This window comes from Cynocephalus volans, chromosome 3 (assembly GCF_027409185.1).
Source record: "Cynocephalus volans isolate mCynVol1 chromosome 3, mCynVol1.pri, whole genome shotgun sequence".
Lineage (NCBI taxonomy): Eukaryota > Metazoa > Chordata > Mammalia > Dermoptera > Cynocephalidae > Cynocephalus > Cynocephalus volans.
The window spans coordinates 50,511,080-50,583,168 of record NC_084462.1 but is presented as its reverse complement, the minus strand read 5'-3'; the positions used below and the strand labels follow the sequence as shown (position 1 = coordinate 50,583,168).

At 46.4% G+C, this 72,089-nt stretch overlaps 1 protein-coding gene and 1 pseudogene across 1 annotated transcript; one reads left to right on the top strand and one right to left on the bottom strand.

Annotated features, from left to right (window-relative positions):
• Positions 1-35,543: 35,543 nt before the first annotated feature.
• On the bottom strand, positions 35,544-68,071 carry FAM174B (family with sequence similarity 174 member B). Its single transcript, XM_063090476.1, has 3 exons — positions 67,410-68,071; positions 47,484-47,615; positions 35,544-37,526 (listed from the first exon to the last, which is right to left on the bottom strand). Exons 1-3 carry the CDS (start codon positions 67,922-67,924, stop codon positions 37,523-37,525), a joined length of 651 nt encoding a protein of 216 aa, XP_062946546.1. The 5' UTR covers positions 67,925-68,071; the 3' UTR covers positions 35,544-37,522.
• On the top strand, positions 44,450-45,002 carry LOC134371691 (ragulator complex protein LAMTOR3-like; annotated as a pseudogene).
• Positions 68,072-72,089: the final 4,018 nt, after the last annotated feature.

The following is a 72,089-nucleotide window of genomic DNA, read 5'->3' as shown; positions in this document are numbered from 1 at the left end:
CCTGGGGACAGCAAACCCACAGTCACAGGCAGGGCACAGAGGTGGGACAGGCCACATCAGGGCCTGCATAGGAAAGCTAGTGGGTGGAAAGGGGTAGCTGAGATCCAGGCTGTTGGCCTGCAAGGGAGAAGGGGACGAGGTCAAGAAGGTGGAGGTGAGGCCACCTGTTTCCTGATGGCCCTAGAGGCAAATCTGCCAACTTGTGTGTCAGTTGGGGGCACGCCCAGTGGTGAAAACACAAAGTTTCTGAGCTACCCAGCTGTTTCCTTCCTCAAAAGGCAAGAGTTATGGCTGCCTTTGGGGCTGAACTCTAGGTGTTTACTGTGAATCAAGATCAAGTTCATGGCAGACATTCTCCAGTCCAGGATGCCCTTAGTGTTTCAGAAATAATTTGCAGTGCCCCTAGGCTAAAAGAAATAGCTAGCAGTTCTATTAGTAGGTAGTTATGTCCAAACAACTTAATAGCGTGGTGTCTGACAGATGTCACTGTGGTCACTTGGAAAATTTTTAAATATTCTGTGGCACTTCTGTGAGTTTGTTACAGTGCCCTGGGGCACCTCAATGAAGAATTGGGGAATGCAAACATGAATCATTAATTAGGAATCCTGGTTGAGTCTTTTAGTACTTACCACCTTCTAGCAGAGTAAGAGATGGCAGGCCTGTTTATTTTTAAAAGAGCCACTGTGTCGCCATTGAACTACTGTTGCGATTACCCATTTTACCAGCCTTCCTGGAAATCTTTGCCCATAAGGAATAGTTTAGTTGACTCAAGTCCACACTGAGAGTTGAAGCATCTGGAAGTGTGCTTCCAAGGGTCTCAGAAGTTCTCCCCATTAATCAAGAAGTTAAATCTGCAAAATGCACCCCATTTTAAAGCAACAATAGCGGTGAATTTCTGTTTCAGACAGTAGTACTTAAAGTTACCCTGGCCATTACTATCTTCTATTGCATGTCTCTGTTTCCATGCTTTCCCCACCAAGATAGAGCCTCCTAGAAGCCAAAGGTTCTGCTCTCACCCCTACCCAGGTCCCCTCACCTAGGCACAGTGCTAGCCAATGAGGCATGGCCAGTGCTTGCAGAAAGAGCTGTGAGGAGCGGCCACTAGCGTGCAGTCCACTGTTGCTTACAGGTGTCTTCAGAGATAATGACAATGACAAGTTACAGGCAGCCTTTGCTCTCTCACCTGAGCTCAGCAATGAATCCCTGAGTCAGGATCATTTCTTCCTATTCCCAAACAGGAGCAAACTGAAGTTCACATCCGGGGAGGGGGGATAACAGGTATGGGGAAGGCTGGCTATCAGTGGGGAAGTAAAAGGGATTTTGAAAAAAGCAAAGAACAATGAACCCTAAGCTTCAAATGCCAGAGCTTCCATTTAACATGAGAGTCCCAATTTCAGTGACTCTGCATGCTGCCCACAGCACAGGGACAGACACACCTCTGAGCGGCCCTCTTCCTGGATTCTACAGTGATTGATGAGTAAAAATAAATCTGAAATCTTTGGTAAAATCACTCCTCTAACAAAATTAAACACATAGTATATTCAAGGCAGTGTGTTAGATGCTCTTCAAAGTTTTCCTTAGTAAAATGTGCCACCTCTCTGGGTGAGCATGCCTACCACTCAGGCCCCGAAGTGTCCCTGTGCTTCCTCCCAGCCAAATGCTGTCACCACTAGGCACCACACAGGAGCATCATGTGTACACCCACGCACATTCACGTCCTTTCTCCTCTCTCGTAGCATTCTGGATGCTATTCTGTAACCCTCAGTGATTTGTGGAGCATTCCTTATGCCCTTTTCTCTTTCTCTGATGCAGCTCATAGCTAGCAGAAGTGGCCACTGTGACTGAGGAACTGAGCAGGAGCTGCCCCCTCCCCAGGACCAGGTGCTTTCTCTAGTGCTCTTCCAGTTGGGCACTTTGATCTGCTGGGAAGAGAGCCCAACCCTGGCACCTCCAACTCTTCCAGGGGATCTTGGATTTCATGCTTTAGCAAGGACAAATGCCTGTCCTGCCCATCTCCAAGCTCAAACACCAGCCTGCCCCAGAGGCTGCTGACATGTGCTAACAAAGTCCTCTCTTCCCATTCTGCCTAACCGTTATCCAGTTCTCCCACATTCTGCCAGGCTCTCTTTTCCAGTCTGCACATCTCAGAAGCTAATGTGGGAGGTCCCACAGCAATGAAGAGCCACATTATTTAGACAGCTAGAAACATGTGTAGGGTCCTGAAAAGGAGGTTTCCCCTAACAGTCCTTCCCACCCAGGGGCCCTATGAAGTGGTCACCTAATTCCAGGAGGGGCCTGAAAAGGCTGTCAGGTCCATGAAACCAAGACAGGCCCTGAACCTCAGTTCTGACTTTTCTCCCCACTGGCTTGGTCTTCCTGGACTCCACCAGGGCCAGCCAAGCCCAGCAATGATGCTCTTGCCCAGACCCACGTCTTTCAAACTTTTTTGACCACAAAACTAGAGTGGGAAATAAAGTTGTTAAACTCGGCAGATATTTAGATATAATATAGGTATAGGCATACATGTGGATAGATAGGCATGTAACTGAAAAATAAAACCAAAAACACCTTTTTTGTAAGTGATACCCTGAGGTTTTTGTTCTCAATCTGTTGTTTTACAGTGCTGGCTGTAAACCACTAAACTGATTTCACAGCCCACTAATGGTTTGCGACCCTTGGCCTTGCACTTTGGCAGACTTTTATTCTCAAGGGATACTGAGGAAAGTTTCAAATTTGAACCAATTGGAGAGGGCCCTCTCCTCCCCCTCCCTCTAGGAGGCTTCCAGGAATCTGGACCTGTGCTCTGTAGGGAATTTTTGCTCCCAGCAGAACCTCAGGAGGGCAGGCCGGGCATGGCAGGGCTCTGCCCATGTCCGTCTCTGTGGCTGTCTTCTCTGAATCTCATTCCTGGTCCTCCCACACACCTCTTCTTTCTTCCCAGCATTTACAAAATTATGGGGCAAACAAGGGCTGGGCCTGGGGTGCCCAAGGTTGCTCTGGTGGGAAGGGAATGGACCGGAAGAAGACATTCCATGAGAGAGGAAAGGGGGAGGTCAGAGCCTGCTACTGGGTGGGGGCTGGTGCTGTCCGCATCCCCAGGACAAGGATTGGCTGGCACCACAGCCTGTGCAGACCTGGGCACCAGCCTTTGCAGAGGACCCATCTTTCAGATCCCAGCCCCCTCTTCTCTATCTAGAAAACCCTTTCCATAGCAGGGACCATCCCTGAGAATGCAGCGGAGGGTGGCTCATCACCCACACCCCTGATGTGTGCGTTTGGAGACATATGAGATGGCATTAAGTTCTAGCTTGGGAAGGGTAAGGCTTTGGTGATCACTTGACAGAGTCTTCTAGTTTTGACAGGAGAAATCTGCAGGCTTCTGCCCCTCATCTCAAAGCCACCACTCCCACACCCACATTCTCTCCATTCCTCTCTGGATGATAAAGGTTGCTCTGTGTTGCTTGTGACATTCATGTTGCTCAAACAGATGGCATTTGTCATGTTCACAACACGATTCCCAGCCCCACCCCCACTGATCTGCAGCCCCTTGATATGTCCCCCAGGGTCAGGACAGTGTTGGTATTCCCTGTTGATGGGTACAGAGAGTTCCCCTTTTCCCTCAATAGTACGAAGGGCCAGCTCTTGGCTCTCTCCCTTCCCCTCTTCCTTTCTCCCTGCTCATTTCATCTCAGCCCAGGTTTTTTCTAGCCCACACTTGATGTGTTGAGCATGTAGCTCTCTAGTTGAACGTCATGACTCCCCTAGACCTGATCCTGGGACTCACAGGAGGGAGAGTCTTAGACCCACAAGCCAGCAGCAAGCACAGTCCCCCAGCCCTTTGTTCAAAGCTGAGGCTTCTGAGAGCTGGAAAACACAATCCATGCCCTCAAGGAATTTACAGTGTCTTTGGAGAGAAAGAGGCACAAATACAGGCATCCTTACCATGCATCAAAAAGAAACTAATCCGTTGGTAAGATCCCTAAAGATAGCCAGGCAGGAGAGTCCAGGGGAGGGGAGCAGGCCTTCACTGTGGAGGGTGATTCAGTGGGAATCTGAGTGAAACTGGATTCTGTAATAGGGAGAGCTTACAAATTAGGTAACTGAAGGCAGGGTGTGCCTGAAAGCTCAGAAACCGTGACGGGATGACAGGCATCTGTGCAAGAGGAGGGAGGGACAAGACTAAAGAGAAAGGTGGTGGGCCACCAGGGTCTGGTCTTCCACACCAAGTTAGAGAGTTTGGACTTTAATCTGTAGGCAATGGGGAGCTGTGGAAGGGTTTTTTTTGTGAGCTGGGAAGTGGCAGGTGCTGATGGTGCCGGGGGTGAGTCGGTTGTCAGAGGTACATGGAATGGACTAGAAGAGTTGAGCCTGGAGACCAATCATGAAGGTGTGCAGACACTTCAGTGACTGGCAGCCAAGGCTGGCCTCCTCTGGAGGGTGTGGGCATGCAGGTTCTGGCGAACGCAGCTGTGAAGGGGCTGGGGAGGGGTGGCCAGCGGGACATGTCAACGGGTTGTGCTGGAGATGAAGGTGACATCCAGGTTTCCGGTTTGGGAGGACTGGGTATACCATGCACGACACAGTGAAGGTCCAGTCGTTATTTGAGAGCCTGGTGGAAAGAGTTCACTTGCAGGAGCCCTGACCGTAGGGTTATCGGGAGATGGTGCGTCGTTGATGTCGCACCGCAGGATTCCCGCCTGCCAATGTGCCTGCCTCCCCCTCTCGGCTGTCCCTCCCCTTCTCTTCAGGCCTCAGAGAACCTGCTCCCCAGGCCTGGGTGTCGTTCTGCCATGAGCAATACTGGCAGGGCAGGGCAGCTCAGGGCGGACAGCTGGGGTGCCACCCAGCCCTGCTGGGCCCCAAGCTGACTGGTCCCTGGTGAGGCCGTGCTGCTCCTCTCTCTCAGCTCAGTGGCGGAGGAGGAATCCCATCAGCTCCACTTCCGTGTGGCTGAGACCTGCTTCGTTACCAACAGGTTGCTGACAGTGCTGGGGATCTCTGTGGAAACGTGTGTTATGCCCAGGAATGAGGGCATGATCTGATCATCTATCTGCTTGTGTTCCTCACAGTGCACAAAACCAAGCCTTCCCTTGTCCAGAGACGAAGGCACTTCTCGTGGTGCCCAGGCCTGCTGTTTCTTCTGAGGAGCCATTTCTAAGTCACACTCGATGGGTTAGGGGGGTCCTTGCTGGCTTCTCCTCTCTGACATTGCCAGGGCATCTAAGTCCTACGCCTCTGCCTCTGGAACAGCACCTGTGGTCAGCACTGTGGCCTCCTCACCCAGCATCCTGGCCCTGGGTACTACCCATGCTGGGGGGTACAGGCTTTGCGGCAGTCAAAAGCCTTCTAGGGGTGGCACCAGAAGGTAATACAAGAGAAGTCCAGCTCAACTTCTGTGGGCTTTTCCTCCAGCCCCGAGCATGTTTGTTGGAGGGTGAAGTATTCTGGAGTATGCCCTGCTGTGTCTTTCGCCTTATACTGACTGCCCCCCCCCCCCGGTTCTCACATCTGGCGACTCTGGGTCTCCAGTCCCCTGGGCGTAGGGCCTCATGGCTGAAATCTTCCTTTGCTCCACTTGGCAGTGGGGGGCGGCAGGGGGCGAGGAGAGCGGGTGCCATGAAAGGCAGCAGCCCAAGCCGCGGAAGCCACTGCAGCCTAAGACAGACTGACCACAGGGCTCCACACCCCAGGCTGTATCAGGCGTGGGTGCACACTGGACCCAGCCTCAGGAAGGCAGGGCAAAGAAAATGACATTCCCATGCCTCTCGGGCCATGGCTGCCTCACATCTAAAATGAGGTCTTTGGACTCAGTGGTTTGTAAGTGACCCTCCAGCACTTACTGATCCAACGTTTTCTGAAGCCTTTTCACCCCAACTTAATTTGTCCTGCCTTGTAAATGTCAAGGATGCAGGTAGGAGCTACACAATGTGGTCCAGCCTCATGTCCTGATGATTTCATGGTAATTATGTTAACATTGACCAGAACAGAAACTCGGTGGCGGTACCAGGACTGCAGCTTTGAGAGCACATCCATTCCCTAAGCACTGATTAGATGCTTCCGGTGGGTGCATGGTGCCAGTCCAGGAGATGCTAAGTGAACACATCACAGACTCTGCCCCTAGATACTCATGGCTCCATAGAAAAGACAGGCAAATGAGCAATGATCTCAACTGTGAAGTCTTTGCTTGTGGATTGGATCCAGGCCCAAGCTCTGCCTTCTCCTACATTAGCATGGGATGATGGATTTTTTAACCCAGCAGTCTGGAGAGCAAGATAGTGGCTTGGGTGGAGGTGATTGGGATCTTTTGATATTAAGAAATTTTTATAAATTTGGGTGATTTATACTTATTCTTCCTTCCTGGAGCTGAGTTCAGGGGACTGGCAGCCCTGGCCCATTTCCTGATGGGCGCTGGTACCAGGGATCCTGGCTCCAGACGAGAGGGCAGCCTTGTTGGAGCAGCTCTTACCTGCGAGCACAAATGATGGGGCTCTCAGCACTATAAAAACTGAGGGAGACCTGAGAGATGGTGGCAGGAACTGTCCACGCACTGGTGCCAGCCCTTCCCCCAGGACCTGCCATGAGAGTGTCAGCTCCTACTTTTATCTTTGCACTTCTCCTCTTCAGCCAACCTTCCTCCCAATCAAATACTAACCCCATCTGTTTGGGGGATATTTGTAAGCCATGGCAATGGCTCCCCCAACTTTCGCTAACTCTCCTGGGGCCTGGGAGACGCTCCCCCCCCGCCGCCATCTTTCTTTCCATCCACCTGCCCCAGTCAATCCTGACAAGGAAGGTATAGAATTAAAAGTCTGAAACTAGCATAGAAGAATATCGGCAGTGGGCAGGGCTGGGGGGGCATCCTTTCCATAGATGGCTTTGGAGCACACGCTGCTCTGAGCAGCCCACCAACCCAAAATGGCCTCCAGCACCCCCAGACACCACCTGGCCAGCTTCTGTGGTCAGAAGCTCTGTCCCTCCCCCTCCTAGGTGAGCCAGCCCCTCTCCCTGCCTGGCTCCCCATCTTTGACACCATCTCCCTCTCTACCTTGCAACCTGAAGGGCTGACAGGTGCACACTTACACACACTTAAATCTCCTGTGCACTCATGAGAGAGTAAAGTGATGAGCAGGCAGGACCCCTATCCTCAGGAAACCAGCAGACTAGAGGGATAAGACAGACATGAATCAAATAATAGCCGAAATTTATATTTACAATTTGATAAGTGCTGGTAGGAAAATGCCCAGAGTGATCTGAGAAAAATGAAGGTTAAACTAGAGAAAGAGGCTCTAGGACATTTCAGTTCTCTCTTTTCCCAGCTGAATGTGAGCTTTCTACAACTGTACTAGTTGGCTGATGATGGTTTCTCCCCAGCTTCCTTCCAAAGCGTGAGATAAAAGGGCTCTCCGGCAGTAACTCTCACGTTCACACCAGCTAGCAGCAGCCTTTGGGGGTGAATGGTTACTGGGGCTTCCTGTGACCTGAGACCTCAACATTCCCTTCCATGAGACCCCAGGCTAAAGAGAAACACAGCAACCACACAATAAGAACAATCAACAACCTTTCAGGTGCAGAAAGATTGGGTCCCTAGATTTTTGTTCTGTGTTGGGCCCTTCTCTGTTCTACATTTCTATGACTTGTTCTTGAAAAGGCCTACATGGTTTTGAGCCTAATTCCAGAAATGGAAATTTTGCCCACATTTTACCTGCCCTGGGGGCCTTACCCTTCTGGTGTGGGTCTTCTTCCCAGTCCTTCCTCTCTGAGCAGGTGGGCAGAGGGGTGGGAAGTGCTCAGAAATCCCTCCAGAGAGTGAAGTTCCATTCTGGTGTCCAATTTACAGCCTGTATACCCTTTACCTGTGGCTGTACAACTGAAATTAGTCCAACCTACTTGTAGGTTACTCACAACTGAAAAGCCACACTCCCTAGGGTGGATCTACATGGGCATTTGCCCCCAGATAACGCCCAGCTGAATCTGTTATGCAGCCTGAACCCCCAGCCAGCTCACCTCTCAGGATGCACAAAGCTAATGTGTCTGAATGCTGTCCTTGCTTCTTGCTGTGAATCTCTAGTGAGAGTCCTTGAGAAGTACCTCATTTGACCAGAAAGTTTTACTTCCAGGAATTTGATTGAACAAGCCCCACTCTGCTTTGGACTTTGACTGGATTTTCACTCTTTGTGAAGATTGTGTCGGCCCTTTGAAATGTCATGGTTAAAGAAAGCTGGATTCTGACTGGTTCTCTCTCACTGTTGGGTCTTGCTGTCACACGGTGTCACTGTTGAACACTGACCGTAAGCAGTTCCCCCCACATGCTCATCCAGCAGCGATGATTTCCTTGCTGGTCCTTGTACTGGCTACAGGCTTCTTCAAGGAAAGATCGTCCCACTTCCACAGCATTAAACTCATTCCAGGGTAATTCCACCCTTGAGCACACATACACACTCAGTCACTATTTCCAAAGCACATCCAGTATGCCTGTGTGGCTGGGTAAGGAGCCGCCTCCACCCTCAACACACACTATACTAGAATCCCACCTTTTCCCCCAACTCACACCCTCCTTGCACCTTGCTTATAGTGAGCCTGGGTCACCAGTCTTTTCTCAAGGTTTTATACTGTACCTTAATTTGGTCCACTTCTATCTATCCCCCAAAAAACACAGAATGTTGGATATCTGGAACTGGAGTTGGAGTCTTTCCCAGAAGACCCTAGCTCCTATGAAAATAGGCCTGCTTCCTCATGGAATTAATTAGCTTTGCATTCAGGAGATTTGGGGCAAGTCGCAGAAGGTTCTGGAACACTCTAAATCCATTTTTTAAAAATGAGTGCTTACTCTGTTTCTGCATGTAGCGGATTGAATTATGTCTCCCCCCCCCAAATTCACTGAAGCTTGAATTTTGTCCCCCAAGTTTTATTTATTAGAAACTCAGCCCCCACTGTGACTGTGAGGAGGGTGGGAAATCCTATTACGGTAATTGAAAGGTGGAGCCTTGAAGAGGTGATTGGATTGTGGGACTGTGCAGTAGTGAATGGGTTAAAAATGGTGGTCAGGGGCATGTTCTGAGGGCTTTAAAAGAAGAAAGAGGAATCTCTCTGTCTCTCTCTCTGTCTCTCTGTCTCTCTGTCTCTCTGTCTCTCTCTCTCTGTCTCTCTCTCTGTCTGTCTCTCTCTCCTGGGTCACTGTTGCCATTACTAGATGGACTTTGGATTTCCCAGCCTCAGAAAGTGTAAGCAAGCGCCGGCCCATGGCTCACTTGGGAGAGTGCGGTGCTGATAACACCAAGGCCACAGGTTTGGATCCCTATATAGGGATGGCCGGTTAGCTCACTGGGAGAGCGTGGTACTGACAACACCAAGTCAACTGTTAAGATCCCCTTACTGATCATCTTTAAAAAAAAAAGAAAAGAAACTGTAAGCAATAAATTTTGTTTTTCTTTATAAATCACCCAGTTTCAGGTATTTTGTTATAAGCAACAAGAACAGTCTAATACACTGCATAACTAAGAAGAATGCTCAAGTGAGTTTTTTAAGGGAAGAGATTAGCTTCTCTCAATTTAAAAAAACTGAAGCCAGCTATATTTACATTACTTCTATATATTTGGTCCATTCTGTCTGCCTGGGGAATATGGTCACCTGTTGGTGATCTTTTATTCTGTATATCGCACTAAAGAGTTAATTATCTAAGCCAAAATTCTAAGGTATTTTTTACTATAGGCAATGGGGGGGCCCTACCTAGTTAGAGCTGCAGGGGGGAGTACTTTCCCATGGGTTGTTCTCCTAGAAACAGATTATTAATCTAAACAGAAAAGTCTTCAACCCTCTCATTCATAAATAGTGCTGATCGTGTTCAATGTGGTACACAGTACAAATCCGAAAAAAAACTAACTTCATTTCTACTCTGGGACCGAGTGTCATCGATTCTATCACATTTGGCTCCATTGACCACTCTTTTTTATTTTTTATTTTTTATTTTATTTTTTTTTTCCTTAATTTTATTTTGTCGATATACAATGTGGTTGATTATTGTGGCCCATTACCGAAACCCCCCTCCCTCCTCCCTTTTTAAATACGTGATATTTAATTGGGATGATTAGCAACATAAATATGTCAAGCTGCACTGGCCACACGTTGCTTTGTAACCAACTCTCAAGAGCAACCTCCAGTAAACATGTAAGGGTGAGATTTCCTCCCTCACTGCCTATCAAGTGATCGCTCCTTCTAATTTAACTCTCTTGTGAGAACTATTGATACCAACCCCAACCAAAAAAAAAAAAAAAAATCTTCCAGGTCAAAGGCCACATCTTATCAAATTGTTATTATAAATGTCTCTGCCATTAAAAAACAAAACAAAACAACAACAACAACAACAAAATCTCAGAGAAAATAAATCCTTGGTGGAGGACTAGAGTTTACCCATCAGACCAGGGAAGGGAGTTGTACTGGGGAGAGGGAAGGATGGGAGCAGATAAATTAGAGCATTTGCTTTTTAGTACCTATAGTTTCATATTTGATATTTTTACAATAAAGAGCTATTTTCATGATTTACTTTTATAATTTTGAATATTTTTTAAAATTCTAATAAATGCCTTTTCTTTCCTAATTAAATCCAAGTTATAGATGTCTTTGGCTAGTGTACACAAGAAACAAGGATTTAAGCATAGTGACCTCAAGATAATAGGCATGCTGTTTATCAACCCAAGGAGAAATCTGTTAGAAATAACATAAGGCTCCAGTTTGTCCTGAGTTTTGACTCCATTGATAAGAAATGCTTTGAAATGTGCTACATGAGATCAATTCAGATCCCTGTATTGGATACAGGTGGGAAACCTGTACTTTAACAACAAAATAAGGCACATAGAAACTGTCTTTTATCAGACAAGAATTTCTAGTGTGGGTAAATAGGAATGTCAGCTGGCATTCATTCATATCTGTCAGTAATTTGGAACCACTTTTAGATGAACCAGATACAATATAGCCCCCCCCCACTATAGAGAAGTAGGGGTGGTTGAGTTCTCTTCTATGCAATAACACGATTGATTCCATTCCCATAAATTAGAAATACCTTGATAGACAACTGGTCCTACTTCTAATCAGCTATTATACAGCATGTCAACACTTTTACTTACTGGGTGACATTTTGAAAACATGTATTTCTTGAAGGATACAGGAAACTAATTTGCTCAAAGTTAATTGAGTATTTTATAATGATTTTCAGAAATGTGTTTGTAGGGTAAGGTACATCTGCTTACACCTGTTTTCAGAATGTGTCCAGCTAGAAGAAAAAGCCCAATCAACAACTGTTTCAAAATGAGGTCCCGTGTTTGATTTGAAAAAAATCAAATAAAAATTGTAAAGGTAGATTGAAATTTCACCACATGTCACATCCTCAAAAATAGATCAGGGCTGGTTTCATGGTATGATTTTTTAAATTGCGTGAATTTGTGCACCCAAAAAAAACCTGCCATTTTCATAATTTTTGTGTTTTGTTTCTGAATGATAAGAGAGAATGATAACGTACGTTCCACATTTCCACACATAACTGCAGCAAAGGAAATCTTTTATTCCCAATTCCCTGAAATGCATGTTCATTTTCTTTTTGAATACTGGTTTTTGAGGTGCCAGAGACTTCTCGATGTAAGAGTACTTAGAAATATTCTTCAAACTAAGGATTTTGGTGAGTGTAACTTAAAGATCTGGTAAGGGTTATCCTGCAGCAAATCGGTGGAATCATTTTCGTGTTTGTGCTCCACACTAACTTGTAATTTACCATCAAGATTCCCTTTGCTTCCTATTTTTAACTGACAAGTTGGTTATGGGTCTAAAGCAAATAACAGAGGGCTAAGCAAAAGAGTTAACATGGCTAATGGTCAGAAAGCATCACGGTGCCTAGCAGGGATCAGCTGAGTTAAGCCACTGCAGGACTTGAGTTCTGAAGATGTCTACAGTGGCCCTGAACTACCCCACAGGTACAGTCAACACACACACACAGCATCCACACTTTGCTTTAAAGCGAAATTGTTTAGAAACACTTAAAGTTTTTTCCATTTTTTTTTGGCAGCTGGCCGGTGCCAGGATGCAAACCCTTGGCCTTAGGGTTATAACACCACACTCTAATCAGCTGAGCTAACTGGCCATCCCTTTAAGTTTTTTAAAAATTAGATATTTACCTCCTTTAATCCCTCCATGTGCCTCTCAGAGTATGTGAACGAACAGCTGAGAAATATGTCCTGGAACACCTGATTAAAGGCACTGTGATGAGGACAGTCTGGCAAGGGTTTGTCTGGGGTTACTTTTTGTTGGTTGGCATGTTCAGGGGGAAACACTGGCCCTGCCTGCCTGTGTGTGCTTTCTCAACCCCATGCTCTTCCGACCCATGACTCGTTTCCTGGAAGATTTCATTCCTGCTCTGGCTGTACTGCCTGTTACAGCACTAAGGGAAAACAGCATCCTGGGATAACAGCACTCCTGGAATTTTCAGGAACTATATACCCACTCCATTGAGAAAGCATGAGAACTCTACTGAAATACAGGCCATCCTATTCATTTAGCACTCCAAAATGGCACTTTCGAGCCTTCTAAACCCATTCTTCATTTTGATAAACACAATAATATAACATGCTGTCATTTAAAGTTATTTGAAATCTAAAAATAAATTCAACCCCATAACTCAAAAACAACTGAGGCAACAGGACCCACACTGACTTGTTTTCAAACCCTACAGTAGAAAGAAGGAAACAAAATGTTTGATATTTGTAGACTATGAGTATGCACCAAGGTTCTAGAAGAACATCAACTATAAAATTGTTAGTACTAGTAAGAATTTAGGGAAGTGGTCAGATACATGATAAATACACCAAAATCTCCAAAATCAATACCTTTCCTATTCCAATAACTAGCAGAAAATATAGGGACAAAACTGCACTCACAAGAGTGTAGAAATAAATTCAGAATCAACGCTAATGAGAAATGTCCAAGATCTATATTAAAAACAAACTTTTTAAGGAGATTAATAGAAGAGTTAATATAGGGATATAACCTTGGATTCAAATATTGAATACATTAATGCCGTTAATGCTTTCAATTTTTAGATGAAATGCAATCCAAATTAAGTCCCAGTGGAAACTTTTTTTTTTAACTTGATAAAACTCTAGAAGGTGAAATTAAAAAGATGAGAAGAGTTAAGAGGTGTTTAAATAATATCAAGGAGGTACCTTCCCTATGAGATAGTTATTATTGTTGATACAGTAATTAAAATAGTGTGGGGCTGGTACAAGATTCTGCAGGCCAATCAATGACGCAAACCAGACAGTCTTGAAATCTGTTACATGTTTTAAGTTAAATCTGGGAAAAGAATCACCAGAAAGCAATGGTTAATGGTTGGATTACCTAGAAGTAAAATTGTAAAATGTGGCTAAATCGGGAAAAAAATCAAGTTTAGTCCCTCCCTTATACCATATGCCCCACAAAAATCCCAATGTATTAATTAAATGCAAAAAATGAATCCAAAAATATCTGTAAGAAAATATTGGTGTATATTAACTAAAGTCTGGATGAGCAAGGGCTTTCTGAACATGAGGTAAATGAAAGTGATCATAACAGAAGGGTTATTCAAAAACATATTTTAAATATCCTACATAAAATATAAAGGAAAATTATAAATTGGTTAAAAATATTTCAAGGAAATGAATAAAGAGTTAACGGGCTTAATATAGCAAATATTCTAACACGTCAATAAGGAAAACATCACAGGCATCAGAGAAACCCAGACCCACCATTCTTAGGAGAAATAGTAGCATGTAATTAAATTCGTGGGAAATGCTTAATTTCAAGGTTAATCAGAAAAGTGTAAACCAGCAAAATGAGACCATTTTTGCAGTTAATAATTAAAGGTTTTTACTATATTGACTGTTGATCAGGTAAAGTGGGGTGGCCATGGGGGAAAAGGGGATGTGTGAGTCTGGTCTCCTTCCAGAGAACCCGCCCCTGGGGAGCAGTGTTGACTGACAGCCTCAGCTACTGCCCTCCGGTGATCCCCAGCCAAAGCTGCCACAGGAACAGGGGCCTCACGCCAGCCCATTCCTGCCCTCACAGAATTCCTCTTGCAACAGACTGGTATAGGGAATCCTCATCCCCTCCCCAAAGTTTTCTTAGAATGACACTGCAGTTGGACACTCTTCTACCCAATCCTTTCCTCTCTTGCCGGCCCAGAGTCAGTCTGATGGCTCTCCTGCCTGCCCTGCATCTTTTGCTGTATCTTTCACTGGTATTTCCCCCTAAATTCATCTTATAGTGATAATGTGATAGTCATTCATGACACTTGATGTGATACAGGCACTCTCATACACTGCTGATGCGAGCGTAAGTAAACACAACCTTTCTGGAAATGATAAATAAATGAATTACAATCCTCCCTCATTCAATAGAATATTTGTGTGCTTTGGGAAGAGTCCTGACTAGGAAAATACTTGTGTTGATACCCTTAAGTGGATAAAGCGAGAGACAAAAATACATCAACAGTGTGACATAAATATAATAAACTGTCACATGTAATAGAAACATACACAGAAAAAAGATAAGCAGCAAAACCATCATATATATATATACAGGACAGCTATCTCCAAGGATGGAATTAGGAATGACTATTGATCTTCTCCTTATATTTTCCTGTATTTTTCATGTTCTCTGTAAAATGTATAAATTATTTCATAATCAGAAGATGTTGCTTTAAAACACAAGATTAAATCTAAGTCAAAACAAGAGGCAGCAACAGGATGACAGCCCAGCACAGACAGAAATAACTGCAATGAACTGGGAGAGAAAAGAAGGTCCCCAACCCAGCTGGACGGAAAGATTGCTATTTAGATGACAGGAGGGGCCATAACCACAAGGAGGACATGGATATACACAGGGCACGATCTGCATGGCCAATGAGAAGGGAGGTTTGTAAGAAAAGTAATAAATCCTGAGAGAGAGGTTCCAGTCAGAACAGCAGAGTCTTCTGTGCCGAACTGAATAGTCAGTAGAAACCACTAAATGTTCTTTGGCATAGCCAGTCCACACCGCTTTCTCGCTAACCAGCCAGAAGTACCTTGGATTTTAATGCCACACACACTCGAAACTCAATCAAGGGCGCCGGTCTAGGCAGCCTGGGCCCGTGGCAGACAGAAATGTGGCCGCAGCACCGTCCCCACCTTCCAATTCAAGCAAGACATGCTTCTGAAAAAGCTATTTTGAAGAGCCTATCCTATTTCCCTGGATTTATTTTTCTTCTCTCTTGCTTAATCTGCGTTTTTTTATTTTGAGGGTTTTTTTTGGGGGGGGGGTTGTTTGTTTTAGTTTTAAGAGCAGATGTTTGGGAAAGATTCCATTAGTTTAGTTTATGGGGTGGTCACGCATTCCAAAGACGTGACTCTGAAGACCTCGCACATGTAAGGATGCCCGTGTGTCGTTACATTGTGGGATGTGTAGTAACCCTAACAAATATCTCAAAGGTGGGGGGCCATGGCAAACAGTCCGCATAGATGCATATGCGGGTGCGTATTCCCTAACCTCTCAGGGAACTCTTGGCTACAAACACCCGTCACTCTCCACCATGTGGACAGGTGGGGCGGAGACCTGCCCCTCCCAATCAGTTCTCCTTGCTGCGACCTGGGAGGAAATCTGAGAGGAGAGTGGCTGGGGACATTTCCACTTCCCATCTTCTCATAGACGTGAGGCCTGCAGAGGCCTTTTCTAGCCCAACAATGAGCAAACCAACAAGTACAACACCACAATGGAACAGAAACCCTGACCCTGAAGAGTCAAAAGAAGAATGTACTTCTAGAAATTACCTCAGGCAAGGTTTCTTAGCCACATTGTAGCTGGTACCTTGGGCAAAGTATGACACCTGATCTTGTAAAGATGCTTCCATTTGGGAAAATAATAACAAAGCTCTGGAATGGCTCTGCTAAGAAGCTCTCCAGTGCTGCTGGGCCTCCTTGTTGCTCCTTTTTGACTCTTTTTTTTACTGATTGATTGATTGATTGATTGATTGATTTTTTATGTACATAACTTATTTTTTTTTAAATTTTATTTTGTCGATATACATTGTGGCTGATTATTGTTGCCCATCACCAAAACCTCCCTCCCTCCTCCCTCTCCCCCTCCCCCCCAACAATGTCCTTTCTGTTTGCTTGTCGTATCAAATACATCCTTTTTGACTCTTAAGGGTCCTGCAGAGCCCATCTCTTTGTCCCCATGCCTTTGCTTTTTACTCCTGTGTCTTTAACAAGCCACGCCTGTCACTCTTAGACTTAGACATAAAGGGTGTGAGACCATGAGACTGAAGTCCGCCCTCCCCTCCCCCCGAAGCACTGTTCTCTACCCCAAAAGGTCTTCCTAGGCCACTGTGGATCTGACCTAGCAGGAAGAGGCTACCAGATACTGGGACCTCCCACCACACCAGATGGCTGCCCTGCCTGCCTGTTGCAATCTCCCTCCCCCTGGGGTGGTGGGGAAGGAGGCCTGGGAAAGGGAAGGGAAAGCAGGAGTGAGGCAGGCCAGCCTCTCCTCTCTCCTTTCTTCCAAGCCACAGCAGGGTTATCTTCTGCCAGGCTGTGCATCTCAGAAGTTCACAGGGGTTCCAGGGAGGAAGAAAAGCCCTGGGCATGTGATTAACACTTCTATAGCTAACCACTGAATCCCTTTTAATTAAATTCCCAAAAGGTAGCTCTTCCTAGCCAGGTACTCTTGCAGAACCTGCTGCAAGAAGTGGTCAAGGCAGATAAAAAGGGTCAAGACTTTCTTTGGGATCTTCTTCCCCACCCCCATTCTGGGCTTCACCCTCACTCTGCATAATTCCAGGATTAGTTGGCATCAGCTGAGACATTCTGATAGAATCACTCAGAATTTTTTTTTAGCCAGGACCACAGTAAGAAACACATCTTCTGTGGTTACCCATTAGACCTTTTGGTGTACCTAAAGATGAAACATAAGTTTCACAAAACAATACCTCCCTTACTGTGTGCCAGGCTCTGATATTTTCTATTCTACTGTTATTTTAACATTGTGCAAGACCCACTGAATTATCTCACAAGCCACCATTGGGTGGCAATTGGCAGTTTAAAAAGCACTGCCATGGAAGGTGGGTGGTGTCCCAGGGACTCCAGCAGCCTCATCTGAGGTGTTAAAGAGAAATGCTCAGAATTAAGACATGTGCATGATCACCCTGACTTCCTTCCATTTCTCTGGGGAATCATAGTAAACACCCAGGACTCTGGGAGGGCTGCCAGGGAAGAAGCAGCTGACACTGCAAAATTTGCTACTGGGACTTGGACCCTTAAAAAGGCACATGTTGAATGGTCTCAGCAGAGTCCATATTACGGATTTCATTCCAGAATCTCACCCATGTTTCTCCAGCGCCCACCCCTGCATACTTCCTGTCACTTTTTAGGTTGAAGAGAAAAAAATCTCATGGCCCCTGGGTGGAGATGGGGGAGGGGAGCAGTGCCAGTGAGAAAGACATGAGGAGAGGGGGGAATTTCCGAGGGAACCTTCTAGGAGGTGAGAGTCTAGGTGACTTTCTCATCCTACATCCAGGTCCAAAGCCAATTTGCACTGTAGAGCTGTGTCTTCTAAGGCTTTCCTGTGCACTTCTTCCTCCTTCCTGCTGAGGAAACACTTTTTACCCCATGGGACAATTGCTCAAGGAATCCTAGGCTCCCACACAGACCCTGAGTTTCAAGTAGAAGCGAGCTTATCACCCATATCCTGAATGATTGGAGTTTAGTGGCAGTTGGGAGTCCTTTCAATTCCAGCTTGAAGAGGATGAGCCTGAGCTCGTCTGACACCTTTTTTGACACAAGATATAGATGGTGCCCCTCCCTGTCCCGTCCTTTATCTGGGCAAGAAGCACTGTCTGGAAGGCCCCTAGGCGGGTGAGGCAGGAAAGGTAGGTGAGAGGCCCAAAGCCCTTCCACAAGCCTAGCTTTCCTTGCTTTCCGGACTCCCCATCTCTTTGGGAAGCTGTTGTCTTATACACTGAGCTGAGTGTTTCCAGGAACATGCTCGCCAGCCTCCAGCAGCATCCCTCAGGTGGCCAACACCCTGGCATTGCCCAGACAGTCCAAGGCCATCAGGCACAGCCCATTAGGGCTTAACCCAGCTATGTCTGTGTGCACTGTTGTGAGTGAAGTGGGAGCCCTTCCTTCTGTCATTCTCTCCTCTTGCCAAGTCTCCTCTTCTGCTCCTAGCCACCAGGGATTTTACCAATCACTATCATCCAAAGGTTATATTCAACTACGTCCCTGGCTCAAGTCACTGCAGAGTCTCCCAAGCTCTCACACAGCGCCATTGTCTACAAACATGATGCTCACTGCCCCGTGCCCCAGCCTAAGGAAGTAACAAAAGACAAGACAAATTCCAAACACTCCAGGAGCATGCAGTGTCACTTGGAGGACATGATTAATATTGCAAAAATGTATGCAATAATCCAAACAGTGAATAAGCACCTACAGTGGCCAAAACAGGAGTCTACGGAGTGAGATGGCTGGTGTGGTCTGCACGGGGAGGTGAAGTGATAGGAATATGCAAGTCCAAGAACCGTTGGAGGTACCACCAAGCCAGGATTGGAGAGGAGTTGTGTAAATAAACATATTGGCGGGGAGTGGGGGGCATGAAGAAGCTAGGACAGCCAAGCTAAGGAGAAAGACTGTTCACGAGATAGGCAATGAGAATGCAGGAAAGCCTTCTAAAGTCAACTGCAGGTTTAGGTTTCTCCAGAATCACAAAAACAATTATCTTTCTAGAAATGCAACCACAGCCAGCTAGCAGCAGCAGTTATGATTCAAGTGGTGATTGTGGTTTCTGGGGATCCTGTGATATCATCAGTGATGTGGCACCATTCTGTGAGCCCTAGGATGACAAAAGCATGGAGGTGGCACAATCCTGTCCTCCCAGGGTCACAAAGAATGGGCTTCCTCATGTAGGAAGCTTCTCTGGATTTATTTTCTCCCTCCTCTGCATCATCATTTTTATCAAGTGGCAAAGAGTGTGTTGAAAGAAGAGACTCTTCCTGTTTTCCTCCCATAGACCAATGCTTAGTGTTCCTCTGTGCCCTACATCAGAAAATGACCTTAGACATGTCATTTCCCTCCCAACAGGGCAGGGAGCACATCAAGCAGGAAAATCAGTGCTTGTACTGGCTTGGCCATTGGATGAGGAGACACCTAAGAACTCTCCCTAATCCAAGATCAGTAAGTCTCTCTACTGCCACCAAACGCATCCTGCATTGACAAGTTTGATAGGTGTGTGGCTGATGAGCTGCTACCCCATCCCCCAGTCATGACATTAGGTGCGGCCATGTGACTCTGTTCTTTCCATTGTGAGAAGTAGGGGTGCATGCCACTTCCACGTAGCCATGAAACCTCCCAGATGTCCTCCTCTATGTTCTTTCCCATGTCCCATGAGCTGGAATGACGATGACAGTGATAACGACCTTGGAAGCCAGTTGTTGAATATGGCAAAGCCACTCTCAGCCTGGTCTCTGAGACCATGCAGAGAGCAGAACTTCCTCCCCCACCCCCACTCCAACAATGGAGCATCTGCCCTGGACTATTATGTGAGAAAGAAAGAAATATGTATTGTGCTTGAGCCCTTACATTTTGGGTCTATTTGTGACAGCAGTTTGGCCTAGCCTCACATAATTCAAAGACCTGAGTTTTCCTGTATCAATTAGCTGAATGACTAGATACCCAGTGACTTACAATTCTGGGTATTAACCTAGGAAAAGAGAGAAGTAGGTGGAAATTTAAATGAAGAGTTACACATTCGTAAGTTTGCTCTAAAATCCTTTGGAGGTGTTAGCTTCTGCTAGGTGTATCTCCATTTGAATTTGAAGGCACATTTGGAAATTCATTCTAAGGAGGTATCTAATAGAGGATTGTTCTTCATTCAACAAACACCTCCAGAGAGTCTGCCTGGTAGACACTCTGGAAGGAGAACTGGATACAAAATTGAAGATAAACCCAGTCCTTGCCCTAATGAATATGCCATACGGTAAAGAGAAAAGTAACAACAGTTTATTGCAGGACACTGCTCAGCCATGTGTCAGCTCTGCGTATACTTTGTTTGACTCTGAGTGAATTTGCTAACAGAAGCACACTGAGCTCAGAGAAAGGCTTCAGGATGCTCAAGACATCCCGCCACAGTATCTTCTGGATACATTCATTTCCACATTACATGGTGGTTACCAGAGAGGCAGGTGTATGTTTCGAGTGACCTCTCAGAATCAATGGTACTTTTTAGTGGACTTCAGAAAAGCAATCCAGTGTAGTAACCAAACTTGTTCTTGCCTGCCAAGCTCCTTGGAGAACACTGTCACGATGCTATTGTGGTGTATGAAAGAGAAAAACCAACGGGTTCTGGAAGGAGAGATGGTGCTTTTCTTCTACGTTTAGAATTCTTCTTCTAGAAGGGAATTGGGTCTTAGGAAGAAAACTACTGTCGTCGGCATAGCACCATCCATGACCCTAAGAAATGCCAGGGGGTACCTGGGCTGGGCAAAGATACTTCCCCTCAATCAGCTGCCAAGACGTCCTCTTGAACCCTCTAGGATGCTTCAAGAGCTTACACTTTAAAATACACGTAAAGTGTGCGTTGACACGTTACACACCACAGAACCTGATATATATAGCCTCTCCCCAACTCCTGTTAAAATACCCAAAAATATGCCCAAACCTGGAAGACCCTCACTAACTGCTATATTCATGGTGGTAGGTGTGGAAGCAGGTCCCTTGACACATGCGAGCTGCCCTCCTGTCTGGAAAAGGACCTCTTGCCTCAAGGAAGGCACAAAATCACCGGTGCCTCACCCATCTGCCCCTAATTCTGGGACACAGGAACTTTACCAGGCCTGAGGCAGCCCCTCACTGCTCACCGGAAACTGTTTTCTGTGGGGGAGAAGGGATGGTGCCCCAGCAACCTTGGAAAGCTGATCTAGACCTGAGGACTAGAAAGGAACACACTGGCAGCCTTCTCCCTTCGCACCCCCTAAAGTTCTAATCCTAACCACCCCTACCTTCTGGGGAGGTGAGAACTCACCAACTTGGTGTCTGCGAAGCCCTTGACCCTGCTGAACGCCGAGGGGCTCCAATACACAAGCTCAGACAGAGGAGGGGAGGGGGGTGTTCTAACAGGAGGTGGGATGAGGGAAGAGGAAGCAGTGATGGTGTCGGGGAAAGGGGGTGCTAGTGACATTTCTGAAGACTGTATGTGGCTCAGCGTGACCCCTCTCATTGAAGCATCTAAGCAGAGCACGATGGGACTGTCCAGGGAAAATGGCGAAGGAGCTGCACCTCCCATTTCTTAACGTGGGCAGCATGAATCCAAGCAGAAGTCTGCAGCAGGGGATCACAGACTTTCCAGAAGGCCCTGTGCAGAAACTGGAAGGAATACGAGGGAGCGCTTTGGCCTTCTGTAGCACTGGTGATAAGACAATCCCATGAGCTGCAGAAAGGGCAGCCTCCCTCCCAGGACAGACAGGAGGGACCTATCCAGTGGACTACTGTCCTGCGCAGCAGCCTTGCTGGTGACATACATGTCTAAACAGAGCTCAGTCACTTACACATTTAGAGAAGTGCTAAATTGCAATCAAGCAAATATGTTATACATCCCATTTCTTAATCCATGTGATGGAAAGAAAATGCAAATGAATGTATCCAGAAGATGCTATGACTGGATCAAGTCTTTTTTCAATCGTTGGACTCTTTTGAAGTGAGACATCACTAGTGACCCCAGCAATGTCATTACCTGGTCTCAGGTCCTAATGTTCCAGCTACATGAACTCCTGCTGTAGCTCTCTTCCCTGACATCTGGGTCTCCCAGGCAATGAGCCACAGGCTGTCTCTGACCATCTTGCAGCCCATCCTCTCACTCCCCACCCAGGATTCTTCCCTCGGTGAAAGTCTTGGATGTCTGACTCTGAGTTCTGGATTGCTATGCAATCTGCCCTACCCCACAGGTATAAACTTGGCAGAGGGATCTGCCCACCCCCAGAAGCCTAGTGATAGAAGCTAAAAAAAACTCCATGCACCCTGGACTCCTGGCAAATGTGTCCTGAAGAGAACCAAACTTGGGCAAGAACAAGCAAACCTAGGGATGGGGGTGGGGGGATCTGAAGCACAGGAGAGTGAAATCTTACCCTGATGGCTTAGAAGAATGAAAGATTTCTAAATGTGTCCTCATGCAGGAAAATATTCCTGAGAATGTGAAATCTACATGTGCAGGGCTTTTTCCTTTTTCTTTGATCTGTTTTGTAGGCTGGTGTGTCCCTGATGCCCAAAATAGGAATTGGCACATAGCAGGTACTCAGTAAATATTTGTGAAATGAATGAATGAATAAATGAATAGATCGGTTTCTTACAAACTGAAAGTAGACCTGTAAGAATTATGAAGTTGGAGAGGGCCCACACTAACAGAGCTGCCCAGGGTGGTTACCAAAAAGGTAGCTAGTTGGCTTCCAAAGGGCATTCTTTTCACTAGAGGACATAGGAGGACCAGAAAAGGCACCAAGACCTCCATCCAGCCCTTAACACAAGCTCAGAAGCCTGGTTTTCCTTGGCATCCAAAACTGGTAAAAGTCCAAAGCCAAGGTAATCATTAGAAAAAAGAGAAAGACCTCTATCCCAAGGGCCATCAGCATGACCTGTGGGCATACCTCCCTGGTATTTGACCCCTCCTCTCTGATCAGCTGAGATCTGCGGGCCGCTCCAGCACTGGTGACTCTTCTTCTCTCCTTCTAGGCTATCCCTGTCCCCAAAGTCCCTTCCAGAAATGTAGACTCAGCAGAGGTGAATGAAGATGTCAGTTCTGGAGGCTCTCCTGGATGGCCCAGATGCACCAGCCTCCTCCATCCTCACCCCAGAGCCCAGCCAGCCTTCCCGTCTCCCCAAGCTCTGCTGGACTCCACTTCCCATCCTGCACATACATCTCTGCCACTGACGAGAAGCCCCATGGTGAGGAACGGCCAAGAGAAGTAGCTAACACTTCTGCTTCTGGAAATGGCCCACCAGGCCATTGAAACTGTCTGCTGAGGACAGTTATGAAAGAAGGGTGGCACACTAAAAGAAGAACAATCTTCTTAAAGGATTGAAAGAGATAACAAGATAGTGAGGAATTACTAGGCAGAGTCAGTCATAGAGAAGAGAACCCAGAACAGTAAACCCAGCTCTCAAAGTTGCTCTTGACTTAAGGGCACTGGTGGATCCAGATGAATCTGTTTAGAAACTAACCTGTGCTTCTGATGAGCTTGTAGACAGGAGTCGCAGCCCAGTGCCCACAAAAGCTGGAACCCAGCGGGTCCCCTCAGCTCCTTTACGCTAGCTCTGAAGGGCTACACTCTCAGAATAAGGGTGAACCAGACCCAAACCAACCTCCATGGACTTGCAGCTCAGCTTCATGTCATCAGGTTGATCCAGTGAACCACAAGGTGTGAACTTGAGGATTATGGTAGTCCCAGTCTGGTACTGCCAGCAGGCATCGGTCAGTAGCAGAGAAAAGTCTTCTCTGGAAGAAGGCAACATCACACTAGGCCTCAAATTACTCCTACAAAGAAAGAGCCACCCTATAACTCATTCCCCACCAGGAACTCTTGGCAGGTCACCACCCTCCAAAAAGATTCACAGAAGCTGCCCTGGAAGGATGCCGTAACATTGTCTGACCCACGGCAGAAACAAGCCTGATCCCTCCCCAAACTTCAGTTAGTCCTCGCTGTCCACTTTTCTGGGATGAACCTGGATCCAGCTGCAGGTTCTCTTTGAAATCAGTGGTGTCCAAGCTGGAGGCCTGTTCTTGCTAGGTGAAATAAGCAAAACATCCAAATTAGAACCATGAAAACGCGTCCCCTTCTGCTCGCACACTTTTCTCTGCTGTGAGGCTCTCTTAGCAATCGGGTAGCCCTATCCCCGCGGGGGCATTGAACACTGGGAAATTGGCTTCAGGTTCTTTGTTGGGAAAGTTTCCCCTATGAGGGACTCAGGACACATTTCACCTCTTCGCCATTTTTCCTGAGCCTCACTTGTGGTCCCATAGTCCTGTCCCTTCCAATTAGATTCAGGGCTGACCACTGCCTGAGCTTGTGGTCTACACTGGGTAGAGGCAACCACTCCATCATCCCTTAGAGCGCTCAGCACTACCACACAATTTTTATTTGCTTAATATCTGTCTTTTGCTTACTGCGAATCTCACGAAAGCAAAAGCCCACAAGGTTTTTTTCCCATTGCTCGAGCAGTGCTTGGCACCCAGAAGGACTCAGACACTGTTTTCAAGTGAGTCTATGGAATCACTGCATTTGTTCTGCAGCCAAGACACTCAGCACGTGCAGCTCTGGGGCTCCACTCCGCCTTTGCTGTAGCGCTGGATTTTTCTTGTAGGAGAACTGGGAGGCCCCCTCCTTATTTTGCTTCATTGTCCTCTCCTTCTGTCTGCACCTTTTGTGCAAGATTTTTCAAGCACCTGGATTATCTGGTGCTTTCAGAGTACTCTTATAGTAAAGTGTTGGTTGACTCTATCTCCTTTCTAAAAACACTCCCAAAGTCACTTAGCCGCAGTTCCTCATACAACTATCACTGTCACTATCAAAAGTGTCACTTCCCTGTTGCCCAAGTGTGAGACCCTAGGCTTGGCTCAAAGATGATCAACAGTCCGTGCCATGCCCACACCAAAGCTGGACCACCACAGGGAGGCTAGGCCACCATGCTGGACCAGGGAGTGATCTAGTGACATTCCAGATACGTATACAAGTGCGTGGGGAATGTCTGAACAGCTGGAACCTTCTTAGAGGAAGAATGTTACTTGCTTGGGGTGGGGGTGGAAGAGTTTGATCAGTGCTTATAGTAGAAGGTGAGGTCCCAAGAGCCTGATATGGACCATTCCAAGGCTCAGGGAAAAGGATGAACTAACTACATGTGACCAGCAGGGGTCCTGTGTGATTTTTTTTCCTTTGGTTAGGGGGAAGGGGTGGGGTGGGAGGGGTAACTGAGTGAGGCAAGAGAAGGTGAGCAAAAAGAGCAAAGTCCACACGAACATGAGGCTGGAGGCTGACCCTGGGGTGAAGAGAACATTGGAGGGCAAGGAAGCATGAAGAACATTTAAAAACAGGAATGCCTAAGGCACCCTTGTAGGTAGGTACATGCATGTTTGCCATACACAAGGCTGGTCCTCCCCAGAACATCCCTGATTCCTCAATGAAGTCAAAATGGTACCCACAAATATTTCACAGGATTGAGTTTTGACTGCATCTTAAACCCAGGATGATACCATAAACAGAGAGAGCAGATATACAGAAGGCAGAAACCAGGAGGCCAAGGTGGCTACACAGTCACAAAACCTCAGGCCTACAGAGAAAACTTGTAATGTGCAATTGCAACTGAGTTCCTGAGGTCCTATATCCCAAGGGACCCCAGCACCCAGTGGGCAAAGTCACCACTGCAAAGGAGGACTTGAACTGGACCACAACTGGAGATGTCCATGCCAGAGGTGGCAGGGTGGGGAGGGGTCATGCAGCATGCTCCAGAACAATGGAGGATGTTAGCTGGGCAGCAAGGAGAGGGCTGAGCAGGACACTCTTGCAGGAAGAGGCAGGAGGAGCTGGGAGCATGCTTCAGAGAGCCTCCTAAGCTGAGTTAAAGAGTTTGGACTTTTAATCTGTTGGCAATGGGGAGCCACTGAAGGTTTATTGACCAGAGGAGCACCTGAGCCAAAGGGTGCTTGAGAAAAATCTCCCTGAGAGTAGAGTCCGAGAGCCCAGGGACAGAGCAGGGAGTGGAGTTCAGGCTCCTGTTGGGGGGACCTGGACAGGTAGAAAGGAAGGACTGAGACTTGCAATGACTGGAGAAGTGACAAGAACCAATGAGCAACTGGCAGGGGGAGGCAAGGAGACGAGGTGTACAGACAAGGCCTGAATCAAAAACGACGTGGACAACGCTGGTGCTGGGAGGAAGGTGGGTCACCAGGGAAGCCCAGAGAGGAGCGGGTGGGGCTTGGGGTGTGTCCCCTGGGAGGAAAATCTGCCAGATGAGCTCATTTAGGGAGAGTGGGGTGGGAAGATTGTTTGACTTTCACACTGCTCTTCTCAAATGCAGACTTGCTCTCTCTTCCTCTGTCCTCTCAAGTGTACAGAGGCTTCGCGCTTTGGGCTGAGAGAAGTCAGTGTCTTGCTGGACAGAGAAATGTGGCACCCCAAAATGCCCACTCCCTGATTTGCAGCATTTACATGTGGTCCTGGGCTGGTGGCCCCACCTGCCTCTCACTCTCTGTACTGGCTCTTCCTGAGGGCCACCACCCCACCATCCTCCCAACCGCATGCAAAATCCACACAGCCATCCGTCTACCTGTTTACCTTTTCTCTTGCACCATTTAGACCCCCACGTACAAAAGCAGCGCTTGCACGCTAGAAGAATCTCATGGGCAAAAGTGTGACATTCCTCATGGCATTTCAGTCTCTTACCTATGTTCTTCCCACCCTCCGGCACTGGTCCCAAGATCCTTCACCTCCACCTGCCAAGTCTGAACTTGTCGCTTTTCATACGTTGCAATTGCAGGTTTCAGAGTGCTTTTCCCCTTTTCTTCCTTGCATCTACTTCTTCCTTGGGCCGACGCGTGTCACTGCTTGGCTTGTCTCCCAGTGCTGTGCGGTACTCGTCCTGTCCACAATCATCATTCCACTGGATAGATGGTGATTATCTGGCCTGCAGCCCTGTGATTACACCATGCTTCATACTTCTCTAACCCAGAACTGGACTCTCATCTCACACCCCGACTTCCAGAGCCTCACAACACCTTTTTTTATTTTAACTGTGCTGTGGGCTCTAGTCTGTCCATGCTGCATTGATTACTCGGGAACCCAGCTGTGGCCTGTTTTCCCTGGGACCTGCCGTGTCGCACGTAGCAGCAGGTAGGACACTGCTGCAAGACTTGCTCTTTAACAATCCCGCCTGCCAGAGACATTCAGTCTTCCTCCTGGGCTAGATCCTCTCTGAACTGGAGTTTTTTTTTCACCTGTGGGTCGCTGAGAAGGAAAGGAAACTCTGTAGTACTTTTTGAAGTCTTTCCTCCTCATCAGAAAGACTTACCCAAATGTCTGGGTGGGTTTACAACCTACCATCCTATCAGATTGGTTGACCCTTCCTCAGACGCCAGGACCATCTTCTGCTCCCTGCCATGCTGGAAATCCTGTTTTTCCAAACAGGATGGCTCTCCTGGGCATGGGGAGGAATCTGTCACCCTTCCCAAGTCCCCAACCCCTCCAGGGTTGGTAAAATCCTCATTCAGGCCTTCTGGCCTTGGGTATCTGGGATGGTCTTTGGGGTTGCATGTATGACCCTCCAGCCAGGACATCCATGTCTGGTCACCATAGTTTTCATACAGAATGCATCAAGGTATCAGAGAGGTGCCCCGGAAGAGAGTGAGGGGGTTGGGGGTGATTGTGGGGCTATGCCTACACCTCCGAGGCTGTGCCTACATCTCCAGGGCTGGAATTCAGAAAGCTGAGGAGCGGCATGGACGAAGGGTATAGGAAAAAAGCAACCTAAAAACTTCACTCCTCGAGATGCATTCCCTAAACCAGCAGCACCGGCCTCTCCTGGGAGCTTGTTGGAAATGCAGAATCTCAGGCTGCAGACCTGCTGAATCAGAACACAGCACATTCTATCCAGGCTCCCGCAGTGAGTTCTCACACGTCTTCACATGCTATGTGGCCTTGGCCTCAGTGGGCCTCACGGTGGTCCCCCAGTGAGCCACTGGGCTGGCTGTCAGTGTCCCTGGGCCTGGCTCTTCCTACTGTCCCCACCCATACCCCCTCACAGAACACCCAACACTGAGCCTCCTCCCCCAGCTCAGGTGTGCTCTGGTGGGATCTCCAGACTGAGAAACATGCAGCCAAAGCCCCCACAGCCAAAGACACAGTTGGCCTGACCCACCACTTGGGGCTAATACCCTACATGGTGCCTCCTGGTCCCCCTCAGGGTGAATGAAGTTCAAGGCTTTTCAGACTCACTGAACATATCATGCTTCTCTTCCAAATCAGTACATTGGGAGTCTGAGGGATTTTTTTATAGGTATGTCCTCATCCGTTCTCTGCCCCTCATGCAGTCGCCATACCTTTCACAGTCTGGGCGTGAGTGTGTGCCCACCTGACACACGTACACCTCCTCCTCTGTGTCAGCAGGAAAGCCATGAGTGACAGGTGTAGAGGAAGAACTGGAGGAGGAGGAGGAAGCCACCAGCTCCAGCTGAGTCTTGCTTATATGGCTCAGAGGCTTGGAGGGGACTTTCCTCCTGTGGAGGAAACAGTTGGAATTCACAGAAACTCTCCAGCCCAAGTCTCTTCAAGTGTAGAATGAGGACGCTAGACCCCACGATCTCCGAGGGCTCCTTCAGCACAGAGAGCCACACTACAAATTTCCTGGGTGTCATCCTGCTCAGCAGGACTCAGTCCTCAGGTATAGACTTCAGGTTGAACCTTTCCAAGCTCTAGGGGCTGGTCCTAAGGATGACTATTAGGACCTTCAGGAAAAAGACACAAAGGCTTTAAATGCAAAACTCTGATACAGAATTCAGTCTATGAAAGAAGTGACATCTTAAGGCAGTGGTGCTGGGACCACTGAAGAGACCACCTGGGAGCAAATAAACTTGGATCCAAACCTCACCAATGGCTGCTCCAGGGACAGGGTTCAGGGAGACTCGCTGCACATCAGGGCCACTAGGGAGCTTTGGGTGCTGCGATGTCTGCAGCGGTTGGGGGAAAGCCGGTGGGGTTTGGGTAGGTTGGTTCATGGCAAGGAGCTTCAACTCCGCCCCCGGAGCCCTCATTTGACAGTGCCACATGGGCAGCAGCTGCCTTTTGTGGGCTCCGCTCATTGGCACAGGACAGTCATTGAGCCATGCTTTGCCGGGAGAGGGGAAAGCTCAGGGGCTGAAGTGCACCCAGCCCCCCACCACCCTCCATCCTGACTGCAGGGCCTGGTGGGGGACGGACGCTCCCTGGTTGTACGGAGATGAGGATGGACCGCGGTGGAGAGCTGAGCCCAGCATTCAGACAGGCCTCCTCCTTCTCTAAGCTTCAGGCTGAAATACCGAAAGGGGAGTGAAGTGGAGAGATGAGGAGGAAGAAAGGAGACTGCCCAGTAGCTGAGCTCTTGTTGGAGCCAGCTCAGACCCCAGGGGCCTGGCTCTTGTGTTTCTCTGCGAGGCCTCGCTCGTCCATAGCTTTTGCCAATACAGGTTAGAGATGGGTCGCTCAGTAGCACAACCCTACAGGGCATGACTGGAAGACCCTCTTTTAAAAGGCTGTTAGAATATTTATGGACACAGGGAAATGCTCATAGCACCAAGCGAAAGGAGCAGATCATATTGAGGGAGGAGGAGGAGGAACAGGGCTGACTGGAGAGAATCCATTTCGCTGTCCAAGAACCCAGCAGGAGTCTACGTGCTGGAAATGCAGCAGAGACCTCGAGGGCAACAGACCACGTCCTCTTCCAGGAAACACCAAGGGCAGGAGTTTGTCCCCTTCCCACAAGCATGTCGGTACCCAAGGTTGCTTAAATCCCTTGGGCAAACATTCTTTTACCTTCTTCTACAGACCTCAGGAGAACAATGGGGTCCCACCTGCAGAGACTGAAAATAGAATGCCTTCAGACCAACTGACTGATAAAGACCCCAACTGCAAGACTGGGCATCTCACCCTCTTTCCCAAGCCCCCTGCCCTGCTCTTTTGCCTTTAAAAACCCCTTGCACTGAACATTCGAGGAGCAACACTCCTCTTTCGTGGTGACCCCCTTATGCACAGGTTACCTTTCCATAAACCAGGCTCGCTCACTCTCACTACGGGCTCAGTGTTCATTTCTATGACATTGACTCCCAAAGAACATGGTATCCTAGGTATGGTAACAATATTACCCAATTTTGTAGTGAAAGAGATGGCAGGGCCTAGACATAGCAGTCCAGAGGTCACTCGTCCAAGCAGAGCTGGTCACTCCCTTGTCAGATCAGACAATGAGGCCCCCGAGTCCCTGTCACAGCATGTAATTCTCTGTCATCCCTGGAGGCGATGAGCCTGGTCCTCCCCAGACTCAGCTTCTTGAACCTTACAATCAGCACAGCGTCTGGCACAAGTGGGCCTTCAATATGTGTTTGCAAATGAAGCGTGGATGGACGGTGCATGGGTGGAGGGACGGAAGAAGAAAGTTAGAGGGAAACACACCAAAATGCTTTTAAGGGTTATTATTATCTGGATAACTTATTTTATCTTCTTTATAATTATCTGACTTCTATAATTTCATGGAAAAGATCATTTTCATAATAAATACATTTTTATCAAAATCCCGCTGTTTAAATCAGTCTGAAACGTTTTCTCATAACTTCAAGTCCTATTTATTAACCAGTGATCCAGAAGACACTTGGAACTACATCATGTCTACCACAGTGGGTCACATCTTCTAGAACCAACACTGGGACACATGACCCAACAGGTTCCTAAATGTTCACAAGAGAAATGGGACTAAGTATTTAGAATCAGGGTGCCCCACAAATCTGAGAAAGACACCCACATGCTAGGCACAGGCACTGCACTTAGGGAAGATGACAGTAACGCCAGGGATGTTTGTGGGGTCCCTTAGGACAGTGGGCCAGTTTCACCCAAAGTTGGCCCCTCTAATGGGCCCATAATAAGGAAGAGATGGAAAGAGGGAGATGTCAGAAGGAAAAAGATGCTCTGCCCGGGTGAAACATTGTTTCCAGCTTGACTATGCTTCCCTGAGGCTAAACTCATTGCGCTCTTAAGAAATGGACATTGTCTTCAGACAGGAGGAGCTGGGTTATTCAGGTAAGTGCCAGCCTCCCCTCCACCTCCACCTCCCCTTCTCCCCTCTGCCCACAGGCTACATCCACAGACCTCATGCTCCCAAGCACCGGTCACCATCAACTTCTTGCCCTGATAAAAGCCTCGGGGGACCCCTGCTCCCCTCGCTCACTCTCTCTGTACCTGTGAAACCACAGCACTTTGTAGCTCTCGCAGGGCCCTGAGACAAAGGTACCAGGTGGAATCAGTGCTTCTGCACAGCCAGCCCTACCTTGGACCGAGTCCCAGCACTGGGTGGCAACGTGGCGCTGTGCATAGCACCCAGGCCTGCAGCAGCAGACGGAACTCTCACTCTATGCAAGTTCATTACCAAAGCCTTGGTTTCCTCACTGGAAAGCAGAACAATGACACAGAAGCTATTCTGTAGTGTTACCATAAACATTAGCACATTAGTGCTATGTGCCCCGTGGTGTTGTAAAGACGTGAACACATCCAACTCACATTACCCTGGTGAGGTAGATACTAATATTCCTTTTACAGATGAAGAGAGGGGATTCCAAGTGGTCACACAGTGGTCAATGTTAGAACCAGGATTTGAGCCCAGGGAGTCCAGCTTCAGAGTCCAAGCTCATCTTGCTATGCAAGTGAATCTCTTTACAATGCATGGAGCATTCTTAACATGACATGAGGAACATATTAAAATCTCAATAAACAGTAGCTGATGCTCTTTGTCTCAGATGCCTTAGTAAAGCAGATGACAGAAGTGACGGGGCTCTGTGTACAAAACTTATCTCCCTCCTACTCTAACAGCCTTAAAAGTCAGGAGCGTGCCTGTCTCGTTCACCTCTGCAGCCCGGCAGGCTCCCGGAACACCTGCTGGATGTGTAACAAAATGACATGCCATTTATCGAGCACTGTGTGTGCCTTATCACATTCAACCCTCCCCAACTCCCTACCTCCTGGGAAGCTGAGGATTTCAGTATCTTGCCCAAAGGGTGGACAGAGTGAGACTGATTAGCCAGGCAGCATAACGTACTCCTGGGGTAGCTTTCAAACAAAAAGGAGATTATTCCACTTCATTAGTTACTTTATGTAGTGCTTATTCCAACTCTGTTGTTCACTTTCTAGCCCAGAACATTCCCATTAATTATTTTCCATGGATAGTGATTCCAACTAAAGTAAGGAGAGAAAAGTACACTGATGTTTACCAAGACCTCCAGGGAACTGGGAGAGAGAACGAGAATATCAGATAATGGGGGTTGATCTCAAGGCTGGCTCAATCAATAATAGTCTCAAAACCTTATGTGGGAAGCAGAATCATTACAAAGAAAAACAATGCGATCTTGGAACAGTGGCAATCTCAAAGCACATCTCTACGTGTTTGATGAGATAAAAGAGGAGACATGGAAAATTTTCCCAGATCCAGACTCCAATTTAGCAAATGGTCTGATGTAACATCACAGGTACCAAGAGTGGGCTCTTCAGTGTTGAGACCAGAAGTAAAATGAAAATCAAATGCACTATTTCCCCAAAGCGCAGCCCAAGTCAGGGCCCAGTTCAGCCATCCTGCTCCTAACCCTTGCTGGGCTCGGGTCAGGATTTCCCCTGGCACGCAGCCCATTCCTCTCCTGTCACCATCCCTGTCTGGTCCACCATAGCAGGGACTTCTACAGGTGTGTGGACACCCAGCCTGAGCATCTGAGCATCTGAGTTCTGTCCACACCCAAGTCCCAGTTACACCTGGCCACTCTTGGACTAGCTGTGAGCAGACAAGTGGACCTAGGGAGAATGAACCCAGCACAGGCCCTGGAAAGCAGCTCAGAGGATCTGGACAGAGCGTTTCAAGGTCCCAGGAGCTCAGGTGAGATCTAAAAAAAGAAGGGCCTGGGCACCAGTGGGCACATCCCCTTTGCCCTGCAGACTCCTTTCCCTACCAGTGGGCCATGGCCAGACAGTGGCCATCTAAAATGTGGGGAGGTTCTCAGGACATGTGACCTTAACTCTCTCTGGCCCAGAACTCAGACTTCTTACCTACCCTAAGTGCAAACTGTTTGGGTCTCAAAAGGGAAGTCCCCACCTCTTCCCCTCAGGGAAAAGTGCTGGAGAGGGCAGGAGACTGACGGTCCAAGACCTGTGCTTTATAAACCATGTGACCCTGTGCAGTGATTGACCCTCCTAGTCCTGTTCCTGCATGTACAAAATGAAGACTATCACCAACCTCATCACGTCGTTTGTAGGATTCAGAGGATGTAAAAGTGCTATGCAATTAGGAGATCTGTTTTCTTATGGAGAGCCGGGGAGGGGTTCAATGGAAACAGCCCTGGACCAGTGGAAATGTTTACAGAACTCGGAGTCTGTTCCAGGAATGAACCACCCAAAGGAATCTCTAAAGGACAGATTAAGAAAGTGTATGCAAAGGCACCTGGCCCACAGTGGGAACTCAAAAATGATTAGTGGTGGCAGTTCCCAGGTGCCTCCAGTGCCAGGCACATACTCTGCTAAATTATATCACCTAATGGTCATGATAACCAAAGAAGTAAGCTTGCCCCCATACCTCGGGTGGGAAAAGTAAGGTCAAGGTGACACAGTTCACGACCGGCAGGGCCAGGAATCATATGTGTGTCTGTCCGCATCTGGATTCTTCTTCCCATCACACTCAGCATCAGCCAGCTGGTTTTCTTGCAGACTCTGAAAATAACTCATTCACAACACTCTCACCTGCTCACAGCAGGACACCTGCTCACGGCACCCCGTGCTGGATCAGCCATAAACATTTAAGCCAGAGACTGTGGGCCATGTGCTCTGCCAGACACACAAGAGCTCGTGTGTTCCTGTGCACGTCCACTTGACTCACCAAAAAGCCCATCCCCGAAAAAATGAAGCTTATGATAAGCCAACTAAGCAAACTCAACAAGAAATAAGAGCAAATTTTTAGGCTCTTTACAAGGAGAGTCATGAGGAACTTTGCTGACCCAAGACTCAGGTAGCAACACAGGGCCTGGCTCAACACCACCCAGAATGTTCGTGTCTATCTGGTTCCCAATAATGGAAAAGAAACCCTGTTTTCACCAGTAGTAGGCTGTAGACACTGAATCTACATCAAGTGTTCTTGAATTCTCTGATAAATAAAAACCACAAGAAATTCTGGCATTACCGGGCTGGCTCCCACTTATTAGCAGGAGCAGTCCAGGGGCCTTACTGGGGCAGACACTTTTCCTGCACTGGTGGTGCTGGAGCAGACACCACCAGGTCCCCAGAGCCTGCTGTCCCTCACCTTCAAAGGATTAAACCACTTACATGCATAAGAAAAGACCTATCCCAAATACAATCAGAAGGCCCAGGAAGCTGTCAGTGGTTAAAACATATGCACATTCAGATATGCAAATTCAGGATGCTGCTACAGGGAAGGTGGGTGACTGGGGAGGATCCAGTGGGCGAAGGCAGCATGGGATTGTCACCGTCATCATACCCTTTACTGCTTTTCTCCCCAGTGCTGTCATAGTCCTTTGTTGATGCTTGTAACACGACCCTCCCCTCCCCAGAAACTGACACCACCAATCCCTTTGAAGGGCTTCAGTTGCTAAATCTCACCAGCAAGCTTAGGGTGCTAGTGCACCCCTCCTCCCAGGCCCTGCTGTTCTGGGTCATTTACCCCTGATTCCATTAAACTGGTATCCAAACCCAAGAATCTCACTGAAGGGGACAAGCATGGAACACAAATTAAACTCAAGACTTCATCAGGGCCCTTTTGGGAATAACCTCTCCCCCATCCCCAGCAGTGTGAGAATAACCACACAATTAATACTTTTACAATAGGAAATGCAGGCAGCAGAGGGAAGGGCTTGGATGTTAGGAATCATCTCTGACTTGCTGGCTTCCGTAGGTCTTCCGTGGCTCATCAGAGAAGACGGGTTTTCCTTATGTAGAAGGGGGCATGGCGGGGATGGATTCCTAGCCGAATCCTCAAAAATAAAGGCAAGTTGCAACACCAGCCCAACCTCACCATGAGAAGGGACCTCTACTGACTCCGGAGCACACTCCTCCCCCTTAGGCTGGCTCATCTCTGGGTGCCATAACAAACCAATGTGACAGGATGGAGACTCGGTGCAGGACACAACTCTGAGGGGACTAAGAAAACCCACCCTCAGGGGCTTGCTCCCCTCGCAGCTCTGCTGAAGAAAGGGCTGCCCCCAGAACTCTAGTTTCCGCTCTGGTTGCAGAGAAGACTAAACTGGAAGAGGAAAGCAGACCACACCCACCAGCTTCTTGGCACTTCCAAGGGTACCACGTTAGACGGGAAGCAAAGGAGCTTTTCTTTCTGGCTTTTACTCACTTGGGTGCTAACCCAGACTGGACTTGTCCCACTCTCACTCACAGAAACCAAGTCAGTAACAAGCCAGTGAGAGGTTTTTGACGTGATTGGTTCTGTGTTCCCCGGAGAGACTCCAAGGTTCTCCAAAAACAATGCGGGTGCTGTATTTCCTAACCAAAGAGGCAGCTTCCTGGAACTGATAAGATCAAATGAGCCTACAAATGTCAATATAGTAATAACATGCCCTCCCCTCCCCCCACCAAGCACCATTTCATAGGAGCCAGATACCTGCCAATGGCCCCCAAGCCCTGGCCTCCTCCACAGCCCTGTGCCCACATTCCTAAGCATGAGAAGGCACCTCCCAGCCTCCCTCTCAGCAAACATCCAAACCAAATGCACACGTGGTTCACGTCTAAACGGTTTTTATTCAAGCGCCTGTAGTGCTGAAGTTCCACCAAGGTCATTCTCCTGGCTGCCTCTGCCAGAACCAGAGGGGAGCACCTGGCAGATAGGAGAATAAGTTGGGAGAATCCAGCTTCCGATCGATGACTCAGCGGCAGTGTTGAAACGCGAGCGTGAGCCAGCAGTTCCAGTTGGAAGGCTGAGAGGGCGCCCAGCTGCTCAGTGGCCCGGCTTCCTGGAGTCACCACTCTGGCCATTAGCGCAGCGTGGAGGAGAGAGATAAAGCAGCCGTGGCCCTCTGTTTCCAGTCCCACCCCTCTGGCAAATGGGGGGGCAGGTAGGGAGGAAGAAAAGTCAACAAAGGAGGTGGAAGGGAGAGGCACAGCAGGCAGGACACGGGGGCTCCGCACAGCAGGCAGGACACGGGGGCTCCACACAGCAGACAGGGCAGCTGGCCACGCTGCTTGTACACTGGCTTCTAGAGGGTTCTCCTGCCTGCAGAGGCCAACGCGCCTTCCTAACACAATAGGGCCGTGGGGGGAACCTACGCCCAGCTGGGCCTCGCTAAGCCCTTCCCACACCCCCCCAGCACAACAGCCCTTCTCAGGAAACTGAAGAACCTGGAAATGGGAGTGAGTAGGAAAAGGCTGGAGTTTTCATCCAAAACCATGAAGCAGGACTATAAACAGGCAAATATACAGACCCTGAAGCAATGCCAGAAAGGAAAGGAGGGGATTTAAAAAAATAAAAGATAAAAAATAAAAAACACCTCTCTAGAGAGAACAGAATCCCAGGGTCCCAAAGGCACTGCTCATAGACTTTAGCAGAAGCATATTAAGTGGCAGCAAATAACCTCAACACTGGAAAACAGTTAAATGGGAGGCCTCTATCCACCTGAGAAGTCAGCCCAAGGCCAGGTTTCCAGAAGGGTATCTCCAGATAATGTCACCTAGCAAGCCCAGGTAAGTCGCCCACACCTGTGGGAGGGGCCTTTCCACAGTAACCTCCTGGGTCTGGTGGGTTTCTCGTCCAGCCTGGCCTGGGCTGATTTCAAACATAGTCCCTGACAGTGTGCTTTTACCAGCCAACCTAATCACCATTCACTTAAATTACCACAGTGATTTTTTTTTTCATTACCCTTCTAAAACAAACAATGTAGAACTCTGAAAGGGCAGAGAAACACACACACACACACAAAACACACACCATAAGCTGCCTGGCGCTTTCCTTTCCCTTCAGAGAAGGAGAAATGATTTCATATGTATACATGCACAGGCGCACACACACATATGCGTTCTTCCCTGATATTTGAAATTCTTTGTGAATTAGCCATGCCTATTTCTGTTGAGCCTTTTGGAAAAAAGAAAGAAAAGGAGCCATAAACATGTACTCTTCTGGTTCTGGTAAGAGCTGACCAGCTCTAAGCACTTCTACTTTGAAATTTCACATAGCCATCACCAAAATAAGACCAGAACCGACCAAACAAGAAAGACCACCAAAGGGTCAGACGTCTCTTGCATGTAGATCCCGGAGAGCAGAATGTTAGAAATTCTAAATACACAGCTGAGCTATCCTTCAGGCTTCTTTTAGATTCTTCATCCTCTAGATCTCTTTTACTATTGTCAATAGTTGCTTTAAAAAAAAAATTTTTTTTTTAAATTCAACAGGTTTCTCTTTTCTCCTCTTAGGCAAAAAACAAAACAAAACAAAAAAAAACCTCTTAAAGAAGAGAGAAGAAGGGGTAACATTTTAAAGGGGCGTCTAAAGGGTGGCAGAGGTGACTCTGGAGTGGTGCCTGGCAAACAAGTCTGACGGTGACATCTGAGCAGACGTCCCACACATACAACGGAGCCAGAGCCTCATAAACCATGTTTGTTTTGGTTTCGATGCCTCTGACAAGAGAGATGGCTCCCAGGTCCTTCACAGCCCAGGCTGCAGCTGACCAACTTTCCACAGGATGCCCACACGCTGGAAAATGGGTTTTACCTAAAAGAAGAGGAAGGACAAGAGTCAGCACCTTCTGGCAGAGCCCCGCACCTGTCCTGACCCCTCCCTAACAGTCTCCATCCATGCGACCTGCTGTCACTCTCTCCTCCCCCATCTCTAGTCCTGCCACACAAGCTCTTGAAAACTCCACACTCCCCAGCCACAGGAGCTCTGAGCATGCGTCTGCAAAGCACACTCCACTCTTGCAGGTAACCCCTTCACTTCCCTCTGCTGCCCACAGGCCCCCTGGTGCACAGCCTCTTTTCTCCCTATGTCCCTTCTTCCTAGCCCTTCAATGGGTGTTCATGTCAGGGATCAGCAACCTTTTTTTTCCTATACCAGCTCAGAGTAAATATTTGAGGTGTGGCAGGTCCTGCAGTCTCTGTGGTGACTATTCAACCCTGCCATCATGGTGGAAAAGCAGCCACAGACAGGACAGAAATGCTTGGGCATGGCTGTGTTCCAATAAAACTTTATTAACAGACACTGAAATATGAATTGTATATAACTTTTACATGTCATAAAATATCATTCTTGTGATGCTTTTTCTACCATTAAAATGTAAAAACCATTCCTGGTATGAGCCGTACAAAAAAAGGCAGTGAGCTAGATTTGGCCCGCCGGCTATAGTTCACTGACCTCTGGTTTATGTAATTATCTGTTTAGCGTATGTCTTTTGCTTAGACTGGGAGCTCATGCAGGCAAGACCCACACCTGCACTTGCTCACCTTTAAACTCACCCCAGCGCTAAAGCACAATGTCAGACAATGTAAGGGGCACAAGAAATATTTGTGCAATGAATGAAAGTTTAAAAACAATCTATTCAAGACATCATCTAAAGGGACTTAGAAAAGGAGGGAAAATCTGACCACTTAAAGCTGCCACCACCATCTATTGATATCTGCTTATGGACATTCTAGAATCACACATGTAAAAATAATGATTTAATAGAGTTTAGAAAATAACAAACTTCATAATATTACATGATCCTAAATATAAATACTATCATATCAAGTAGCTATTCACTAAAAGATGAGGACATCGTACTTTTAGAAAATAAACACTTAAGTATTTGCGGGAATGGGCCATGATATAGGTAACTTACCCTCAAATGACTCAGGAAAAAAATGTTTTGTATGTGCACACACACATATATGCACACAGAGCAATCATAAAGTAAAAGAGATAAAATGTTAACAACAGGAAAATCAAGGTACAACGTATAAGGGTGTTCCCTATACTATTTTTATTTTTGCACTAAGTCTGAACATTTTTTCCAAATAAGAACAATGAAAAAAATAGCTATGGGTATCCTTATATTAGCCACTAAGGTTCCGTACTCAGACTAGAGGAAGTAAAATAATAAACCTCCAGCAGCCATGTCCAAGTGGTGCAGGCTGGCTTTTTTACAGCATCCACCTGCCCCTCGTCCGGGTCAGGAAGTGGGGAAACTAACCCACACGACTGACATCTCGGAGCCCCAGCACTCACACCTACTACACAGACGGAGAGCCTGAGGACCTCAAATGTTAAGGCTCCTACCAGGTCTGACTCCACAACCAGACCGTCCACTGCATCCCGCTGCATGTTCAGTGTCAAGGACGAGGGGCGGGACACGGAGACTGGGGAAGGAGCAGCAAAGCTTTCAGACCCAAACCAAAGGTCAGACCAGAGGGAAGCGACCAATCCCCACAGCTGCACCAGAATAGACGTGCACATGAACAACAGCAGGCTACAGCGGGTCTGCTGAGTCTGGAAGGAGCAGGCCATCAGAATCAGCAGAGACGTAAACTCTATACCACCACCGCCTGAATATTCACCTTCTCATGGGCATCTTACAAATGCCCCAAGAGCGTACCCAGGGATCCTCTACCAGGTTCTCTGCCTCCACCCCATCCCACAGGTGGCTGTTTACACCCCCTGTGCCCATTAGAATAAATGTATGCACACACACGCATGCACGCGCGCCCACAGTAGAGAGCAACAGAGCACAGAGAAGGGAGCCCCACTGCTGCTCACAGAGCGAGCACCTCACACCTGCTCAGCCTCCTTCCACAGCAGGACTAAACCCCCAGGGCTGCTCCTGGGAAAAAGGAAACAGCAATCTTCCACATGCCTCCACGGGAGAGCGGCCATGCTCACACCTGTCAGTGTCCACTGAGACCAGGAAGGGCTGCTGGCTCTCTCGGTCTCTCCAGGAGGCGGTGGAGCCACATCCCAAGTCTGGGCAGTGTAGCTGGTTGGGCCAGCAGTCTCTCTGGTTTGACTGAGGCCTGGGAACGATGCTGCGGGGACAACAGACCTGGGGACATGCTGGCCACAGAAGAGGCTTGCTGTCACATCCAACTCTCCCTATTTTGTCTGGCTATTTCTCTGAGGCCATTTCTAGACCCAAAACTTTGGAGACCGCCCCCCCCCAAGGAGGGGCCTGGGGGCAGAGGCCAAGGCTGAAGCCCATCTTGTTATCCCCACATATGCACAAATGTCCCTGTGTCTGCACACACTACTCCCTGCCCGCTGAGCCACTTTGGGCTGACTTCCTGGTCCTTTCAAAGTTGCCCTAAGCCTCACCTCCTCTGGGAAGAACTCCCTGTCCCCTCCTGGCTGCCGACAGCACCCTAGTCCTCCCTCCCTTAGGGCACCGCCAAGTGGTCTAGAAGTGTCTGTGGTCCTGGCTGTCTCCTGTGCTGGGCTCACCCGGCCTGCAGTCATAACAAAGGGGGTGAGGAGCAGAGGTTCCCAGAAGATCTGTCGGCCCCATTCCCATCCCCCAGAACTGCCAAACTGCTAATGGCATTCCTGATTTGTCATTAAGACAAACCAGAAAGAGCTGTATTTAGTTGCTGTGACCCAGGCTTATTTAGATTTCCAACTGTCCTGTACTGGGTTATAACCATCCCAGAAAAGGAGAGTGATGTGTCCAGCTTGTGTCTGTCCCATGTTTTACAAGAAGCTTGTCTGGCAAATGCAACAACCCTCAACATGGGAGCACCTGTCAATGGCATCCAGCACCCTGACAACTGACCTCTAGGTGCAGCAGTCAAGGATGCCTCGGGAAGGGGGCACAGCAGCCTCGGGAACAAATGACAGGGAAGCTGGAGGGGCTTCCGTTTGTGAGTACGCCTGAGATGGACAGACGTGAGGACACCACCACCACGTCGGGGAGCCCGCCACACTTCAGCTCACATCCCAGGACACTAAACGCAGGAAAAGAACTGAAAAACATGACTTGCTTTTGCAAAAGCATGGCTACTTAGGATTATTTGCGCTGTTTTTCTTTTTCTGCCTGATTCTTTTGCAGCACTATAAACAGTAGGCAGGAAACTGAGTCAGATTCACTTAATGAATTTTGATGGCCACACAAACTCCTGTTCACACAGGCTCTCTCCTCACAGACATAAAACTCAGCTTTAAGGTGCCCTGGCCACATGATATCCTAACTGAAAACTGCCCACAGACTGCCAGTACTGCTTTTCAAAGCAACAAAACTTCTCCATGAGATGCCTGTTTTTAACACACACACTCTGCATTCTGTAAGGAAGAGGGCTGGCAGGTCTTCACTCAAACAAGTATGGGGATGGCTGCTGATGCTGTCTCAGGTCCAGGTAGGATACTCAGCACCTATGGGGAGCCTGCAGGTCACTGGCTCCTCTCTGCTTCCTTCCAGGCCTCAGGAGCTCATGACACCCACAGCTCCCATTACCACTGCCCCTGCAGCTGTCCACCTGCTGATGCTCCCAACAGCTCAGCTCCTCATCCTCCAAAAACCACAAGGAAGCATGCAGAGGGTAGAAGGGTCTTCCAAGCCCAACCAGTCAGGGGTCCTTAGTAAGTGGAAGGAACCGTAAGAAGTTCCTGCCCCAGTGTGCTTAGCAGCTGTTGTAAGAGCACCCATGGAGACTCAGAGCCCCAGGCTTGGTCTAGGATAAGCAAGTCAAGTCTGTTTTCTCCCACTCCCAGCCTACCCTGTAAGGGCCTCTTGCTGCAAACAGCACCAAATGTCCTTTGTTCCCAACACAAGATGCCAGGCACAGTCCCCAGCACTGCAGCGGAAATCTCATCGGTTTCTAATTATGTTCCCGCAGGAAGCTCAATCCACTTCAGGGTGGGAGGCAAGCATTTCAAGAATGCCTGTCCACACCCCCACGGAGCCACATCTTTTCCACGCATAAGAAGCGGGGACAGAGACCTCCCTCTTAGCATGAGTGGCCGGATCTCCCAGCAGTACCTTTGGGCTGTGCCTGTCACAGCTGCTGGGCTGCCTGCCACACAAGCGGGAGCAAGAGTCAGCATCTGCCTTGCCTTGCGGGATGCCTAAGGGTGTGACAAAAGACTCCCGTAATAAACCACGGATGCACAGAGGACAAAACATCCACCTCAACTGCACACTAGGCCAACCAAGCTCAAAACACATACAACCAAAATCCAAATGTCTCTTGAAATATGGAACCATTTCAAAACCCCAGGGTTCTCTATACTCTGTTTAGCTATCATTTCTCCCTTCTAATTAGCCTTTTTAAGTACAGAGTTGGAAACTCTTTTCCTACAGACTCCCCCGCCCCAACACCATATGGCCCTAAGCACTGGAGGTTTTATCTCACGGACTGTAACACCCCAGTGCGAGGAACAGGAAAAGAGGGCTGTCAACAGAAACCTCACTCTGCTCACCTACGCCTTCCTTTTCACTTCCTACCTGGCTTAAAACTTCGAGAAAACAAGCCTGGCTGATGTACAGGCTATGTCGCGAGATGTTTGTCAGAGAGTTACAGGTGTAATAAGAGGCAGGTGACTGTCTGACTGCCCCGGCACCAACATGATTTTCCTTTTTCCACTCAATCATTAAATAACCCAAAGTTTCAACCACATCCAATTTAAATGTAGTCTGTCTCCTAGAGAGAACCAAAATTAATTTGGTTGAGCTATGTCTAAACAGGAAAAATCAGTACCTGTGAACAGATTATCAATATGCAGACAGAAGTTCTCAAAAACACTAAACCCAACATAAAACTGGCCTTAAAACCTTTGTTCTTTCATCTTTATTAAACTGAAAAGTTGCTCGTGATCCACTGTTCAGGTGGAAAAATGTTCCGAAACAGCATGTGCAACATGGTCCTATTTCTATAAAAAAGAAAATTCCAGATATGTACTCACACACACTCTAGTGGTTACTGTTAAGTAGTGAGATTATAGGTAATTTTATTTTCCCTGTTTCTTATCTGTCGTTTCTATAACACACATTACATCTGTAATAGAAAAGCTACTACTACTCAGTCTTTCTAAATGCTCGGTCATCTTTGGACTTAAGAACTACAGTGGTCTTATATCTAATGACTCACCTCCAACTTCACTCACATCCTGATTTTATTTCAACCATAAGCAGTACAAACTTCTAATAGGAGCTACTTGAGGTTCAGGTCTTCAAAATAAACAGAGAGGCAGGGTAGTGCCTGACAATGATCCTCAAAGTCTGTGGGAGGCAGCTAAAGCAGAGAAGTTACAGAATAAATGCTTATTCTAGAAAAGAAGGCTGAAAACAAATGAGCTTCATATTCAAAGGGAAAAGTTAGAAAAGAACAGAACTCACCCAAAGAAAACTTGAGGGGAAGCTGAAATCAACAGAAAATTGAAAATGATAATAGAAAGGATCAAAGAACAAAAGTCAATTCTTTGTGTGGACTAAAAAAATTAAACTCTGGCAAGATTAATCAAGAAAAAGGAGAAAAGGAAAAAAAATAATCGATAATAGGAATGCAAAGGGGACCACAGCTACACATGTTACAGAGATTTAAAAGATGATAATAAAGGAATGTTGTGAACAATTTCAGGACAGCACATTTGAAAACTTAGATGAAATGGACAAAATCCCATAAAAATATGATCCTTTAAAAATGACCCAAGAAGAAATTGATAAAGACTAAATAGTCCCATAACTAACCTCTCAAAGAACTGAACATCAATGGTTTTTGCAAATCTTTGCACAAAGTAAGCATCAGTTTTACCCCGCCACTTTCACCATGCTCTACTGACCATTTAGGAAGCACTTAACTCTAATATGATACAAACTATTCCAGAAAAAAAATAAGGAAACACTTTCCCAACTCATTTTATGAGACTGGTAAAACTTTTACCAAAGCCTGACAAGGGTATTACAAAATAGGAAAATGACAGACCAGGTCTCAGTCATCAAGAGAGACGAGAAAGTCCTAAATGAAATATTAGGAAACTAAAATGTAGCAATGTATATTAAAAGATAACATGATCAAGCTCTTTTTATCTCAAGAATGCTAAATTAATTTAATATTAGAAAATTAATGAAAATAAATTTGCCACCATAACAGATTAAAGGAAAAAAGTATGACCTTATCAATAGAGCTAGAAAAAAAGCATTTAATAAAATTCAACACACCAGGAATAGAGGGGAACTTCCTGGGGCGGGGGTGGAAGTCTACAAAAACTCTATAAAAAACACTACTCTAAATGCTCAAATATTAAAAGGATACCTTTTAAGATCAAGAATAAGACAACAGGACACCTGTTATCACCACTTCTATTTAACAACGACTTAGATGCCAAGAGTACAAAAAGGCTAAAAAATGTTTAAGGACTGGCTGGGGCAAGGGGAGGAGAGGACAGAGACTGTTATTAGTCTCAGATGACACTTCTTCATAGAAAATCTGAAAGAATCCACATTCATACTTCTAGAAATAATAAGAGCTTAGTGAGGTTGCTGGATTTTTTAAAAAATCGATATTTCAAAAAATCAGTTACCATGAACAAAGAGTTAGAATATGATATTTTTAAAAAGATATCAGAGACGAGGTCATGAAGCATGTGACAGCAGCTTACAGAGGAACGTGTGTTTGATGCTGTCCCCAAAGTGACAGCAGAGAGAAGCTGGCAGCTCCAAGAGCAGAAATCCAGGCATGGAGATTGATCCTGTAGGACAAAGGGGTTCATTATGGGCGAGACTAATACAAGTGGATTTGCCACATCCTGGGATTCTGCCTAGAATAGGGCAGAAGAGAGACACTAAGGTGCTCAAGGGAACTATAGCGATTCCTGTATGAAAAGTCACCAAGTGTTGAAGGGCTCCATGGTATTGCCATATCCCATAGAGATGGAAGGCCTGCTCCTGAACCGGCCAATGGAAGTACTCCAGAGCCTGCTTGGACACCTGTTTTCCCACCTACTTTTGCCCTTGCAGCAGGTCAGAGAGCACACATGGACTTTCAAAAAACAAAAGTATTATGTTACCTTAATACCTACCAGGTGGCTCAATTTAATTGTTTAACTTTGGTGCTAAGTTTCACATCCAGCAGCACTGCCAATAGAGGACTAATTGTCAGCTTAGAAGAGGAACACTCTCCACTATTTGAAGAACTGAGACAAGGTGTGGAAATTCTTAATCTGACAGTGGTTTCAATGTGTACCTTGTCTTCATTATACCAGACACAATTTCAATCCAGCCATCTTTAGGCCACAGTATCGTTTGTATACATGTACTCAAGGAAGGGCCCATTTTCCCACCTTATATTAAAGAAAGAGTTTATAGATAGAATTTCTGGACAGATTGATTGTTATACCTCCTTGTTTAGGATTTTCTATTTCATGAGATGTGGGGATACCACAAAAATGATTCAGACTATCACGGTTCCCATGGAGTCAGTTCAGTCACTAAATATGGATGAGATTCTGTTCAGTGGCTCAAAATCAAAACAGATTGAGAGTACTTCGAAAAGTTCACAGAAAAACAGAATTAGAAAATAATACGAATCTTTCCATGAACTTTTTGTTTTGTTTTGTTTTGTTTTTTGGTGACTGGCCAGTACAGGGATAGAACCCTGGACCTTGGTGTTATCAGCACCATGCTCTAACCAACTGAGCTAACCAGCCAGCCCCTTCCAAGAATTTTTTGAAGACCCCTCGTACATTGATCTACTCAAACCATCAAGTATTCCCTATTGTACAATACACCCAGGGCTGCAGGAGGAAGCAGACCCTTCTTACTGTAAATAATAAGGACAAAGTTTTCATCATATTATATTGTATTTCTTTGTATTGAATGTGAGACATAAAATGGCTTAGCAATAAAATCAGTACAATCACTAATTTTCCTAAGTGTATAGTATTATTTTCTGTATGAATGAATATCACTAATTGATTTGATTCTTTTCAAAGGGTGCAGCTCTTTACCTAAAATGCAAATTATAGCTAATCAGTTTTTCCCCCACTCTGCTATCTGTAACCAATCAGTTTTAACATTTGTATGTTTTTTATAAAATTTAGGTGTGATTCATTAACAAACTCTGTTTCCAAAATCAATATGTATATAAACATGATGATACAGCCATTTTTTTCAGACCTAAACATAAATAGCATTTTTTAAAATAAAATATACACAATGGTACACTTCCAAAAGTTTGTGGAAAACAGAATTAAAAGATAATACAAATCTTTCCATGAAATTTATGAAGCACCCTCATAGATATATCAAAATGTAAAACACCTAGGAATATATCTACCAACAATTATAAAACATTTGTAAGTAAACTTTTGAACATACTGAAAGGCATTTTTAAAATGACTAGATAAGGAAAATGTGGTATATATACACCATGGAATACTACTCTGCCATAAAAAAAGAATGAAATTCTGCCATTTGCAGCAACATGGATGAAGAAAATTATGTTGAGTGAAATAAACCAAGCACAGACGAAAAAATACTGCATGTCCTCACTCGTAAATAGGAGCTAAGAGAGAAAGAAGGAAGGAAAGACCACAGTGGTGCGTTGAATTTGCAGAGGGAGAGAGCAGACTTAGGGTTGCCAGGGGTGGGGGGGCGGTCAGGGAGAGGGTGGGTGGGGAATGTGAGGAATAATTACAATTTGTGGTAATGGGCATGCTGACAGTATTGATCTGATTGAATATCACATCTTGGGCAGAGGTGGTGACAGTCAGCTTTGTATCCCATGAATATGCATAATCAATAAAAAAATTTAATTAATTAAAAAACAAAAAAATAATAATAATTAAATTAAATTAAAATGCCTAAATAAATAGAAAGTCAATTCATGTTGATGAACTGAAGAGCTAACATAATGGTCCTGATTCTCCCTAAATTGATCTACAGAGTCAATGCAGTTCCAATCAAAATTCCAAATGTTGTTAAATCTGACAGCTGATTTACCGAGAAGGACCAAGGACCAAGGACAGCCCAAGCTGTGCTGAAGAAGAAAAAATCATGGTGGGTATAGGAGACTCACTTTCCCAGGCACAGAAAAGCCATGGAACAAGGGGAAACTCGGACTGGGACCCAGCCGGGAGTTTTGTTCCACTTTTACTAATAACTGGGACCTCAGGCCAGCAACTGCCCCTCTCTGGGCCTTGGAGCCCTCATCTCTAAACTACACTCACCCCCAGCTCTTCCACTGACAATCACACATACTCAAAATACATCCCAAAAGGGTCTGGAAACCCACACTACAATCCTGAAGTCACAGAGTCATTCCGACAGTCCCACAGACCACCTTCAGGAAACACACCTGTCTTTGGAGCTCAGCAGTAAATCCCATCCAAGCACAAACCCCACGCACCCCACGCCCGGCCGTCCACGTAAGCGAGGCTGAGAGGGTGCACTGCACGTGGCACAGGCCGCTGCTCGGGCCAGACCCCCACAGCCAGTGCAGGACCAGCTCGCTGTCTGAGTTCAAACTTCCTTTCCCACCTTAAAGCTGACTTAGCGTTCTCACTTGGGAAAAGTAGGAAAGAAGCATCTCTCTGCCGGTTCCTAGGTTCTGTGCGTCCTAGGATGCAATCAGAGCAGGTCCCTCCATGAGAACAATGCTCCGAGACCCCAATACTTCACCAAAGACGCCACTCGTGGTGCTTTTGAAGGGGAACTGTCCCACCAACCTGAGGCCCGGAGCCCAGCGGGAAGCCTCTGTCCCTAGCCCGTACCTGTATTTGATGTCAAATACCGTGGAGTCCTCCTCCTCTTCATCCTCCTCGTTCAGCGGGGCCATTTCCACTCGCTCGGCAGGAGTGGTGATGATGTCATACTTGCGGGTCTTCTTTAACCTCCTTCCCAACCTGGAAGAGGAGAAGCACGTTGACAAGAACACAGTCTAGAGGGAACGAGCCACTGCACCAGAGCCTCAGAAGACCCGGAAGACACAGACTCAGTGGCCGACGCTAAGTTACGTCCCTTCCTTGCCTTCCTCCCATCTGAGAGCAGGATGATCCCAACCAAAGGTGACCCATGTGGCTGCTCCAGCCCAGCTGCTGAGGCTGCTTCCAGGAGACCTAGTCAATACCCCAGCTGCCCACTTACGGCGCGGGACCTCAAGCAAGTGACTGACCTCGCTAACCCTTTATGTTCCTCACCCATCAAACAGAGATACCTGCCCTGTAATCATGATAAATAATATCTGAATGCAATGTTTTAAAAAAGCAAAATTCATGCAATAAAAAATCTGTGATGAACAAAAGATCGAAATGGTCGATGAGAATAGGATCTGGCACAGCCATGCGGTGGACAACACCATCCTTGAGCTAGCCAAGTGGGATCTGGGTCAGACCTCAGTCACTCTCTACTGTGTGATCAGGGCAAGTCAGCTTCCTCATAAATAAGACGGGATAAGAATAGTCTTCCTGTTGAGATGATGCACTTAATGAGCCTGCAGAAAGGAGGTTGTTGGCAAAAGTCACTGTTAGTAGCTACAACAAATAAATAGAAATCACAGCTATATAGGAAAAATAAGTTCAAGTGGTCTACAGCAGTGCTAGGCATCTATAACTAACAATTTATTGTATGTTCTCAAATGGCTAGAAGATAGGAGCTCAAATGCTCTTATCACAAAGAAATGATAAATTTTTGTGATGATGAATATGCTAATTTCCCTAATTTGATCCTCCATACTTTGTATACATATATTGAAATAGAACTCTGTACCCCATAAATATGTGCCATCAATACGTGTCAATTAAAAATAAAGAAATAATAATAAATAGAAATTAAACATGCTCTATCCTCTCTTGTATGACAAAAACTTGTGAAATGAGTCAATTTTGTTTTCATCATGAGGATTTATGAGGAGAATGGTTACAACACTACGCTTTTACCTTTGGGATGGTAGAATGCCACTGTGGGCCACAGGGAAAGCACTGGCCCAAGATGCTTCAGTCTCTAGAGTAAGACTGTGCGTGGAGGTCATGATATTTATCAGGGCATGACTGGAAAGTCTAAGATGCCATCCATTCAATATGTTATTGAAACCACCTAAAACTAGTTGAAACTGGTTTACTTCCCCATCTTAAGGCGTAGTACAAGCTGTCCTGCAGGATGTAAGCTGAGCACGCACAGAGAAGGACCTTGCCCTCCTGATGACCTCGAACTCCATAGGAACCAAAGATCTCCCATAGGAACCAAAGATCTCCCATCTAAAAAGCCAGCAATTGAGCCTTTTAGGAAGTGAGAGGTCCTTCAACAAGGAAGATTCGGCATCCAGCTGTTTCATTACAATATATGGCCTGCTTCAGAGCCAGCCAATCCACTTCTGTCCAGTCATACGGCCCGATGTGGAGCTAGCCAGTCAATTTTGCTTGGTACCTCTTAAAACCTGCCCAGCCCCTGGATCAGGAGAAAGTTTTGAGAGTGTCTTGCCTACTGTCTCCCTGACGGTTGGCCTTGCAAAATAAAGCCTTTTCTTTTCTCAAAAGCCAGTGACATGGTATTGGCTTCTGTGCACGTCATGCAGCAAGCCCTTGCTTGGTAACACTGTTATTACTACCAATGCTCTTTGCATTTATTCCTCCACTACCTTGAACTTTTCCCCAATTACTTTGTCTTCTCTGGTATCCCTGCTTTTTAAGAATGTGTATTTGATAGTGTCTATGAGAAACCAGCCAACCCCAAAAGTCATAAATAGGGCATTGAAGAACTATATTCTCTAAACATTCTTCCCACAGACCCTAAGCTGTTCCCAAGTGGAGGCCACATCAAAGACACAGGCGAGATTTCTTTGCCATCAGCACAGAGAAATTCTTCAGTAAGTTTGCAAAATGAATAAAAACAGAACTTCACTTTCAACTTTTCTAAAAATTTCTTAGCAACAGCAACTTGACCTTGTCTTACCTAGTATGATTTACTAAAAATATGATTTACTAAAGTGTCAAATCACTTACATAAAAAAATTTCAGTGCCATATCTTTGACATAAAGCAACCTATACAACCTACACTTCCTGCTCCTCATGTTTCTTTACATAGAGAAAAGGGGTACAGGTAAACACACACACACACACAGAGGCATGGGTGTGAGTCTACCTGGATTCTGAACATGGGATGAACACAATGCTAATGCCAAGCCTGTGGCATAAGGATAAACCAAAGGGACACTGCCAGTCGCCTCACTAGTGGCCCTGGAACAAGGGTATTTTGGAAGCAGGCTTTGTGTGGGAATACAAATGCTAACCTTATAAACCCTGTTGGTCCCACATTCTCTCCATCAGATTCTTCTCTTCTCTACACCTCCCCGCCAAAGAAGTAAAATAAATCTTTGCATTCTGCCCTAGATGATCCATAATCCCTGACCTATTCCATCTCCAATATTGGATGGGGGAAATTTAAGCCCAGAAACAGCTCCAAATGCTACAAACAACCCAAGACAACACTACAAGAAAAACCACCCATCCTCAAGCCCTCGAGTGCAGGGTTGAACTCCCAAACTACACAGACCCACACACCATACCTTTCTCAGGAAGACAGCCCTAAATCTCTGCCCAGATAATTCACAGCTGTTTGGAGGGAGCACTTGGTTTTGCAAAGGGGCGGGGCTTGCCCCTCTGTTCACTGTGCCCTGTGCCTGGACTGCCCATTTCCAACACAGCCCTGAGAAAGCATCTGGAACGTTAGAAAAGGAGATGTCCTATGAACCCGAGGACTTGAGGAAGCCCACTGTGGACCCCCACGAAGGCTGACACCCAGATGGTTTCAGGCGGAGGAGTCATTGCCCAGTTTGTGACTCTTTCTCAGGTATCACAATGTCGAAAAAATGCAAAATCTGATTCACAAACGTCACTGTACACTGGGGGCTTGGAGCCTCACTTATTCATCAGCCCTGGAGCAGGACTGACTGACTGCTGACCCTGGGAAAAGGTCTGGAGGCTCTGAGTTCAGCCCTGCCTCCAGGGAGTGGATCCCCATCACATATAAAATCACTTTTCCTCTTTCTGATTGTTTATAGAGACTTGTGATGAGAAAATTAACCTACGAGCTAAAATAAGGCCCTGGAACACTCACCCATGGGAGGAGGAGGAAAATGACACCAGACTCTAGAAAGCTGTGCCTCCACTGCCTAAATGCTAGCCTTTCCAACCACGCATCCTAAGAGAATAATCTCAAACCCCAAGATTACATCAAAGGTGTGATCCTTAATGTTATGTGTCAACTTGACTGGGCCACAGGGTGCCCAGACATTTGGTCACACATTATTCTGGCTGTGGCTGTGACTCTGATGGTGTTTCTGGATGAGATGAACATTCGAATGAGCAGCCTGAGTAGAGCAGATTGTCCTCCCCAATGTGGGTGGCCCCATCCAGTCAGTTGAGGGGCTGAGTAGAACAAAAAGCTGACCCTCCCGCAAGGAGTAAGGGGAATTCCTCCTGCCTGATGGCCTTCAAGCTGGGCCACCAGTTTTCTTCCTGCCTTTGGACTCAAACTGAAACATCAGTTCCTCATGGGTCTCACGCCTGCCTGCATTTAGACTGCACCTTACACCGTCGGCTCTCCTGGGTCTCCAGCTTGCAGATGGCAGACTTTGGGGCTTGTCAGCCTCCACAACTGTGCAAGTCACTTCCTTATAATCTCTCTCTTTCCAGATATACACACATACATACATACATACATACATACATACATACATACATACATACATACATACATATATATATATATATATATATCTCCTATTGGTTCTGTTTTTCTGAAAAACTGACTAATACAAAAAGCCATTAGCAAGAGCCCCCGATGGGCACTTCAAATGCCAGTTTTGACATAATGAGCTGGAGAAATTACATTTCAAACAATCAACTTACCAAGACACAACACCCTTTATAAAAGAAGAGTAATTTCTGCTGTTTCACTGCTGGGTGTGTTAATAAGGGAAAACTGAGTCTTGTGAGGAGTTTAAAGACACCAAGATACGTTCTGAGCAGAGGCGCACAGCTTGGGTTGACAAGGGCCTCCACTGATAGGAGGGAGAGAAACTGCACAATGTGTGAATAGAGTGGGATTGCTAATTACAAGGCAAACTCTTCCTTTACTAGCTATGTACCGGGCAGCAGAAGGGAAATTTATGAACAGAGTCAATCAGCATTTCCCACATACCTTCAGATCCCTGAGTCCTGGGGTCAGAGAACACTGAACCACCCTACCTCAGAGAGAGAATGTGAGAAAATGGGAAATCAGTGTGCACTTGAAACCCAAATAACCTTGCCGAGTCCTGCTCTTTCTTCGATAAGTGTGGACACTATTATGTGTGTTTTTATATCAATAACACTCCAAAAGACTTGAGCTCTTCCTGGGTGGCGGCTAAGCTATTTACATATATGATCACACACAAAACTTCTGAATCACCCTATGAGGAACAGGCTGCTGTTATCTATGTCTCATAGCAGAAGAAACTGAGGCTCAGAGAAGTCAGCTTGCCCACAGCCATGTAGCTAATAAGCAGCAGAGCTGGGGTCTATATCTCCTGGGGCCTTGGTAAATCCCTCTCCCATGTGGTCCCTGTGGTTGGGGAAGCCCCGCCACCCCCAAGCTCCAGGAGTGAACGTGGAACTTAAGCCTGAGTCAATCGATAAACCGCAACCCCAGGCCAGGCAGAGGCAGGGGAGAGGAGAGGAAGTCATGCCCTGTCAGTGCCAACGACCCTCGGCTGGGAAGGATGGAACAGGGGCAGGTGGGTGCCCTGACCACTGGCCTTGAAACCCAGAAGATGGAAGCCATCTCGCCACCTTCCAGAAACAGGAAATAAAGCCAATGTGGTAAGGGGCAGATTGGAGAGAGAGACCAAGTCCTAAGTCTACTCCAAAGCCAGCCCTCCTTGAGCACTACAAAGCTACTCTCTTGTTCACAAAGCCAGTCCAGGCCGGGTTTTCTGTCACACACAACCAAACCTAAGGAATTGTAACTGGGGGAAAAGGTCTCTAAAGGAAGGCTTGGCGTGAAGTGAAACCACCACTGTAATAACACACACCATCTAGGGACTTTTTCCCCACATTTTAATAGTAGACTTTCCACACATAAGTATAATTTTCCCTTTTGCTCAAGCCCTTTTAAACCCTAGGACTCTTCCCCTGTGGAAACAAAGAACTTCAGTGCCTCAGTGACGACAGCGTGACATTCTTGCTTAGGGCTACCTGTGAACAGGTTTTTCCATGAAGAGGAACATCCTGGTGACCCCATCTCATAGGACTGCTCCCGGGGCAGTCTGAAGTCAACAGAGTCTCCTCAGCCCTCACCTTATGCAGAGACGTGCACAGCACCTCTTTCTAGAAAGAGCCTAGGTTTGCAGTCAGACTGGGGTCACAGCCCACTGTTCCTACTTACAAAGCTGTGTCCCTTTCGTATAGGGGGTGGGGTGGGGATACCTTCAGAGAGAGCAGCCTGTGAAAACTGAAGCACTTCCTGCTGAGGAAGGAGGAGATTTAGAAAACAAGAGGAAAGGGATTGCTGGGCTGTCCTCAACAGCATGGCCCCTTGCTGCAGTTTTTCCTTTCTGGAACAGGGTCCCATTCATCAGGTGGCCTTAACAAAGAAAGGACAAACTCCGTTTTAAGTAAATGTCCATGTCGTCTTCACAGAAAGAGGCAAGGCCAAAGAAGTTCTAGAAGGGACAAGGCATCCTTCCACTAGAACTAAAATACACATTTCTAACGAGAGAGGAGACGCTCAATCCTGAAGCCAGAGAGTTTATTTACACAAAGGACCTTTCAACAGCTGGTCAGAAATGGGTTTCCCAGTGAGCACTCAGATGCATCACTTACACAAACAAGGAGGCTGAGGCTAACGCCAGAGCTACGCAGACCTCCTTCCTCGCCCTCCCCCACAAAGAAAAACAAAACAAGACTAAACCCTTAAGGGTTGGTTCAATTTGGGGTCTGGCAGTTGGGGCCATAGACTGGGAGTCCGGGTGTCTCCACGCCCTAGAAGGAGCACTCAACAGATACTTCTCAGGCAGTCGTAGGTCCAATCACAAGTTCTTTTGGTTGCCAGCCAGCTCCTGCTATGACCAAAGCAACTAAAAAAAAGCTTGTGTCAACAAAAGGAGGGCATACTGTGCTTTTGACTAGGAAGTTCCAATCTCATAAATATATCAAGCCACCTAAATTAATCTACAAGTTTAATGAAGTCCAGTAAAATAGACAGATTTTTGCTGGGGACCTAGATTTCAAAATTCATAGGTGGGTTGTGAGTGAGGGGAAGCAGCAAGAATAAAATAGCCAGGAGAATTCTGAAAAGGAGAAATAATGAATGAAAATGGACCTACCAGAGACTAAGCCATGCTGCAAAACAACAATAACTGAACACAGTAGTAGTGCCACGTTAATAATCAGACGCTGCAGCAGAATAGAAAGTCCAGAAATAGACCCAAATACACACTGGAATCTAGTATAGAATAAAGGTGGCATTTCAAATGAATGAGAAAAAAGTAACCCATCTAATATATTCTGTTGATAACCACTCATATCTCATACTTTATGCCAGCATAAATTAGATAGATCAGACTTAAATGCAGAAAACAGAACCATAAAAGTACTAGAAGAAAACATGGGAGAAGCCTAAAAGCCACAAAAACAAAAGGATGATAAATTCAAATACATAAAAAATGTCTTAAGTCAAGATGAATGATCAGTTGGAGGAAATATTTCTGACTTATATTATAGATAAAGGACTAACCTCCTTAACATATATAGAGTTTCTACAAATCAATTAAAAATGACCAATAATCTAATTGAAAAACTGGCAAAGGATATAACACACACAAAAAAAGAAAACGCAAGTAGTTCTGCATTCTTAACTATGAAAAAACATCCAATCTCGCACTCAGTAAAAGAAATGCAAATTTAATCACCGAGATTCCTTTTTTCACCTATAAATTTAGCAAAACTTGATATGTCTGGAAACACACTGTTGTCAATGATGTAGGAAAACAACCTCTCTCATTAACTGCTTATGGAAATGTAAATTGTTACAACATATACAGAGTGAAGTTTGGCAATACCCATCAGTTACAGAGGTAACTACCTTAACCAGCAATTCCATTTCTAGGAATTTTTCCTACAGATATGTTTCCACATGTGTGAAGTGATATCTACACGTCCATTAACAGAAAACTGATTAAATAAATTATGATACATCCATATAACGAACACTAAGCAGCTACATAAACAAACGAAGCCGCTTTTTATACACTGACAAAGAATAATCTCTCAGACACACGAGACATATATAAATATATAAATACAGATATAAAGCAAGATGACAAGCATAGTGTAAAAGATAAGGAAGATATCCACATGCAAAAGAATAAAGTTGGGCCCCCTATATACCATATAAAAAAATTAACTCAAAATGGAATTTATATATAAGTATATATATATGTAAGACTTCCATGTAAGAGCTAAAACTATAAAATTCATAGAAGAAAACACAGCACAGACCTTTGTAACCTTGGATTAAGCCATTATTTCTTAATACAACACAAGAAGCAGTAGCAGAAAAAGAAAAAAATAGATAAATTGGGCCTCATCAAAATTAAAACTTCTGCACCTCAAAGGACACCATCAAGAAAGTGGAAAAAAAAAAACCCCACAGAATGGAAGAAATTATTTTAAAATCATATATCTAATAAAGACACTTGTATTTACAATATAGAAAGAATTCTTACACCTCAATAATAAGACAACCCAATTTTAAAACGGGCAAAAGATATGAATATACAGTTCTCTAAAGAAGATATAATACAAATGGCCAATAAGGACATGCACAGCAGGTCAACACCATTAGCCATCCGGGAAACACAAATGACAACCACAAAAAGATACCACTTCACACTCACTGGGATGGCTATAATCAAAAAGACAGACAATAACAAGTGTTGGCATGCAAAGAAATTGCAACCCTCATACTCTTCTAGTGGGATGTGTAAGAGTGCAGCATCTTTGGAAAACAATTTGGCAATTCTTCAAGAGGTTAAACATAGAGTCACCACATGACTCAGCAATTCCACTCCTAGGTAAACACCCAAGAGCAATGATAACATATGTCCATACAAAACTTGCACACAAATGTTCAGAGCAGCATTATTCATAATAGCCAAAAAGTGGAAATAACCCAAATATCTATCAACCAATGGACAGATAAAATAAAAGGTGATATATGCATTCAATGGAATACTATTTGGTAATAAAATGAAGTACCGATACATGCTACGACATAGACAAACCTTGAAAACATTATGCTAGATAAAATAAGCCATTCACAAAAGACTACCTACTGTATGATTCCATTCAGACAGTCCAGAATAGGAAATCTATAGACACAGAAAGTACACTAGTGGTTGCCAACGACTGGAGAGGAAAGGGGACACAGGGAGTGACACTGATGGGCACAAGGTTTCTCTCTGGAGTGATGAATATGTTCTAAAACTGATATTAGTGATGCACACACAACTCTGTGAATACACTAAAAACCATTTAGTTGGATTCTTTAAATGGGTGAATCGTATGGGATGCGAATTATATCTCACTAAAGTTGTTACAAAAAATAGGGAAAAAAAATGTTTGTATGTATACGTATGTATGTATTACATTCATTTGTTTTTATATCTATAAAATCTCTGGAGAGAGTCACAAGAAATTGGAGTCAGCATCTAACGAAGGAAACTTCGTGGCTGAGGGACAAGAGTGAGAAAGAGATTTTTCACTATATTCTCTTTCGTTCTTTGTGAAGTTTGAACCATGTGAATATATGACCTATTTCAAAACCAAGTAAATAAATAAATAAAATTCAAAGTAAGTCCATGAAATAAATTTTGAAATTCTGTATCAGGCTGCCCCTCTCACAGGAGACCCTTCTCCCAGAGCCCACCCACAGTCCATCTGTCGCCTCTGCAGTGTGGCTTTGTCCTGCTCGCCTGGTGACTTCAACTCAAAACTTTCCTCCACTCAGTCGTTTCCATTTTTAAGCCCACTAAAGCAATTCTGTAGCTCAAGGACTAGCGTTCTGGGGACTCACACTACTTGTCACAAACAGCACACATTGCCTCTGACATTTTTAAAAAATTAATAAAGCAAATGGAAATGGAATGTTTGGGGAGAAGCCTGAAGCATGCAGCTGCTGGGAGTGAACCACACAGGTGAGCCATAATGCCAGGCGGTCACTTGCGACCCTTTGAGGACACAGGTCTGTCTCGTTTTTAACCTCTGAGCTCCACTCTGCACTCCTCCTCAGAACATAAGAAGTAACTAAGCCTCCCCTGAAATGCCAATTCAACTTGAAGACAAAAAAAACTACGACTCCAGAACCCACTTTGCAGCACTGGCCTCTGCCCCACCCTGTAGGGAAGCAGGTGCCTGAGTCCCCTGGAGAATCAGTGGGTTAGCCAGGATCTCAACAGCACAGCCACCACTGCCTGCCACCAAGGCATCATCCCCCTTGCCAGCTCCTTCTCCGTTCCTGCCCTGGGCACAGCCCCCTGCACGCCACCGACACACTCCCTTTAAAACAGTTCCAACAAGCCACTGAGAGAAGCAAACACCAGTGTGACAGGAATCTCGTCTTACTCCACTGCAGACGAGCAACTTCAGACAAACACTAAGTCACGTGAGATGAAAGCAATTTCCTTAAGTGCAGGAACAGCTTCAGGATCTCGGCAGGGTTCCGGGCTGAGCCCTCCTGGACACAGATGCTGGAGAGCTTCCCAATGCACCCACGGCTCGCCCCTGTCCCAGGGCCGCCCCTTCCCCACCACACTGCAGCCCCTCTGTTCTGGCACCCAGCACGCAGTCAAGCACAGTGACTCAAAGCACCAGGGCAATAATTGAAATGCCCAAGGGCCCCGTAGACACAGGACACCAGAAAAGCTGGATTGGTGCAAAATGAACGTGGGAACAAACACGGTGACAAATAGTGACCATCTTCAAGTCATGAAGACAAAGAGCAGCTCCATGCCCAGCATGGATGGGGCAGCAGCTGCTTGCTCCTGCCATGATTCTCCCTGCACCTCCAGGTACTCCCCTCTATCAAGAGAAGCAAGAGACCTAGATTTTTATGTAAAGACTCTCAATATTTAAGTGTTTTCAGCTGTCTTAGTTTTTAAAAACATCATGCAGATCAAAAAACAAAAAATACAAAACAAAAAAACATGTCTGTGGGCCACATTTTTCTGCCTTTTTTCTTCTTCTTTCAGATTTTTGCAACCTCTCACTTAGCTTCCTGGCCACGGTTTATTTGGCCATGAGGGACAAAGCATGAGTGGTATTTAATAGTTCAGCTACAAATCATGAGCCCAGAGAGATGTAATGATACGCATGCTCAACCTAGGTCCTCCTTATCTCTGTTCACCAGCACTTCAACCACAGTTAAGGGGTATCAGTCATTACTTATAGAACTTCCCCACCTGGGCACCAGCCCCTAGGCATTAACACAGCAGTGCCATTGTTTTTTTCACCCCAACACTGGCATCCAGCACATGACACAAAGTGTGCCCCAAAGGCTTCCTCTCATAGAAGATTACACAACAGGGCCAGATAACCCCAAAGAGCTGCACTACAAGTCTTAGGGTTTTCTTCACAACACTGCAGTGTTTCACCTCCTTCTGCTCCCCACCCTGTCTCTCCTTCCCTCCTTCAATCCCTGATGGATAGATCCAACTCTCATCCTTCCAAGACAAAATCCACACAGCCTGGGTTAGACCCACTAGAGGAGCCACAGGAAATAAGGCAACAGCAAATGCCCCAAGACCTGTTCCTCCAGCTCTCTGGTGTGTTTGCAAAGGGCTGGGTCCACTCTGTTTTTATATGAGGTGCCAGGTGAGAGAAGCACGGCTTAAAGCAAGGAAGTCAGCCTCAAGAGGCAGCTCCTCGGTTTAAAGGGCAGCGGCAAGATGACCAAGAAGGTCTGTTTGGTGGACCAGAGGACCCGACCACCACCTGGAAACTGTGAGGTCACTGTGCTGTGTGCCCTTTCAGCATCCACTTGTCCCTGCCACGTGGTAGGGGAGATGTTGGAATGTCAGTCCTCGCCACTCCTCACCTCAGGGACTGCACTTCTCAGCAGATACTCCCAAGCCTAGATGTCCAGCTGCATGGCTGGCATTCACATGAGCACAGTTCACTGTACTTTATCCTCCTCCTCACCGAGCCTTCTCCCCTGCCCAACCACCCCTTCATGATGCCACCCTTCCAAAGTGGTCCTTCCAGCACCTTCCACAGGTCTCCCCAGCCATCCTGCGCCTCCATGGCAGCCACGCCACTATTCATCCATTCTTTTGGCAATACTTATTACATCTAATCTGGGACAGCATTTCTACTTTTTGTTGTTGTTTTGTTACCACACTTATATACCTTTTTTTAATATATATATGTATTTTTTATTGATTATACATATTCATGGGGTACAGAGCTAACCGTCAGCACCTGTGCCCAAGATGTGATAATCAGATCCATACTATCAGCATGCCCACCACCACAAATTATTCCCTGTATCCCCCACCCAACCTCTCCCCAACAACTCTATGTATGCTCTCTCCCTCTGCAAGTCCTAAGCACCACTGTGGTCTTTCTTTCCTTCCTTCTCTCTTAGCTCCCACTTATGACTGAGAACATGCGATATTTTTCCATCTGTGCCTGGTTTATTTCACTTAACATAATTTTCACCAAGCTCATCCATGTTGGTGTGAATCCGTGTTGGCAGTATTTCATTCTTTTTTATGGCTGAGTAGTATTCCATTGTGTATATATACCACATGTTCCTTATCCACTCATCTGTTGATGGACATTTAAGTTGGTTCCATATCTTGGCTATCGTGACTAGATCCGCAATGAACATGAGAGTGGCTGGCATTTCTAAAGCAGCCCTTTGATTATTTCACTCCTGTATCCAAATCCTCCATTCGCTCCTCAGACCCACTACAAATCCCAATATCCTGCAGGTGGAATTGGTGTCTTCCAAAATCCAGCTGCACCAGGGGAAGGGTGAGTCAGAGCCCTCCCCTTCCCCAGCTGCACTGCCTTGAGCAAAACACATGACCACTCTATGCCCTGGTTTGCTCATCTATGAAATGCAGGACCCCAACAGTGTACCCTTATGGGAATGAGGAAACATAAAATGCTTAGCATAGAGCCTGGTGCACAGGAAGGGCTTAATAAATACTAGTTGCTATTATTGTTACTGTCACTGTGATTTCCAAGTGATCATTTTCTCAAACCCTACCCACAGCAAAACCTGCTTTATCCATCTGGCCCTGGGAAAACCTCGTCTTCCTCCCACCCTGCCAATGCTCCTCCCCAACAATGCCTTCCCAGACCATTCTGTCCCCAGCCAGAGCCACTATGGCTGTCCTCTCTCACTTTATCAAGTGTTGCTTTTGAAACATGGCTCCCCTATTGAACTGGATGGCTTCTTATCTGCCAAGCATAATCACACAAGGGCATTATCCTACCTCCCACATTGAACTGGATGCTACTTGGCTCTGATGTGTTCTGAGTCTGTCAGTGCTCATTAAACACACTGGGAAGAATACTGTATCCATTCAGCCACGTATTCTCCCAGGTGCTGGGCTGGGGGCTGGGGAGACCTAGCTAGACAAGGACGAAGCTCAAGTCCGCCATGTGTTGGAGGACCAGAAAGGGCCAAGCTGAGTATCCAAACACCCGGCCTTAAGTCCCACTTTTCCTACAAACCCACTGGGCAACCTTAAGAAACCCTCCCCATTTCTGGGCCTCAGTTTCCTCATCTGTACAATGGGGTGGAGGGAGGGAGGTCAGAGGAGCTCTAAATGGAAAGAAACCCCACACCTGAGAGTTTCCAATGCCCCGTGACCTCCCAGGTCTGGAAGAACCCTGTCTGAGCTCTTTGCTACAGCCCCTCCTCTGTGCCACACCTGCCAGCAAAAATGGTTTCCTCCTCCCTGCACCCCCAAGAAAATAAATATCAAGTCTGGATTCCTGGCATATCACCCTTAGATTAAGTATAGATTTTTTTTTTAAGTGAAGCTTTAACATGATTCTAAATTCATGATCTGAGAACTTCCCTTTGCAAATGGTTAGAATCAAAACATCATCCATAAAACTAAAGTACCCATCACAACCCACGAAGCCCTCTCTGCTTAAATACAGGAGGGTTTCCCTCCTGTGACACTCCCCCTACACGATGCTCTGCAGACAGTGACTCTGGAGTCTTCCCACCGCTTCCTCCTAGTGCGCCTGATGTCTCAAGAAGGACCTGCATCTGCAAAGACCCCCAAACGCCAAGGGCACATGGGCATGAGGGTCTATGGGTAAAACCACATAAGCCAGAGGGCTTGGGATTAAATTAAAGAAGGATTTTCCTCCCACTCCAGTTTTACAGAAGGAATCACTAGCAGGTGCCAGGTCCTCACAGGCCTGTTAATAAGGACAGTCACGAGGCACCTCCTTTATCGGGGAATTGAGAAGTCAGCAAGGCTCACTCGGGCTAAAGAGTCACCAATTTCATTTTGAAGAGGCTCACAGCAGATGCACCTGCCTGATTATTTTGGCCATATGGCTGCATCCTCATTTACGAGCAGAAGCAAGACCAAAAGGTTGGGTGTAAATTACATCTGTTTTCAGAATCGTATTTTTAAATACAATAGGACACTTGGCTGCTTAAAGGGGAGCCAGGGACTTGGTTGACACAATCTCATTCTAAACATCCCAACAGCCCTTGGAAGCATGTTCTCTAATTAATGATGGGAAGCGGATGCCCAGAACAATTCAATAAACTGCTCACATCAAACAACCAGCAGGCCTCACAGCCAGGGTTCTCAGAGTTTCTCAACCTGGCACCCTTGACATTTGGGGCTGGACAATTCTTTGTTGGGGGAAGGGGATCTGTTCTGTGCATTGGAGGGTTTTTAGCAGCATCCTGACCTCAGCCCACTAGATGCCAGTAGTAGTCTCCCCCACCTTCACTCCCCACTCCTGACAACCAAAAATGTCTCCAGACTAGGCCAAATGATACCAGAGAGCAAAACTCTCCTCAGTTAAGCACCATTTGAGGGGACTGATTCTTTCCATGTGTCATGATGTTTTGAAGAATAGAATCAAGGGAATGCTCTCTACTGTCTAAAAGACAAAATCTGAATTTTTGCTGTATCAGTTTTGTTTAACACTTCCTCACTGTTTTCATATAAAATTCAACATGCAAGAAGATGAATATGTGCCACATCTATAGTTCTTCCTCTCAATTCAAAACCTTGGTCAAACAATCAGAAATGACTTTCTGATGCTAAATAAGTTCCGCATTCTCTCTCAAAGCCATAAAAAGGGACTGGACCATCTAACCATGGCTCCACCTGAAGCTCCAATTTATTAACATAACATTGATATACTAATGAGCAATGACTAAAGACATTTCAGACTTGTAACTTCCCCTACATGCTAAAAGTATTAAGCTTTTATATTTTCTTTTAAATAATTTTTCTTTTTATTAAAAATGTAAAAACACACATGATGGAAAATTTGGGAAATCCAGGATAAGTAGGAAACCTTTAGTTCCTTTTCAGAGACCTGGCTTAGTAAATTAAACAAGCTTCTATGGTTCCAATGTCTCCAGGACATGGTAGCATGCACCTTTGCCATCAGCAGCTGGGCAATGTCAGATCACCTAGAATTCATCTTCCCAATCCCTCAGGAACCACCAAAACAAATCTTCCTTTCAGACAAGAGGATTTTATAGAGATTTAGAAATAAGAAGTGACTGGGCATACAGCCAGTAGAGATATGGGAGCAATGGAGTCTGCACCAAAGAGCTGGGAGACTCGCCAAGACTGAGAAAGGATCCCCAGGAGGTTAAAAAAAAAAAAAAAAAAAAAAGCTGTGGGCTCTAGGTGGTGGAGTTTCCCTGACTTGCCCGCACCCTGTTCAGAAGACACCAGGGAGTAAAGTCGGATTCCCACCTTCCCCTCCCCCCAGAACTCAAATGGTAAAGTGTTCTAAGAGAACATGTGGGGCAAAAGGTACTGGCTTATCCATGTTATCCCTGAATCCATGCAACTCCACCAGATGCTTTGCAATATAAAAAAAAATTAGGAGAAATCGCAATTATCTACTTCCCAGACACAGCCTCCTTGTGATTTCCTTCCAGCTCTCACACTTAACAGACCCACGGGAGTCTGCCCCACCGGGTGCTGGGAGGGCCTGCTCTCGCACACCACCAGAGGGCGCACTATCTTGAAACCTCCTTGACCTCCTTCCAATTTCATCTCTAGTCTAAAAATACTTTACCTTAATGATAAAATACATGAAAAGGATGGAAATAATTCTGCAGATGGGGAAATCGAACTGATTAAGAAGTATAGGAAGAGACAGCTGCTCAACCTCAGCAGAGAATGGAGAAATGCAAAGAAAAGCAACGAGATACCAAATTATACCCATACGATTAGAAAGCATAGGGCTGGCTGGTTAGGTCAGTCAGTTAGAGCACAGTGTTATAACACCAAAGTCAAGGGTTATCATTGCTCTCTTGCCATGTGATGCTCTGAGCCTCCTCGGATCTCTGCAGAGTCCCCACCAGGAAGAAGACCCTTACCAGATGTGCCTTCTGAACCTTGGACTTCTCAGCCTCCAGAATTGTAAGAAGTAAATTTTACTTTTTTTATTAATTACTCAGTTTTAGGTATTTGGACTAAGACATAGGTGTGCACCCCAGACCCTCTCATACTGGTCCTCAGGAAGACATGTCCAAAGATAAAGCAAGGAGCTAAGTGTACATACAGGGAGAGAAATAATGAATACACGTTGACTAACTGAAACAATGTAGAAACATATCATGAATAATAAATAAATAAATTATAAAGAAGGAATCACCCACATTTACATGCAGGCACACATGTATATACACATTGATTTCTCATACTACACATGCTGTTTTGCAACCTTCACTCAACAATACATAGCAAGCATTATATCAATGTCATCATTTTTAACAGCTGCACAGTATTCCACTGTAAGGATTACCATCATTGCACATGCATCTTGGTGTTCTGTTCTAATCATTAACATTAGAAGCAAAGAATATATCTCACAATGAAAAACGTGTATGCCTTAGGTATGGAATTGCTTGATAAAGGTATATATATTTTTCACTACAGTACATATTCTTTGCTTGTAATTTTAAGTTTCCTTGGATTCATATTTTTTCTGTTGTCTGGCAATGTGACTCCTTTAGAGAAAGCAGGACTGCTGCTTTATAAGCAATAATACTTACTACACTCTCTCCCTCTATCTACATTGTTAAGAAAATGGAGGGCCACCACCCAAACAAACTTCTACCTCACTGGTGCCCAACATCAACCATGCATCTAGTCACAGAGGACATTTTGAGAGACATCAGCAATGTAAAATACTTGGGAGTTCAACATTCTTTTGCTAACAATATCTTTATTAAATGCCAGCTTGTGCCTGGAACTACATTAGGTGTTAGAGTGACACAGATTAAGGCCCAGCCCTGCTCTCAGGAGCCCTCAGCCTGATAAAGCAGAGGCACACATGCAGAGTGACACTTGACTCCAAGTAGGAAATCCAAAAATCGAATGTGCTTTGGGAGCACAGTGGGGCTCTGGATGGGGAGGCTTCTCAGAGGAAGTGACACAGGGGGCAGATAGCAATGAGTTGGCCATGTCTTGGTGGCAGAGGGGAGTCCAGGCTGAGGGTCAGAGTGGGACAAGACACTGAGGCCTGAGCCTACACAGTGCCATTGGAGAACCCCTGGAAGTCCAGCAGAGCAGCGGGCAGAGGGGCATTGGGCAGAGCCGAGATGGGGCTGGAGAGGTAGGCGGGACCCTGGTCATGAAGAGCCAGCCTTGCCGGCACACCAAGGAGTTTGAACACAGGAGGAACGGGGGTATGGGGGAGAGCAGGTGGATAGAGAAACGATGAGACCAGTTTTCTGGCAGAAGAGGGAGAATGGACTGGAGAGGGGCAAGGCTGCAGGCAGGAACCCCAGCCTAAAAGATACCACTGTGATTCACGAGAGACAAGGTAGGAAAGCAACCCAAGCAGAAACAATAGCGACAGGTGGAGAAACTTCACAGGCAGAAGGTGGAGTGGGCAGAGGTGAGAGTCTCAGGGAGACGCGGGTGGGAGAATCGCCGGGACCTGGTGCCTGCGTGCCAAACAGCTGGAGAAGGGGCAGGTAGAGAGGTCACCTGGCCAGCATAGCGGGCATTTGGACAACCTAATGGAGGAGTGTGGAGAGGGGGAAAAGCCACAGCACAGACCACCAAGTTACAGAGATGGGGTGCTAGCTTTGCCTTGGCCACACAGACTTGGAGAGTATTCTAGAATCCAGAGATGGTTTATTCCACTCTCTGGAATGCAACTTTCTCATCTGCGAAAGAGCACGTGGGGACTGTGTGCCATCAAGGCCCTTCCCAGCTATAAAACGCAAGTTCTTATCTATGTCAGAATCCGGGGTGGCAGCTGTCCACCCAGAGACTCGCCCTAACAAGACACCTCCCTGGGAAGAGAAGGCAGACCGTGTCCATAACCAGCTTGTCCTATGAAGTGTCACCTTCTTTCAGCACTCCACACCCAAGCCAGCGAAGACCTCCCTTCCTGGCCTGAGTGCCGGCCATGCGCTCAGACACAAGGCCCCTCACATCTGGTCGCATGCTGCTTTCTTTTCTCCCTTGCTTCTGGGTAATAAAGAGCAGACTGGCAAATAGTTCAAATACCTTCTTAAAAAGTACACAGCATTGTGGGCTTGTTGGCCTATTTTGAGCTAAGTGTTTCAAACCTCCAGGCTCAGAGCTACTACAACTGAACAATCAGGCAGTCAGTAAATGATGATGGTGCCTCTGCTGAATGCCAGGCCCACATCGAGCACAGAGACACTAGATGAACTGGACAGCCCTGCCCTCCAGGCTGCTGCTGAGTGTGGGGACTGGGCACGAACACGGCAACACAGTGTGGCATGGTAAGGGTTGTACTGAGGATGCACAAGGTCAGGGCTGGGGAGGCCAGAAAAGGAAGCTATGTAGAGGAAGGAGGATGGGAGCTGCATGCAGTCCTTGGGGGCTGCGTGCAGTCTTGGAAGATGTGGAGCAGGAATCGTGCCAGAAGCGGCAGAGCACAAGCCAGCACCACAGAGCATAAGGAAGGGGTGCAAGTGGTGAGAGACGAGGCCCATAGGGCTGGTCGATGGCTGCAAGGTGGGCTGGGTCAGTTTGTAAAGGCCCAGAATGCCACCCCTAGGTAGTGCCATGCCTAGGAAGGGGCTACAAAGAGCCACTGGAGATTGCAAGCAGAGGAGTGAGGGCAGCAGGAAGGGTGGGTGAAGAGGGGGCACGTCAACACCCGAGGAACATCAAGGAGACCAGTAGAGTGAGGAACGATGTGGCCTGAGCCACAGCAGGGGGTGATGGAGTGAACCAGGGACCACTGTTCCCCCTTCTCCACTTCCTCAGACCACTGGCACTTAATCTTACAGACCCGGAGGAAACACCTGGACTCAAGGTCACACAGAACCAACAGCAAACCTCAACAGATAGCTCCCAACCCTGGCTTTCCCAGGTCTGGTTTCTGCTGCTGTACTGAAAATGCTACCCAGAAGAGCAAGCCCCGGCCCCAAACCTTCAACAGCTGATCAAACACCAGAGCACAGTATGTACACTTGGAAGTGGAGGGAATGCGCTGTGAATAACTGACAAACACACCCACATTTCCAGGCTGGCTGGCCTGAGTAACAGGACACATGTGGTTCATTTCCTGCGAAAACAGGATTTCCCAAGCATTAGGGGGAAAGTCCTCTTTGCATCCCACTTCTCCAGAAACCTGGGTCATCTTTCCTAATTTCCCAGAAACTTTCTCCCTGAACTTGAGTAACCTACAAAAGCTTCTCCAAGATCCCTCATGTCCCTGTGAACGTTTATTGGGGCACCTTAGTCAGGCAATGGCCTAGGAGAGCTGTCTGTGTCCCCCCACAAGTCACCAAGGCCACAAAGGGTCGCCAAGCATCCTGAAGCCCAGCTCCAACCCCTGAGGCAAAGTACCCTCCTACAGGTGCCCTGAGGACACCCCCCTCCCCACAGCCCCCACGCTGAAAACGGATTCTTTCTGTAGCAGACTGGCGAAAAAGAAAAAAGCATTTGGGCATAAGGCAGCGGCAGACTGAAGCGGGGAGAAGAGGTAGCAAGATTAAATTGAGACGGTCCTGGGTTCAAATCCTACCTCCACCACTGAGCTTACTTGGATAAGCTACCTTGCCTCTCAGGAAACGTTTTCCTCATCTGTGAAATGGGTGTAAAAATAAATTCCGAGGCAGGTAGTCAAAATCCATAAAGCTATTGTTAGTGTTAAGCATTAGCAGAGTTAGCAAATGGAACCCAATATTTATGACTTATACGTATCATTAAGGAAAGGGGAGAAAATTCCTAAAATATGTACCAGGAAAAACCAGAGGAGAGCACCCGGCCGCCCACCAGGCAGGGCAGGGAGGCGCACGGAGACGCCGAGGCCCGAGCAGAAGCGCGCACCCGGAGCACCTGTGCGCGCAGGTGGGGCGGACGCGGGCGCCAGCAGCTTGGCGATGCCGCCCGCTCGGCCCGCGGGGGAAGGAAAAGGGCGGCGGGACCCACCTGAAGACGCGCAGCAGCAGGCAGGCGATGAGAAGGGCGGTGAAGGCGCACGCCACGATCACGGCCGCCTTCAGGGTGGGCAGGTCGCGGAGCAGGGTGGAGATGCGGGTCACCAAGGCGTCGCCGCTGCTGTTGGAGCTGCCGCCGCCCGCCGTCCCAGACCCGGTGCGGGTGGCGTTCCCGGGCCCCGGGCCGGGCCGCGGCGGCGGCGACCCGCGCTCGGGTTGGGGCTGCGGCGAGGGCGCGGACTCGGCTCTGCGGGCGCGGGCGGCGGGGGCGGCCAGGAGCGCGAGCAGCAGCAGCAGCAGCGGCACGAGCGGCGCGGGCGGCAGCGCGGCGCGCATGGTGCGGGCGGGCGAGCGCGGCTGAGCCCCGGGTTCCGCGCCCGCGCCGAGGCCTGCAGCGGGGCTCCCGCGGCGGAGGCGGCTGCGCGGTGCTCGGCAGGAAGCTGCGGCGCCCGGAAGAGCCCGCGCCGCCGCCGCCGCCACGGCCACCAACACGTTGCACCGAGTCATTCGACGGGCCGTGGCCCCGCGTGGGCGGGGCAGGCCAGCGGGCCCGGGTTCTGGCTGTGCCCTGCCCGTCCCGGGCTCCAGTTCCTTCGGGACTTGGGACCCCGTGGAGAGATAATAACTGGCGGGTTCGCTCTTGTGCAGGCGCTGTGCTGCACATTTTTCGTGTTTTAATTTACTTAATCCTACAGTCCCCTTTGGGGACAGGAATTCTATTATCCTCCTTTGATAGTTGACGTAACATCCAGAGAGTCTGCTCACAGCAACCCAGATTGTGTCAGACTAATAATCAAAGACTGTGGGGACCTGGTGGGAAACCCCCATTTTGCAGAACGGGAAACGGAAGCCTCCAGAGTGAAGTGGGTTACCTGATACACCCTATGCACTGCTTCTATTTTAATATCTCCCCCAATTTCCCTCTTTCTCAGAGAGTTTATCTAAGGACTTCAAGTTTTTCAGGCATTTTGCACCTCTGCTTATGAACTAGATTGGGATGTGAATTTCTGCATTCATACCTTTGCTGTAAAACAGCAGTTGGGAAGATTAATGCCCCCCCCCCCCCAGCCAGTTTGCAGTTTCGGATTCCAGGGAGGCTTGCTGCCTCTGGTTTGTAAACTAAATGATGCTTCAGTGGAGAAAGACATTGTAGAGGTTCTAGTGGGAGGCTGAAGGTGGGAATTGAAAGAGGACACAGTCCTGGAGCACTAGGAACTATTCCCAGAGCCTCAGGGTCCCTCTCCCCCTTTACCCTGAGAATAGATCCTGGCAGATGCTCTCCAGTGGTGGATAAGCAGCTAAACACACATGACAAGGACCCAGTGACCTTAAACAGCTTACTTCTGCTTCTGCTAGAGACAAAGACAGATAAATATAGCATAGTGTATTAGTTTATTGCTGCATAACAGATTACCCCAAAATTCAGTGGCTTAAAACAACATACATTTATCATCTCACTGTCTGTGGGTTGGGAAGGTGAGCACAGCTTAACTGGGTCTTCTGCTTCAGGGCCTCTCACAATGCTACAATCAGGGTGTGGACAGGGGCTGGGGGTCTCTTCTGAAGGCTCAACTGGGGAAGGATCTGCTTCCAATCTCAATCAGCATTTGTTGGTCAGATTCAGCTCCTTGCAGGCTGTTGGGCTGGAGCCCATTGGCTGTTGGCCAGAAGCCACCCTCAGTTCCTTGCCGTGTGGGTCTCTCCAACATAGCAATTTAATTCATCAAAGTGTGCAAGCCAAGACAGCAATAGAGTCTACTGAGCAAGACAGAAGTCACTATCTTATGAACCCTAATCACAGAAATGACATTCCCACCCCTTTGCCATATATTGTTGGTTAGAAGCACGTTGCAGGTCTTGTCCACACTCAGAGGGGATTATCAGGAAGTGGGGATCATTGGGGCCATCTTAGAAGCAGCCTACCACATAAAGTGTGAGGCATTTTGATTTGTGGGGAAGGAACAATGTGCAGATTATCAGAAGTTCTCACCCAGGAGGTACTATTTGAAATGAATGTTGAATATGCAAGCATGCCCAGTGATGGGAGGTATGGATGGAGAGATCACACGATTTCGGTCTCTTCCAACTCTGAAATACCACTTTATGGCATGTTAAAAATGCTGCATTAGTAGAGAGTCAGCATTATCATATTACTGTGATAGACGATATAACAGAAATTCTTTGAAGAACCACCTCTGATAGCCACAATTTTGCAGCACTGTTCTCTAAGGCATAAATTTCAGATGCCACAGCCTCATATTTTTGTGCTCAGAAATTGCTGCATGGTAGAGCAAAGATGTCCTGGATGAGAGGTTTTGCCACTGAGGGGCCTTGGTCAAGGACTTAACCACTGAATACCAGTTTTTTAATATCTAAAACAGGGACAGTAATATCCAGCCCAATAAGGTCACTAGGACAGCCATAAGAAGGGAGAAAATATTAGTGCCCTTTCTTTCTTTTGCCACACTTCATGGCTGACGTAGACTTGTTTGTTTAAATTCACTCCAAGAATGTAGAAAGCATAATGTTAGATTTTTTTAGTAAAGTGAAATTTTAGAATCTTTCATTCTTCCTGATTAATTGCTTACTTATAAATTGCCCTAAAATTAGAGTTCCTAAAAAGTTTTGATTCAAACAACTATAAACAATGACATTTTCAACATGGAATACTGGTGATAGGCAACAGAAACCAACTCTGGTTGATTTCAGAAAAAGGGAGTTATTGGAAGCGGGTTGGATTGCTTTCAGAACCAAAAGAGTGGTCTGTGGACCCCTGCGTCCCTGAGACCCTTTCAGTGAATCGTCACAGTGAAAACTAATTCCAGAATGACACTAAGATGTTATTTACCTTTTTCATTGTGTTGACATTTGCACTGATGGTGCAGAAGCAATGTTGAGGAAAACTGATAGTGCCTTAGAACAAATCGAGGCGAACTGTACTCATAGTGATTACATTCTTTATAACCATGCACTATAGGGGGAAAAAAAAAAGAGCTGCTTTCACTTTAGAATGCCCTTGAAGTAGACGTGAAATAATTAAATCTTGACCATTGAGAATGGAACATTTTAATATTACATGTGATGAAATGGGAGGTATGAATAAATCACTTTGGCACACTGAAGCATGATAATTGACTCAAGAAAAAGCACGTGTGCATTTCTTAGAGTTGCAAACTGAATCATCCACTTTTTTCATGGAATACCACTTTTAATCAGAAGAGTGACTGACAAACTTCAGACCTGGTCTTTGGCAGGTGTTTTCTCAAAATGAGCAAAATGAGCCTGTCACTTCAAGGATACCAACTGACAGTATTATAGCCTATGATAAAAGTCAAACCTTTAAGTGAAAATTTGAATTTTTAGAAAACTAGTCAGTTAGGATGCTTTTTGCCATGAGTTTGATAACTTCCCAATACTTCAAGACTTTTCTGATAAGCATGGTGCTGATATTAAAAAGTATGGGTTTTTTAATATTGTATAATGAAATATGTCAAAATTTAGAAGCTCTGCATAAATCAGCAAGCAAATTCTTCCAAATGGCCAAAGTACAATATTACAAAATCACGCATGGGTAAAAAAGCCACTTAAAGTGCAAGACAAACCAATGGATTTTGATGAAACAAAGTAGGACATGTTCATTGATATGGTTTCAGATTTCACATTGCAACTAATCTTTAAGAAACTTTAAGTTTTGGTGTAATATCAAAGAAGAATATCCACAACTATCTGAAAAGGATATTAAAATTTTCTGAATACATATCTTGGTGAGGCTGAATTTTCTTCATGTTCTTCAACCAAAACAATAGATCGCAACAGATTAAATGCAAAAGCAGATCTGAGAATCCAGCTATTTTCTATTAAGCCAGACATTAAAGAGATTTGCAAAAAAAAAGAGAGGGAAAAGAAAAGTTAAACAGTGCCACACTTCTAATTTTTTTGTTTTGGAAAATTGGTTATTTTTCACTAAAAATATTATTGATGTTAATGTTAATGTATTGATTATTTTTTTAAATAAATTAATAAAGATTTTAAAGATTTCTCCATTTTAATTTCTAATGCAGTAAATATCAATATGCATAACCTACATAAGCAAGTACCCTTTGGGATCCTCAAAAGGACCCCAAAAGAGTAGAAAGGGTTCCTGAGACCAAAAAGTTGTTTGAGAAATGCTGAGCTTAAAGAATCATGCTTGTGAAGAAAAAACAAGCAAAACAATTAGATACTTTCTTCCGTAAGAAACAGAAAATTCATCTTGAACTGGCTTTAGAAAAAAGGAAGTCTCTTCTCTCACATAAAGGAAATACCCAGGTGGGGAGGCTTCAGAGTTGTTTGGTTCAGCAGCTACATGAATGACATCAAGAACTCTGAATCTTTCCATTTCTCTGCTCTGCTGCCCACAGCATTGGCTTCAGCCTTAAAAGGGGGGCCTCCTGGTCACAAGACAACTTCAGTGGCAATCAGGGTGGCATGCCCTCTTGTTCTCATATAGCAGGTGAGAGAGAAAAATACTTTTCCCAACTATAGAGAATAAACGCTCCTCTCGGTCTCACTGGTCCATCTTGAGTTACAGCCCTCCAGATGAATATCATGCAGTGATTGGACTGGACCTGCCTTGGAACTGGGGTTAGAGTGGTCCCCTTGAGAAAAATTAAAAGTAAAGAGAAGGTTTCGT

Coding starts and splice junctions, on each gene's coding strand:
- FAM174B (XM_063090476.1), bottom strand. CDS start 67,924: ATGACTCGGTGCAACGTGTTGGTGGCCGTGGCGGCGGCGGCGGCGCGG. Junction 47,616..67,409: donor CTGCTGCTGCGCGTCTTCAG/GTGGGTCCCGCC, acceptor CTCCTCTTCCAG/GTTGGGAAGGAGGTTAAAGA.